The sequence below is a fragment of the Nicotiana tabacum genome, chromosome 13 (assembly GCF_000715075.1).
Source record: "Nicotiana tabacum cultivar K326 chromosome 13, ASM71507v2, whole genome shotgun sequence".
In the NCBI taxonomy this organism is placed as follows: domain Eukaryota; kingdom Viridiplantae; phylum Streptophyta; class Magnoliopsida; order Solanales; family Solanaceae; genus Nicotiana; species Nicotiana tabacum.
This window is the reverse complement of record NC_134092.1, coordinates 129,420,296-129,492,384: the sequence shown is the minus strand read 5'-3', so window position 1 is coordinate 129,492,384 and position 72,089 is coordinate 129,420,296. Positions and strand designations below refer to the sequence as shown.

The 72,089-nt window shown below is 37.6% G+C and overlaps 3 protein-coding genes across 6 annotated transcripts; 1 reads left to right on the top strand and 2 right to left on the bottom strand.

Annotated features, from left to right (window-relative positions):
- Window positions 1-27,475: 27,475 nt before the first annotated feature.
- Window positions 27,476-32,999, top strand: LOC107760165 (putative U-box domain-containing protein 50). 4 transcript variants are annotated; one of them, XM_016578179.2, is made up of 8 exons: window positions 27,476-27,808; window positions 28,067-28,179; window positions 28,281-28,408; window positions 28,623-29,037; window positions 29,970-30,110; window positions 30,200-30,739; window positions 31,315-32,019; window positions 32,601-32,999. In XM_016578179.2, exons 1-8 carry the CDS (start codon window positions 27,637-27,639, stop codon window positions 32,796-32,798), a joined length of 2,412 nt encoding a protein of 803 aa, XP_016433665.2. In that variant the 5' UTR covers window positions 27,476-27,636; the 3' UTR covers window positions 32,799-32,999. The 4 variants fall into 4 exon arrangements, with proteins under 4 accessions (XP_016433665.2, XP_016433666.2, XP_016433667.2 ...); XM_016578180.2 differs by having other exon boundaries at window positions 27,785-27,925; XM_016578181.2 differs by having other exon boundaries at window positions 27,797-27,931.
- A 368-nt stretch (window positions 33,000-33,367) lies between these two features.
- LOC107760164 (nucleobase-ascorbate transporter 11) lies at window positions 33,368-39,698 on the bottom strand. Its single transcript, XM_016578177.2, has 10 exons — window positions 38,776-39,698; window positions 37,567-37,664; window positions 37,298-37,468; window positions 36,689-36,789; window positions 35,995-36,130; window positions 35,712-35,762; window positions 35,283-35,570; window positions 34,942-35,176; window positions 34,234-34,514; window positions 33,368-33,835 (listed from the first exon to the last, which is right to left on the bottom strand). The coding sequence occupies exons 1-10, from the start codon at window positions 39,419-39,421 to the stop codon at window positions 33,614-33,616; spliced, it is 2,229 nt and encodes a 742-aa protein (XP_016433663.1). The 5' UTR covers window positions 39,422-39,698; the 3' UTR covers window positions 33,368-33,613.
- Window positions 39,699-46,945: 7,247 nt separating this feature from the next.
- LOC107760163 (pescadillo homolog) lies at window positions 46,946-54,689 on the bottom strand. Its single transcript, XM_016578176.2, has 13 exons — window positions 54,537-54,689; window positions 54,310-54,395; window positions 53,539-53,787; window positions 53,320-53,445; window positions 53,151-53,235; window positions 52,956-53,066; window positions 52,271-52,364; window positions 51,918-52,198; window positions 51,024-51,131; window positions 48,550-48,671; window positions 48,227-48,446; window positions 47,730-47,948; window positions 46,946-47,246 (listed from the first exon to the last, which is right to left on the bottom strand). Exons 1-13 carry the CDS (start codon window positions 54,558-54,560, stop codon window positions 47,160-47,162), a joined length of 1,812 nt encoding a protein of 603 aa, XP_016433662.1. The 5' UTR covers window positions 54,561-54,689; the 3' UTR covers window positions 46,946-47,159.
- Between the last annotated feature and the right edge of the window lie 17,400 nt (window positions 54,690-72,089).

Sequence of the window (72,089 nt, the reverse complement as noted above, 5' to 3'; positions counted from 1 at the left end):
GAAATTTAGGCACTGAGCTACATAGGCAACTATATCCTTCTTCATTCGCCTCCACCAATAATGCTGCCTCAAGTCCTGATACATCTTGGCGGCGCCCGGATGAATAGAATACCGGGAACTATGGGACTCCTCAAGGATCAACTCACGAAGTCCATCCACATTAGGCACACAAATACGACCCTGCATCCTCAAAACTCCGTCATCTCCAACAGTAACCTGCTTGGCACCACCGTGTCGCACTGTGTCTCTAAGGACAAGTAAATGAGGATTGTCATCCTGCCGATCTCTGATGCGCTCAAATAAAGAAGACCGAACAACTGTACAAGCTAGAACACGACTAGGCTCAGAAATATCTAACCTCATGAACTGGTTAGCCAAGGCATGAACATCCAATGCAAGTGATCTCTCACCAACTGGAATATATGCAAGGCTACTCATACTGAATGACTTTCTACTCAAAGCATCGGCCACCACATTGGCCTTCCCGGGATGATACAATATGGCGATATCATAGTCTTTCAATAGCTCCAACCACCTCCTCTGCCTCAAATTGAGTTCCTTCTGCTTGAACAAATACTACAAGCTCCGATGATTAGTGAATACCTCACATGGAACGCCGAAAAGATAGTGCCTCCAAATCTTCAGCGTGTGAACAATGGCTGCCAACTCTAGATCATGAACAGGGTAATTCTTCTCGTGAACCTTCAACTGTCGTGAAGCATATGCAATAACCTTGCCACCCTGCATCAATACTGCACCCAGACCAATACGAGATGCATCACAATATAGTGTATAAGATCATGAACCTGTGGGTAACACCAATACCGGTGCCGTAGTCAAAGTTGTCTTGAGCTTCTGAAAGCTCGCTTCACACTCGTCTGACCACCTGAATGGGGCACCCTTCTGGGTCAATCTGGTCAACGAGGCTGCTACGGATGAAAACCCCTCCACAAATCGATGGTAATATCCCGTCAAACCCAGGAAACTATGGATCTCTGTAGCTGATGTGGGTCTAGGCCAGTTCTGGACTGCCTCAATCTTCTTAGGATCCACCTGAATATCCTCTGCTAATACAACGTGACCCAAGAAAGTAGTTGAACTCAACCAAAACTCGATTTTTGTGAACTTAGCATATAACTGGCTGTCTTTCAGAGTCTGAAGAACGATCCGAAGGTGCTGCTCATGCTCCTCTCGACTGTGGGAGTAGATCAAGATATCATCAATAAAAACAACCACAAAGGAATCCAAGTAGGGTTTGCACACCTGGTTCATCAAATCCATGAATGCTGCTGGGGCATTTGTCAGCCCAAATGACATCACTAGAAACTCATAATGCCCATACTGAGTCCGAAAAGTTGTCTTAGGAACATCGGATGCCCTAATCCTCAACTGATGATAGCTACATCTCAAATCAATCTTTGAAAACACCCTGTCACCCTGAAGCTGATCAAATAAATCATCAATCCTCGGCAATGGATATTTGTTCTTGGTGGTGACTTTGTTCAACTGCCGATAATCTATACACATCCTCATCGATCCGTCTTTCTTCTTCACAAACAACACAGGTGCACCCCAGGACGAGACACTAGGTCTAATGAAGCCCTTATCCAGCAAATCTTACAACTGCTCCTTCAATTCTTTCAACTCTGGCGGGGCCATGCGATATGGCGAAATGGAAATAGGCTGAGTGCCCGGAGCCGAATCAATGCAGAAATCAAGCAGGTCTGCAGGAAACATCTCTGGAAACTCACGAACAACCGGCACCGAATCTATGGAAGGAACCTCCGCAATAGAATCGCGGACATAAGCCAAATAAGCTAGACACCCCTTCTCGACCATATGCCGAGCCTTCACATAAGAGATAACCTTGCTAGCAGAATGGCCAAGATTCCCACTCCACTCTAACCGAGGCAAGCCCCGCAAGGCTAAGGTCATCATTTTGGCGTGACAATCTAATATAGCATGATAAGGTGACAGCCAATCCATACCCAGTATGATATCAAAACCAACCATGTCGAGAAGTAAAAGATCTACACGAGTCTCAAGACTCCCAATGGTGACCACACACGAACGATAAATACGATCTACAATAATAGCATCTCCCACTGGTGTGGACACATACATAGGAGCACTCAAAGAATCACGGGGCACAACCAAATAGGAAGCAAAATAGGATGACACATAGGAGTAAGTAAATCCCGGATCAAATAGAACTGAAGCATCTCTACTACAAACTAAAAAAGTACCTATGATAACAGCGTCAGATGACTCAGCCTCAGGCCTGTCTGGGAAAGCATAACACCGGGGCTGGGCCCCACCACCTTGAACTACATCCCTGGGATGACCTCTAGCTGGCTGGTCTCCATCTCTAACGGCTTGACCTCTACCTCTAATTGTGTGGCCCCTACCTCTGGTTGCCTGACCCCTGCCTTTGGCTGGCTGAGCAAGTGGTGCAGCAACTGGTGCCGAAACCATGGCACGAGAACTCTGATGCTGTGAGCTGCCCATTGCTCGAGGGCAAAATCTAGCAATGTGCCTCGAATCACCACAAGTATAACATAACCTTGGATCCTGTGACTGCTGACCTTGAAACTGACCCTGTCGACCTGAATAACCACCCTGATAACTCTGGAGTGGAGGTGCACTAATAGGAGCTGGTGGTGCACTGTAGGCTAGCTGGTCGGAATAATGCATCTGAGGGCCACGACCACCTGAGGCACTGTGGGATGCCTGGAGCGCTGAATGAAATGGCCTGGGAGGATGGCCTCTACCAAAAGTACCCCTACCTCTAGATGAGGCACCGCTGAACTCACCGGAATGACGAGGCCTCTTGTCAGACCCCTGACCTCCCTGAGTAAGAACCATCTCGACTCGTCTGGCGACATTAGTAGCCGCTTGAAAAGAAATCTCACTCCTAGTCTCCTTAGCCATCTGCAATCTGATAGGATGAGCAAGTCCATCAATAAACCTCCTCACCTTCTCTCTCTCGCTCGGTGGGAAGCAGAAGAATGGCATGACGGGCCAAATCCACAAAATGGGTCTCATACTGAGTAACAGTCATACTGCTCTGCTGGAGACACTCAAACTGACGGCGACGCTCCTCTCTCAATGTGATAGGCAGAAACTTCTCTATGAAGAGCTGAGAGAACTGGTCCCAAGTAAAAGCAGGCGACCCAAGTAATCTCTCCACCATTTCTTGGCGGAACCAGTCATCTGAAATGTAGCAAAATCGACCCCATTGGTCTCCACTATACCCATGTTTCGTAGAACCTCGTGACAGCTGTCAAGATACTCCTGGGGGTCCTCTGAATGAGCACCACTGAAGTGAACAGGAAAGAGCTTGGTAAACCTGTCCAATCTCCATAAAGCCTCAGAAGACATAGCTGGCCCCATCTCCGACCTGTGCCGCAATAACCGACTGAACTAATCTGACTTGTTGAGCTACTGGAGCCTGATATTGGGGAGCTATCTGCTCCGGAGCGGGAGTGGTAGGAGTCTGGGCTCCTCTTCCAGCCTGAGAGACTGCTGGTGCCATGGGAAATACGCCAGTCTGGGCCACACTCTCCATAAGGCCCACCAAACGGACCAAAGCGTCCTGAAGTACTAGGGTAGCAATGAACCCCTCTGGAACCTGAGCTGGTCCGGCAGGAACAGTCTGGGCTGGAACCTCCTCGTCAAGATCTATCTGAGGCTCCACTGCTGGGGCTGCTGCTCAGGCTCTAGGCTGAGCCCCGCCCCTGCCCCTGCCTCGGCCTTTGGCACGGCCTTAGCCTCGACCTCTGCCCCATATAGAGCTGTCACTAGAGGCTCTGGCTGCTGCTCAGCTGAGGAAGCGGTACGTGTTCTCTCCATCTACGAGAGAATGTGAGTAGAAGAGTTCAATCAGTATTGAGAAAGCAAAATCGCACGACACAGAAGAATATAAGTGAAACTTGTTCCTAAACTTTATAGCCTCTGGAAGATAAGCACAGACGTCTCTGTACCGATCCTCAAGACTCTACTAAGCTTGCACATGAATCATGAGACCTAGGAAACCTAGTGCTCTAATACCAACTGTCACAACCCAAAATTTCCCACCGACGGGACTGTGATAACGCCTAACATTTCACTTGCCAGGTAAGCCAATGTTAGAGAATCATTAAACCAATTCCTTATTTCCATTCAGTAAATAACAATAATTAACTAAAATAAAGTATAATAAGTGTGAAATATCATAAATTGTATTAATTACTACCACCCGGATCTGGAGTCACAATTCACGAGCATTCTAGAATTTACTACAAGTAATAGTCTGAAAGAAATACAATTGTCTGAATGAAAGGAAAACAGTAGGACATAAAAGATAGACGGGGACTTCAAGGTCTGTGGACGCCGACAGATCTACCTTGAGTCTCCAGACAGAGGACTAGTAGCAAATCTCGATCAACCTGAGCCGGTATCAAAATCTGCACAGAAAGTGCAGAGTGCAGCATCGGTACAACCGACCCCATGTACTGGTAAGTGTCGAGCCTAACCTCGACGAAGTAGTGACGAGGCTAAGGCAAGGCACCTACAAATCAACCAGTACAATTTAACAGTGTATATGCAAATAACAGAAATGAAGAACTAAACAGGAAATGTCGGGAGGGGGAAACATACTGAGGGGAATACAAGATAAAGAACTACAACAGAATGATCACCGGATCAGCCAATAAACCATGAATCAACAGGAATAGTGAATACAGTAAAGAAAAATGCATGGCATCACCCTTCGTGCTTTTACTCTCAATCTCACCATAAAATTAATAGAAACGGCACGGCATCACCCTTCGTGCTTTTACTCTCATATCATGGCACGGCATCACCCTTCGTGCATTAACACTCACAATATGGCACGGCATCACCCTTCGTGCATTAACACTCACAATATGGTACGGCATCACCCTTCGTGCATTAACACTCACAATATGGCACGGCATTACCCTCTTGCATTAACACTCACAATATGGCACGGCACCACCCTTCGTGCATTAACACTCTCCCTTACCATAATGCAATGCATAAATAACAATAGGGAGATAGAATAACAAGTACAAACCTTACTTCAATATTTGGTTCCATAATATCAATCTCAACTTCGAAATAAGAATTCAATTATCAATAGAAAATACGTAAACATGATAAGAACGATAAATTGAATAATACTAGCATAAGACGTAGCAATTTGACATAGGAAATGACAATATAAGAAAAACAGAGAAACATGGAAAAATAGGTAAATTTGACGGCGCATAAGTACTCGTCACCTCACATATATGCCGCTCACATGGATTTCACTTAGCAAGTAATCTAAGGTTCATAATTCCCTCAAATCAGGGTTAGACACAACACTTACCTCGCTCCGAAGATCACTTAATTCTTAATCACAGCTTTTCCTTTGGAATTCACCTCCAAACCACTCGTATCTATTCAAAAACAACTCAATAATATCAAATATTGCTAAAGGAATCAATTATATTGCATAAATTAAATTTCCAAAATTTTTCTCCAAAAAGTCGAAAAATCGACCCCGGGCCCGCTTGGTCAAAACCCGAGGTTCGGACCAAAATCCATTTACCCATTCATCCCCGAGGACGAATATATAATTGGTTTTGGAATCCAACCTCAAATTGAGGTCTAAATCCCCAAATTCCCGAAATCCCTAGTTTCTACCCTAACCCCTAATTCTACGATGAAAACTCTCTAGATTTTAGGTTGAAAATTCAAGAAATGTAATGGGTAATTGAAAGAAAATGGTTTAGAATCACTTACCAACACTTTGGAGAAGAAAATGACTCTTGAAAATCGCCTCTACCCGTTTGGTTCTTGAAAAATGTTGAAGAAATGGCTTAAACCCGTGTTTGGAGTCTGTTTTAAGTCACTGGACAGGCCTTCATCGCGTTCGTGAGAGGCCTGTCGCGATCGCGATGCACAGCGGCCTAAGGCCTTCGCGTTCGCGAGTCTTTCTATGCATTCGCCTAAGACAGCTCCCCCCAAGCCTTCGCGTTCGCGACCCTGTGGATGCATTCGCGTAGAAGAACATGACCCCCCTCCCCCAGGTCCCTTAAACTATCGCGTTCACGTAAGACAGATCGTTTTCGTGAAGGGTACCACCCCCAATGCTTCATGTTCGCGACCAGTCCTTCGCGTTCGCGAAGAAGAAATTTTCCCTGCCCCCATTTTACCTTTCGCGTTCACGACACTACCTACGCGAACGCGAAAAAGGGCACACCAGAACAGCTGTTGCGGCAAAAATGTCAAATTTTCTAAGTGCAAATTACCCCGTAGCCTATCTGAAACTCACCCGAGCCCTCGGGGCTCCAGACCAAATATGCCCACAAGTCTAAAACATCATACGGACCTGCTCGCGTGATCAAATCACCAAAATAACACCTAGAACTCCGAATTTAGCACCAAATCTAATGAAATTCTCAAGAACAGTTTAAAATTTCTATTTTCTCAACTAGACGGCCGAATCGCGTCAAATCAACTCCGTTTCTCACCAAATTTCACAGACAGGTCTTAAATATCATAATGAACCTGTACCGGGCTCCGGAACTAAAATACGGACCAGGTACCAACAATGGCAAACATCAATCAATTCTTAAAAATAATTAATTTTCAGACTTTTAATTTTCATCAAAAATTCATAACTTGAGTTAGGGACCTCCGAATTCGATTTCGGGCATACGCCCAGGTCCCATAATTTGATACGGACCCACCGGACCATCAAAATATGGATTCGGTCCCGTTTACCAAAACTATTGACCGAAGTCAACTAAAATTAACTTTTAAGGCAAAAATTCTTATTTTCATTAGTTTTCAACATAAAAGCTTTCCGAAAACCTGCCCGGACTGTGCATGCAAATCGAGGAGGGTAAAAATGAGATTTTTAAAGCTTAAGAGCGCAGATTCAAGTTCTAAATCATAAGATGAACTTTTGGGTCATCACACAACAGGTTCGTACTATGATTTTGGACTTGGGCGTATGTCCGGGTTGAATTTTGGATGACCCGAGAATATTTCGGCACCTATTATGGAAGTTGGCATTTTTAGAAGGATTTCTTAAATTTGAGTTGAAGTGCATTTCAATGTTATCAATGTCCGTTTGGGATTCTGAGCCTGGGAATAGCTCCGTATGGTGATTTTGTTGTTGGGAGCTCGTCCGGATGTGGATTTGGAGGTCCGTAGGTCATTTTGGATCATTTGGCGAAAGTTAGGAATTTGAAGGTTTTTGAGAAGTTAGACCGGGAGTGGACTTTTTGATATCGGGGTCGGATTTCGATTCTGAAAGTTGAATTAGGTCCGTAATGTTGAATGTCACTTGTGTGCAAAATTTGAGGTCAATCGGACGTGATTTGACAGGTTCCGGCATCGAATGTAGAAGTTTGAAGTTCTAAAGTTCTTTAAGCTTGAATTGGGGTACGATTCGTGATTTCGATATTGTTCGATGTGATTTGAGGCCTCGAGCAAGTTCGTAATGTGTTGTGGGACTGGTTGGTATGATTGGTTGAGGTCCCGGGGGCCTCGGGTGTGTTTTGGGGTGGTTTCGGATCATTTGGAGCTGTTTTGGAACTGCTGATTCTGGTATCTGGTTTCCTTCTTCGCGAATGCGAAGGAAGTCCCGCGTTCGCGAAAAAGAAAATTTTGGGGGTGCTGCATTTGTCCTTCGCGAATGCGAAGCAGTGGACGCGAACGCGAGGCAAGGTCTGGTCAAGCTTACGCGAATGTGACGCAGTGGTCGCAAACGAGAAGAAGGAAGGGGAGCCGGGACCCTGAGACATTACGCCTTCGCGAAGCTTAGATTGCAAACGCGAAGAAGGAGGGTAGATGGCTACCGCGAACACGAGAGCTTGAATGCGAACGCAATGCTGTGCATGGTCAGGCCTTCGCGAACGCGACACTAGTCACGCGAACTCGAAGAAGAAGGGCAACATCTGGGCAGATTGTTTTAAACGAGAGTTTGGCCCTTTTCAATTCATTTTCCTCCATGGGAGCCGACCTATGAGCGATTTTGGAGCTCCATCTTTATCATCTATGTCAAGGTAAGTGATTCCCGCCTATTGAAAGTTAAATACTTGGATTATATCTAGAATTTTACCTGGAAAATCATGAGAAATTAGTGGAAATTTGGGATTTTGAAGAAAAACGTAGAACTAGGTATTTTTGGATTTTGACCACGAAATTGGATATGGAATTGGGAATAAATTATATATTTGAGTTCGTAATGTTATGGGTAATGTTTATCTTCAAAAAAAAATTGGAATCCGGGCCCGTGGGTGATTTTATCGACTTTCCGAGCGGAATTGGGAATTGTTGTATATTGAATTGTTATGAGTGTTAGAGTATATTTTCATTGGTTTACACATTGTTTGGATAGTTTTGGAGCGTTAGGAATCGATTTGAGTCGTCGGAAGGGCTTGGGAGCCGGTTATGGAGTTTCGAAATGAGGTAAGTCTCCTTTCTAACCTTGTAAAAAGAATTTACCCCATAGGTGAAATAAATCAATATGTGCTCCTATTTGTGGGGGCTACGTACGCACAAGGTGATGAGAGTCCGTGCGTAGCTACTATTATGCTTAAGTCCGGGTAGTCTAGGACCCAAAAGCATGCTCTACTTGTAATATTTGCAACCTTGTTGCCAATTTAAAAATGCTTAAATCATATCGAACTTGGTAAATAAATTTTTCAAAAAACTAAACATCATTTCTTGACTGTTAAAAGAGCAATTTTCATTTCCTTGGATAATTCTCCCTTGATGAATTCTCGATTGACTGTTTCAATGTGTTTATCTTTTTGGACGGGCCGAATGCCTCAGCAGATTAAATAGATGCATCTATGGTTCGCGCCATTCGACTTTCTGGCAGGGCATAATTTAAATATTTGTTGGATCAGTCCGTACGACCTCGACATGATTTGCGCATGACTTAATTGATCGTTTTGGAATTATTGATAATTGATATAGCCTCATTGGCCGGAGATATAAATTTTTAAAAGATGAAAATAAATTTGAAAATCTCCTATTAACAAGAGAATTACTTACCTGCCTCATGTTATTGTGTTTACCGTTGCCTCATAAAATCCATAATTCATCATATCATTGGTATATTAATTATAGCCCATAGTAAGTATCTGAGTCGACCCCTTGTCGCTACTTCTTTGAGGTTAGGCGGGATACTTATTGGGTACGCGTTGATTTAAGTACTAATGCTACACTTGCTGCATAATTTTGTGCGGGTACGCATATGTTTAGCGGCCTTGTGGGCGTAGAGGCGTGATTATGGCGGGGACTTAGGTGAGCTGCATTTTATACGACGCTCTGCAGCCAACAGAGTCTTTTTAAGAGTACTTACATTTTTTCTGTCCAATTTATATTTCGGACAGCTGTTGTATTTTATTTTACATTTCTAGTTAATGCTCATGCACTTGTGACACCGTATTTTAGGATGATTATGGGTTGCACTGTATTGAAATTTTTAAAGATATTACTATGTATTTTGTAAAGTCCATCTTCTATTATTTAATTGAGGGGAAAAACTATGATTTCAAAAATATTAAAATGAGACCTGAATTAAGTATTTAGTGTTGGCTTGCCTGACAGCAGTGTCCGACGCCATCATGACCTTTAATAGATTTTGGGTCGTGACATTTCTTCACTCAAATAATTTCTAAAATAAACTTATTTCTTTGTTGGTCTCTTACTTGATTTAAAGATTTTAATCGTACTTTATTGAAAATAAATCGATGCTATGATTTTTATATATTGATATTTTGGGCACATGAGTTGTCTGTGAATATGTGATATAGACATGGGCACGAGGTGCTATGAGAATATAAAAGGGGGTTGAGACCCGTATTTATGATTGTGATATAAGATATTTATGTGAAAGAGTTTTATATTCGAAGGATATTTATTTGAAGAAATTTATTTGGAGGGTATTTATTCGAAAGAATTATATGTGAATGATTTATATTCGAAGAACTTGATTAATTGGGTGTATTTGTGTTTATTATCTGTTTGAGCAATAATTATGGTGTTCATGTTGCCTTGTTGTTTATGTCACAAGTTGATTATTGTTGCCATCACTGCTATTTGTTATTCTATTATTTTCGTATGCTATATTACACAAGTTATTTGACTAGTGAGTGTCTTGACTGTACCTCGTCACTATTTTACCGAGGTTAGTCTTGATACTTACTGGGTACCGTCTGTGTACTCATACTACACTTCTGCATATTTTTGTGCAGAGCCGGATATTGGAGATATCAGATTCGGATAAAGATTAGAGTGTGATCGCAAGGATTCAAGGTAGGGCTGCTTGGTCATCGCAGTCCCCAGAGTCTTTCTATTTTTATTGTACTGTCCACTCTTATTCTAATAGTATTGTATATTCGATCATTGGGGATCACCGCATGTACTCGGTTAGAGCTCGTGACTCATTATTATCAGTCTTGGGAGGTTGATAGAATTACTTTCGTTGTTGGTTTTGACACTAGTATTTAATTATATGTTTAAAAAAATTTGCCTTAAATTATAATTAAAACCGGCTTACTTAGTCTTAGAGACTAAGTGCCATCACGACGCATGTAGTAGAATTTTGGGTCGTGACAGATATATACACTTTAAAATCAAAATTTTATCGGAATCTACTATAAATTTGAATAATGATTTACTTATAGATTAAACCAGTATCTCTTACCTTTATTGTGTTTTTGTCTTAAAAGTAAACAGAAAAAATATATACTTTAAAGTCAAAATTTTATCGGAATCTACTATAAATTTGAATAACGATTCACTTACAGATAAGATCAGTATCTCTTACATTTCTTGCGTTTCTATCTCAAAGTAAACAAGAAATATATACTTTAAAATCAAAATTTTATCGAAATCTAATATAAATTTGAATAACGATTCACTTTTAGATAAGACTAGTATCTCTTACTTTTGTTACGTTTCTGTCTTAAAAGTAAACATGTATATATATTTTAAAACTAAAATTTTATCGAAATCGACTATAAATTTGAATAACGATTCACTTTTAAGTAAGACCAGTATCTCTTACCTTTGTTGCGTTTCTTTCTTAAAAGTAAACATGAATATACTTTAAAACCAAAATTTTATCGAAATCTACTATAAATTTGAATAACGATTCACATTTAAATAATAACATTATCTCTTACCTTTGTTACGTTTCTGTCTTAAAAGTAAACAGGTATATACTTTAAAAGCAAAATTTTATCGAAAGCTATGTATAAATTTGAGTAACGATTCGCTTACATATAAGACCGGTATCTCTTACCTTTGTTATGTTTCTCTCTAAGAATTAAACAGGAAACAAACACTTTGAAATTAAAATTTTATCAGAATCTACTATAAATTTGAATAACGATTCACTTATAGATAAGATCAATATCTCTTAGTCGCGTTTCTGTCCTAAAAATAAATGAAAATTATACACTTTAAAATCAAAATTTTCTCGAAATCTACTATAAATTTGAATAATGATTTACTTAAAGATAAAATCAATATCTCTTATCTTTGTTGCGTTTCTGTCTTAAAAGTGAATGACGAATACACTTTAAAATTTAAATTTTATTGAAATCTACTATAAATTTGAATAGTGATTCACTTAGAGATAAGACTAGTATCTCTTACCTTTAACACATTTCTGTCTTAATAGTAAACAGGAAATATACACTTTAAAATAAAAGATTTATTGAAATTTACTATAAATTTGAATAAAGATTCACTTACACATAAGATCAGTATCTCTTACATTTCTTGCATTTCTATATCAAAGTAAACAAGAAATATATACTTTAAAATCAAAATTTTATCGAAATCTACTATAAATTTGAATAACGATTCACTTTTAGATAAGACCAGTATCTCTTACCTTTGTTGCGTTTCTGTCTTAAAAGTAAACAGGTATATACTTTAAAACCAAAATTTTATTGAAATCGACTATAAATTTGAATAACGATTCACTTTTAGATAAGTTCAGTATCTCTTACCTTTGTTGCGTTTCTGTCTTAAAAGTAAACATGAATATACTTTAAAACAAAAATTTTATCGAAATCTACTATAAATTTGAATAACGATTCACTTTTAGATAAGAGTAGTATCTCTTACCTTTGTTACGTTTCTATCTTAAAAGTAAACATGTTTATACTTTAAAACTAAAATTTTATCAAAAGCTACTATAAACTTGAGTAATGATTCGCTTATATATAAGACTGGTATCTTTTACCTTTGTTGTGTTTCTCTCTGAAAATTAAACAGGAAACAAACACTTTAAAATTAAAAATTTTATCAGAATCTACTATAAATTTGAATAACGATTCACTTACAGATAAGACCAGCATCTCTTACCTTTGTGGCGTTGTTTTTTTAAAATTGAATGAGAAAAAAATACTTTAAATCAAAATTTTATCGGAATCTACTATAAATTTGAATAGCGATTCACTTATAGATAAGAGCAGTATCTCTTACCTTTGTCGCGTTTCTGTCTTAAAAATAAACGAAAATTATACACTTTAAAATCAAAATTTTATCGGAATCTACTATAAATTTGAATAATGATTCGCTTACATATAAGATTAGTATCTCTTATCTTTGTTGCGTTTCTGTTTTAAAAGTGAATGAGACATATACACTTTAAAATCAAAAATTTTATTGGAATCTACTATAAATTTGAATAGTGATTCACTTAGAGATAAGGCCAGTATCTCTTACTTTTGTCGTGTTTCTGTCTTAACAATAAACGGAAAATATATATCTTAAAATAAAAAAATTATCGGAATTTACTATAAGTTTGAATAAAGATTCACTTACAGATAAGATCAATACCTCTTACCTTTATCGCATTTCTGTCTTAAAAGTAAACGGAAAATATAAACTTTAAAATCAAGATTTTGTCGGAATCTACTATAAATTTGAATAGCGATTCACCGAGAGATAAGACTGGTATCTTTAATGTAATGATATTGATCGACATGTCATCTCTTTCCGTTTAAAATGCAACTTTATTGTATCCTAAAAATTATTTTTCCATGAAATTGAATTAATTAGCGGTTAGCGCTGATTTTTCTTCACTTGCGTACGTCTTACACTTCAGCAGAATCTAACGAAGCTCCTGTTAAATATTGACTAACATAATCCTTCGTAATAAATGAGATGACCCAAAATATCATCTTTAAATTTAATAAGTAATTCTGTGTTCTAAGACCTCGAAAAGAACCATTTATTATTCCTCGACTTGCGTGCGCAGTCCGTACAATTTTTCGAAAAGTTTTTATGTGAAAAATGGATTAAAATGGGAAATAGAGCTTTAAAACTCAATTAAGTTGACTTTGATCAACATTTTGAGCAAACGGACCCGGATCAGTATTTTGAAAATTCCGGTAGGTCCGTATCGTGATTTGGGACTTGGGCGTATGCCCGGAATCGAATTTCGAGGTCCCTAGCCCCGAGGGCTCGGGTGAGTTTCGGATAGGCTACGGGATGTTTTGGACTTTGAAAATCTGGTATTTTGCTGCAGCAGGTGTTCTGGCATGTTCTTCTTCGCGTTTGCGAAGGTACTCTCGTGAATGCGAAGAGTAAACTGTGCAGCTGGATCTTTCTTCTTCACGAACGTAAAGGTTTGGTAGCGAACGCGAAGCGATGGGGGCATTACCCTTCGCGAACGCGACCATCTCCTCGCGAATGCATAGTGTTAGGCACACCTGGGGGAGGGTCGATCATTCCTTCAGCGCGAACGCGAGCTATGCCTCGCGAACGCGAGCTATGCCTCGCGAACGCGAAGGCCAGGGGGGAAACCTTCACGAACGCGAAGGAGGACTCGCGAACGCAAAAGTCACGTGCTGCTACTTATCGCGAATGCGACAGGCCCTTCGCGAACGCGAAGAAGGCCTGACCCCTGTGACTTAAAACAGAACCAAAAACGAAAATTTTCCTATTTTTCACAAACCCTCAATTATAACTCGGCTTAGGGGCGATTTCAAAGGAGTTTTTCATGATTTCGGACTGGGTAAGTGTTCTTTATCATATAGTGATTGCATTTCACAAATCCATTTCTATATTCATCATTTATTTCGGATTTAGATGGAAGAAATTAGAATTTTTGTAAAACTTTTTTAAAACAAAAATTTAAGATTTGAAGGTCCATTTGATATCGGAATTGGACAAATTTGGTATGGTTGAACTCATATCGGAACGGGTGTTCGGATTTCGCGGGTTTTTCCGGGATTTGAGACGTGGGTTCCACTGCCAAATATTTTAATGAATTTCGAATTTTTATCCGGAAAATTTGTAAATTCATATGGAATTAATTCCTATGATTAGTATTGAATATATTGAATTATTTGTGAATAGATTTGAAGCTTTTGGAGGCAAATTTAAAAGGAAAAGTTGTGGTTGAATAATCGATTTGGAATTTGCAAAGTGAGGTAAGTGTCGGGGTTAACCTTGACTTGAGGAAATAGAACCCTTAAATTATTTGTTATGTAAATTGCATGTAAACGACGTATAGGCGAGGTGACGAATGTCTATACGTCGTCAAATTAATTGGTTACCTGCTTACTTGAAAAATAATAAATTATTTTTAATCATAAATTAATTACTATAATAATTGTTTCTCGCTTATTCTTTGTCAAAATATTAATTCTTGAATTCCTGCATTAATTGTTACATGCTATTTGAATTATGTGTTTTAATTGTTATTTGACATTTAACATATCAAATATTAAACTGCCTACTTTCTCCCTGATTTCTATAATAAATTATTAATTGTCATTAGTTGTTTCATAATTAAATTATAATTATTGCATGCTTGTTGTCTTATGATTTTATATTAGTTGTTGCGTTTATTAGGGAATTTCTTCTATAAGAATTTATTGAAATGGAAATATTGGAGGATCGGGTTGCACACCGCAACAGACTTATTAAAAAGTTAATATTGGAGGATCGTGTTGCACGCCGCAACAGACTTGTTAAAAAGTTAATATTGGAGGATCGGGTTGCATGCCGCAATAGACTTATTAAAATTTAATATTGGAGGATCGGGTTGCACGCCGCAACAGACTTATTAAAAGTTAATATTGGAGGATCGGGTTGCACGCCGCAACAGACTTGTTAAAAAGTTAATATTGGAGGATCGGGTTGTACGCCGCAACAGACTTATTAAAAGTCAATATTGGGGGATCGGATTGCACGCCGCAATAGACTTATTTAAAAGTCTATATATATACTTGATTGAAATAAATATATGACAGACTTGATTAAAAATAGATATATTGTGAGATCGAGCTGCACGTTGCAACAGAATTGAAAGTGAATATATTGTGAGAGCGGGTTGTACGCTGCAACAGAATTTGTTGAAATAATAATGGATTATAGCTGCTGGGTTGGTTTAGATTATTATAAATGAGTTACCTGATTTATTTATATTATTTATTGTTATTATTAATATTGCGTACGGATTAATGTAAGTGAACCGCCTTAGCCTCGTCACTACTTCATCGAGGTTAGGCTCAGCACTTACCAGTACATGGGATCGGTTGTACTGATACTACACTCTGCACTTTTTGTGCAGATTTTGGAGTTGGTCCCAGCGGCGTACCATAGACTTGCTCGGATTTCAGCTACCAGAGGAGACTTGAGGTATAACTGCATGGCGTCCGCAGTTCTGAAGTCCCCGTCTATTGTACTTTAGCTGTGTGTTTATTTCCAGACAGCTTTATTTTATTCAGACCTTTATTTGTATTTATTCTAGAAGCTCGAGCACTTGTGACACCAATTCTGGGATGGTATTTAGACACCGTTGTTATTATGGATTATTTCAAAATTTCTTCCGCATTTGCATCCTTGTTGTTAATAAATTTAAAATTATTTTAAAAATGGATAATGTTATTCTAACGTTGGCTTGCCTAGCAAGTAAAATGTTAGGCGCCATCACGGTCTGAAGGTGGGAATTTCGTGTCGTGACAGTTGGTATCAGAGCACTAGGTTACATAGGTCTCATGAGTCACGAGCAAGCTTAGTAGAGTCTGAAGGATCGGTACGGAGACGTCTGTACTTATCTCTTAGAGGCTATAAAGTTTAGGAACAATATCCCTTCTTTCTTATTTTGTCGTGCGAATTTATTCTATCATCGATGATTGAACCATTCTACTCTTATTCTCTCGCAGATGGTGAGAACACGTAATACCTCTACCGATGGACAGGGACCAGAACCCCCGGTGGCAACTATGGCCAGGGGTAGAGGTCGAGGCCGAGGTCCTGCTAGAGGCTGAGGTAGAGCTCAGTCCAGAGCCCGAGCAGCTGCACCTATTGAAGAACCTCAAGTGGACCTTCAGGAGGAGGTTCCAGTTCAGAATGTACCAGTTGGACCAGTTTAGGTCCCGGAAGGATTCATAGCCACTCCAGTACTTCAGGATGCTCTAGTCCGATTGGTGAGTCTTATGGAGGGTGTGGCCCAGAATGGTACATTTCCAGTGGCACCAGCCGTCTCACAGGCTGGGGGAGGAGCACAAACTCCTACTACTCCCGCTCTGGAGCGGATGGCTCCCCGGAATCAGGCTCTAGCAGCCCCGCCAGTTGGGGTAGTTTAGCCAGTTGTTACGGCGCAAACCGGTGATAGGCCCGCCATGTCTTTTGAGGCCTTATTGAGACTCGATAAGTTCACTAAGCTCTTTTCAGTTCACTTCAGTGGTACACCTTCTGAGGACCCACAAGATTATCTTGAACGCTGCCATAAGGTGCTGCGAAATATGGGTATAGTTGAGACCAATGGAGTTGATTTTGCTGTATTCCAGATGACGGGTTCCGCCAAGAGGTGGTGGTGGAGAGATTACACATTGACCCGAGCAGTCGGATCACCTGCACTTACATGGGAGCAGTTCACTCAGCTATTTCTGGACAAGTTCCTCCCTATCACACTAAGAGAGGAATTCCGCAAGCAATTTAAGCGTCTACAGTAGGGCAGTATGACTGTTACTCAGTATGAGTCCCGTTTTGTGGATTTGGCCCGTCATGCTCTCCTTTTACTACCTACAGAAGGAGAGAGAGTGAGGAGGTTCATTGAGGGACTCACTTACCCTATCAGACTTCAGATGGCCAAGAAGACCGAAAGTGAGATTTCTTTTTAGGCGGCTGCTAATGTCGCTAGGAGGATCGAGATGGTTCTTGCACAGGAAAGAGGGCAGAGGTCCGAAAAGAGGCCTCGTCAGTTCGATGGTTACAGTGGTACCTCGTCTGGAGGCCAGGGTAATTTTGGTAGTGGTCATCCTCCCAGACCATTTCATTCAGCACTTCATGTATCTCCCGGTGCTTTAGGGAGTCACGGTCCTATTATGCCTTACTCTGGGCAGCCAGTATTCAGTGCACATTCAACTCCTATCAATGCACCACCACTCCAGAGTTACTACAGTGGTTATCCGGCCCATCTGGGTCAGCTTCAGCTTCAGCAGCCACGGCATCAGGATGGGTGTTATGAGTGTGGGAACATTGGTTACATCAGGAGGTATTGCCCTAGATTGGCGAGTAACAGATCTCGGCAAGATTCTCGTGCCATCATACCGGCACTGGTTGCTTCACCGCCTGCTCAGCCAGCTAAAGGTAGGGGTCAGGCAGTTAGACGTGGAGGTCAGGCCATTAGAGGTGGAGGTCAGGACATTAGAGGTGGAGGTCAGACCGTTAGAGGTGGAAGCCAGCCAGTTAGAGGTTGTCCCAGAGATGCAGTTCAGAGTGGTGGGGCCCAGCCCCAATTTTATGCTTTTCCAGCTAGGCCTGAGGCCGAGTCATCTGATGTTGTGATCACAGGTATTATTCCAGTTTGCCATAGAGATGCTTCAGTTCTATTTGATCCAGGATCTACTTATTCCTATGTGTCCTCCTATTTTGCTTCATATTTTGTTGTGCCTTGTGATTCTTTGAGTGCTTCTGTGTGTGTATCTACACCGGTGGGAGACTTTGTTATAGTAGATCATGTCTATCGTTCGTGTGTGGTTACTATTGGTAATCTTGAGACCAGTGTGGATCTTCTACTTCCTGATATGGTAGATTTTGATGTCATCTTGGGTACGGATTGGCTGTCTCCTTACCATGCTATATTGGACTGTCATGCCAAGACAGTGACCCTAGCTATGCCGGGGTTACCTCGGTTAGAGTGGAAAGGAACTTCTGGCCATTCTGCCAGCAGGGTTATTTCTTATATGAAAGCTCAGCGTATGGTAGAGAAAGGGTGTCTAGCCTATTTGGCTTATATTCGCGATCCCAGTGCGGATGTCCCTTCTATGGACTCAGTACCAGTTGTTCGTGAATTTCTAGAAGTATTTCCTGCAGATTTGCTGGGGATGCCACCCAACAGAGATATTGACTTCTGTATTGATTTGGCTCCGAGCACTCAGCCTATTTCTATTCCATCATACCGTATGGCCCCGCTAGAGTTGAAAAAATTGAAAGAGCAGATACAAGACTTGCTTGATCAGGGATTCATTAAACCCAGTGTCTCGCCCTGGGGTGCACCAGTATTATTTGTAAAGAAAAAAGATGGCTATATGCGGATGTGTATAGATTATCGGCAGTTGAACAAGGCCACTATCAAAAACAAATATCCGCTGCCAAGAATTGATGACTTATTTGATCAGCTTCAGGGTGCCAAGGTATTTTCAAAAATTGATTTGAGATCTAGTTACCATCAGTTAAAGATTAGGGCATCTGATGTCCCTAAGACAGCTTTTCGGACTCGGTATGGGCATTACGAGTTCCTAGTGATGTCATTTAGGTTGACAAATGCTCCAGCAGCATTTATAGATTTGATGAATCGGGTGTTCAAGCCTTATTTGGATTCTTTTGTGGTTGTATTCATTGATGATATCTTGATTTACTTTAGCAGTCGAGAGGAGCATGAGCAACATCTTTGAAGTGTGCTTCACACCTTAAAGAATAATCAGTTATATGCTAAATTTTCAAAAATGTGAGTTTTGGTTAGACTCAGTTGCCTTTTTGGGACATGTTGTATCGGCAGAAGGCATAAAGGTGGATCCTAAGAAGATTGAGGCTGTTCAGAATTGGCCTAAACCTACTTCGGTTACAGAGATCGGAGTTTCCTGGGTTTGGTAGGTTATTATCGTCAGTTCGTGGAAGGATTTTCATCTATAGCAAGCACATTGACAGACTAACTCAGAAGGGTGTTCCATTCAGATGGTCAGACGAGTATGAGTTGAGCTTTCAGAAGCTCAAGACCGCTTTGACTACGGCGCCAGTATTGGTATTACCCACAAGTTCAGGATCGTATACAGTATATTATGACGCATCTCACATTGGGCTTGGTGCAGTATTAATGCAAAATGGCAAGGTAATTGCATATGCATCACGGCAGTTGAAAGTTCACGAGAAGAATTATCCTGTTCATGACTTAGAATTGGCAGCCATTGTTCATGCGCTGAAGATTTGGAGGCATTACCTCTACGGTGTCTCGTGTGAGGTATTTACTAATCATCATAGCCTTCAGTATCTGTTCAAACAAAAAGATCTTAATTTGAGGCAGAGAAGATGGTTGGAGTTGTTGAAAGACTATGATATCACCATTTTGTATCACCTCGGAAAGGCCAATGTGGTGGCCGATGCTTTGAGTAGAAAGGCTGTGAGTATGGGCAGTCTTGCGTATATTCCGGTTGGTGAGAGGCCATTAGCTGCAGATGTTCAGACATTGGCTAATCAGTTCGTGAGGTTAGATGTTTTAGAACCCAGTCGGGTTCTAGCTTGTACAGTCGCTCGGTGTTCTTTATATGAGCGCATTAGAAAGAGGCAGTATGATGATCCTCATTTACTTGTCCTTAAGGACACGGTGTGGCACGGTGATGCTTAACAGGTTGCTGTGGGAGAAGATGGAGTTCTGCGAATGCAGGGCCGTATTTGTGTGCCTAATGTGGATGGGCTTCGTGAATTAATTCTTAAAGAAGCACACAGTTCCAGGTATACTATTCATCCAGGTACCGCAAATCAAGATTTGCGGCGACATTATTGGTGGAGGAGAATGAAAAAGGATATAGTTGCACATGTAACTCGGTGTCTGAATTGTCAGCAAGTTAAGTACGAGCATCAGAGACCTGGTGGTTTGTTTCAGAAGTTAGAAATTCCTGAGTGGAAGTGGGAGCGTATCACAATGGATTTTGTTGTTGGGCTCCCACGGACTCAGAGAAAATTTGACGTTATTTGGGTCATTGTGGACAGGTTGACCAAGTCAGCCCATTTCATTCCAGTGGCAGTAACCTATTTTTCAAAGAGGTTAGCTGAAATTTACATTCGTGCGATTGTCCGCCTTCACGGTGTGCCCGTGTCTATTATTTCAGATCGAGGTACGTAGTTTACCTCACATTTCTGGAGGGCTGTACAGCGTGAGTTAGGTACGCGGGTGGAGTTGAGTACAGCATTTTATCCACAGACAGACGGACAGTCAGAGCGCACTATTCAGATATTGGAAGATATGCTTCGCGCTTGTGTTATAGACTTTGGAGGTTCTTGGGATCATTTCTTGCCACTTGCAGAATTTGTTTATAATAATAGCTACCAGTCGAGCATTCAGATGGCTCCATATGAGGCATTATACGAAAGGCGATGCCAATCTCCAGTTGGTTGGTTTGAACCGGGAGAGGCTCGGTTGTTGGGTACCGATTTGGTACAGGATGCCTTGGATAAGGTCAAGATTATTCAGGATCGACTTCGCACAGCTCAGTCTAGGCAAAAGAGTTATGCCGACCGTAAAGTTCGTGATATTGCATTCATGGTTGGAGAACGAATATTGCTCCGGGTTTCACCTATGAAAGGTGTAATGAGGTTCGGAAAGAAGGGCAAGTTGAGCCCTAGGTATATCGGACCCTTTGAAATTCTTGAAAGGGTGGGTGAAGTAGCCTACAGGCTTGCATTACCACCTAGTTTATCTGCGGTTCATCCGGTGTTCCATGTGTCTATGCTCCGAAAATATCATGGTGATCCGTCCCATATGTTAGATTTCAACTCAGTCCAATTGGACAAAGATTTGACTTATGAGGAGGAGCTGGTGGCTATTCTAGCCCGGCAGGTCCGACAGTTGAGGTCAAAGAGTTATCCTTCAGTTCGGGTGCAATGGAAAGGTCAGCCGGTAGAGGCATCTACCTGGGAGTCCGAGTCAGACATGCAGAGTAAATATCCACACCTTTTCTCCAGCTCAGGTACTTTTTCTAACTCCGTTCGAGGACGAACGTTTGTTTTAGAGGTGGAGAATGTGATGACCCAAAATGTTATCTTTAAATTTAATAAGTTATTCTGTGTTCTAAGACCTCAAAAGGCACCATTTATCATTCCTTGACTTGCGTGCGCAGTCCGTAAAAGTTTCCGGAAAGTTTTCATGTAAAAAATGGATTAAAATAGGAAATAGAGCTTTAAAACTCAACTAAGTTGACTTTGGTCAACATTTTGAGCAAACGGATCCGGATCAGTATTTTGAAAATTCTGGTAGCTTCGTATCGTGATTTGCGATTTGGGCGTATGCCCGAAATTTAATTTGGAGGTCCCTAGCTCAAGTTATGACCATTTAACGGAACTAGCAATTTAAAGGCTAAATATTCCAAGTTTGACCACGGGGTTGACTTTTTGATATCGGAGCCAGAATCCGATTCTAGAAATCTGAACAGCTCCGCTATGTCATTTATGACTTGTGTGCCAAATTTGAAGTCATTCCGGTTTCATTTAATATGTTTTGGCACGAGATTTGCAAATTAAAAGTTTAAAACTCAAAGTTCGAATCGGGGAGTGAATTATAATTTCAGTGTTGTTTGATGTGATTTTAGACCCCCGAGTCAGTCCGTATTATATTACGGGACTTGTTGGTATATTCGAGCGGGGTCTCGAGTACCCCGAGAGTGAAACGGATTAAAATCGGAACAAGAATTGGACTTAAGCAAAAATCTGAAATTTGGGTTCTGGTATAATCGCACCTGCAGAATTTTGACTGCAGGTGCGAGCTCGCAGAAGCGAAACCTCCATCGCAGATGCGGCCTTCGCAGGTGCGGCCCTTTTGCGCATAAGCGGACGTTGCAGGTGCGACATTTTGTTCGCAGATGCGGAACCTCGCCTGGCAGCCCCTGATGCGAAAATGCTGGGCAGAATACATAAAATCGGGTCTTAGCCATTTTTACTCATTTTTGAGTTTTGAGTCTCGGATTTGGGCGATTTCAAGGGAGATTTTCACGACTTTGAACTGGGTAAGTGTTCTTTATCATAAAGTGATTATATTTCACAAATCCATGTCTAAATTCATCATTTATTTCGGATTTAGATGGAAGAAATTGAAATTTTTGTAAAACTTTCCAAAAACGAAAAATTTAGATTTGAAGGTCCATTTGATATCGGAATTGGACAAACTTGGTATGGTTGAACTCGTACCGGAACGGGTGTTTGGATTTTGCGAGTTTTTCTGGGATTTGAGACGTGGGTCCCACTGCCAAATATTTTAATAAATTTTGGAGTTTTATCCGAAAAATTTATAAATTCATATGGAATTAATTCCTATGATTAGTATTTAATATATTAAATTATTTGTGAATAGATTTGAAGCTTTCGGAGGCAAATTTAAAAGGAAAAGTTGTGGTTGAATAATCGATTTGAAATTTGCAAAGCGAGGTAAGTGTCGGGATTAACCTTGATTTGAGGGAATAGAACCCTTTAATTGTTTGTTATATGAATTGCATGTAAACGACGTATAGGCGAGGTGACGAGTGTCTATACGTCGTCAAATTAATTGTTTGCCTACTTACTTAAAAAATCATAAATTATTTTAAATCATGAATTAATTGTTATAATTTAAGTTTCTCTCCTATTCTTTGTCAAATATTAATTCTTGAATTCTTGCATTAATTGTTACATGCTATGTGAATTATGTGTCTTAATTGTTATTTGACATTTAGCATATTATACATTAAACTGTCTATTTTTTCTCTGATTTCCATAATAACTTGCTATGTGTCGTTGTTTGTTTCATAATTAAATCATAATTATTGTATGCTTGTAGTCTTATAATTTTATATTAATTGTTGCATTTATTGGGGAAACTTCTTCTAGAAGAATTAGTAAATGAATAAATTGGAGGATCAGGTTGCACGCCGCAACAGACTTATTAAAAAGTTCATATTGGAGGATCGGGTTGCACGCCGCAACAGACTTATTAAAAATCGGATTGCACGCCGCAATAGACTTATTGAAAAGTCAATATTGGGGGATCGGATTGCACGCCGCAATAGACTTATTGAAAAGTCAATATTGGGGGATCGGATTGCACGCCGCAACAGACTTATTTAAAAGTCTCTATATATATACTTGATTGAAATAAATATATGACAGACTTGATTAAAAGGAAAATATTGGGAGAGCGGGCTGCACGCTGCAACAGAATTGAATGTGAATATATTGTGAAAGCGAGTTGCACGCTGCAACAGAAATAATGGAAATGATAATTGGTTATGACTGCTGAGTTGCCTTCAATTATTATAAATGAATTATCTCATTTATTTCTATTATTGTTGTTGTTACTAATATTGCGTACATGTTAATGTAAGTGAACCGACTTAGCCTCGTCACTACTTCGCCGAGGTTAGGCTCAGCATTTACCAGTACATGGGGTCGGTTGTACTGATACTACACTCTGCACTTGTTGTGCAGATTTCGAAGTTGGTCCCAACGGCATGCCATAGACTTGCTCGGATTTCAGCTACTCGGAGGAGACTTGAGGTATAACTGCATGGCATCCGCAGTTCTGAAGTCCCCGTCTATTTTACTTTAGCTGTGTGTTTATTTTCAGACAGCTTTATTTTTTTCAGACCTTTATTTGTATTATTCTAGAAGCTCGTGCACTTGTGACACCAATTTTGGGATGGTATTTAGACATCGTTATTATTATGAATTATTTCAAAATTGCTTCCGCATTTGCTTCCTTGTTATTAATAAACTTAAAATTATTTTAAAAATAGATAATGTTATTCTAACGTTGGCTTGCCTAGCAAGTAAAATGTTAGGCGCCATCACGGTCCGAAGGTGGAAATTTCGGGTTGTGACACTCGCGAACGCAAAGAGTAAACTGGGCAGCTGGATCTTTCTTCTTCGCGAACGCAAAGGCTTGGTAGCGAACGCAAAGCGATGGGAGCATTACCCTTCGTGAACGCGTAGTGTTAGGCACACCTGGGGGAGGGTCGATCATTCCTTCAGCGCGAACGCGAGCTATGCCTCGCGAACGCGAAGGCCAGGGGGGAAACCTTCGTGAACGCGAAGGAGGACTCGCGAACGCGAAAGCCACGGGCTGCTACTCATCGCAAACACGATAGGCCCTTCGGGAACGCGAAGAAGGCCTGACCCTTGTGACTTAAAACAGAACCAAAAACGGAATTTTTCCCATTTTTTACAAACCCTCAATATAACTCGGCTTAGGGGCGATTTCAAAGGAGTTTTTTACGATTTCGGACTGGGTAAGTATTCTTTATCATATAGTGATTATATTTCACAAATACATGTCTATATTCATCATTTATTTTGGATTTAGATGGAAGAAATTGGAATTTTTGTAAAACTTTTCAAAAACGAAAATTTAAGATTTGAAGGTCCATTTGATATCGGAATTGGACAAACTTGGTATGGTTGAACTCGTATCGGAACGGGTGTTTGGATTTTGCGAGTTTTTCTGGGATTTGAGACGTGGGTCCCACTGCCAAATATTTTAATAAATTTTGGAGTTTTATCCGAAAAATTTATAAATTCATATGGAATTAATTCCTATGATTAGTATTTAATATATTAAATTATTTGTGAATAGATTTGAAGCTTTCGGAGGCAAATTTAAAAGGAAAAGTTGTGGTTGAATAATCGATTTGAAATTTGCAAAGCGAGGTAAGTGTCGGGATTAACCTTGATTTGAGGGAATAGAACCCTTTAATTGTTTGTTATATGAATTGCATGTAAACGACGTATAGGCGAGGTGACGAGTGTCTATACGTCGTCAAATTAATTGTTTGCCTACTTACTTAAAAAATCATAAATTATTTTAAATCATGAATTAATTGTTATAATTTAAGTTTCTCTCCTATTCTTTGTCAAAATATTAATTCTTTAATTCTTGCATTAATTGTTACATGCTATTTGAATTATGTGTTTTAATTGTTATTTGACATTTAGTATATCAAATATTAAACTGCCTACTTTCTCCCTGATTTCTATAATAAATTGTTAATTGTCATTGTTTGTTTCATAATTAAATTATAATTGTTGTATGTTTGTTGTCTTATGAATTTATATTAACTGTTGCGTTTATTGGGGAATTTCTTCTATAAGAATTGATTGAAATGGAAATATTGGAGGATCGGGTTGCACGCCGCAATAGACTTATTAAAAAGTTAATATTGGAGGATCGGGTTGCACGCCGCAACAGACTTTTTATAAAGTTAATATTGGAGGATCGGGTTGCAGGCCGCAACAGACTTATTAAAAGTTAATATTGAAGGATCGGGTTGCACGCTGCAACAGACTTGTTAAAAAGGTAATATTGGAGGATCGGGTTGCATGCCGCAACAGACTTATTAAAAGTCAATATTGGGGGATCGGATTGCACGCCGCAACAGACTTATTTAAAGGACTATATATATACTTGATCGAAATAAATATATAACATAACTGAATGTGAATATGGATATATTGTGAGAGCGGGTTGCACGCTGCAACAGAATTGAAAGTGAATATATTGTGAGAGCGGGTTGCACGCTGCAACAGAATTGGTTGAAATAATAATGGATTATGACTGCTGGGTTGATTTCAATTATTATAAATGAGTTACCTGATTTATTCCTATTATTGTTGTTGTTACTAATATTGCGTACAGGTTAATTGTAAGTGAACCGCCTTAGCCTCGTCACTACTTCGTCGAGGTTAAGCTCAGCACTTACCAGTACATGGGGTCGGTTGTACTGATACTACACTTTGCACTTCTTGTGCAGATTTCGGAGTTGGTCCCAGCAGCGTGCCATAGACTTGCTCGGATTTCAGCTACTCGGAGGAGACTTGAGGTATAACTGCATGGCGTCCGCAGTTCTGAAGTCCCCGTCTATTTTACTTTAGCTGTGTGTTCATTTCCATACAGCTTTATTTTATTCAGACCTTTATTTGTATTTATTCTAGAAGCTCGTGCACTTGTGACACCGATTTTGGGATGGTATTTAGACACCATTGTTATTATGGATTATTTCAAAATTTCTTCCGCATTTGCTTCCTTGTTGTTAATAAATTTAAAATTATTTTAAAAATGGATAATGTTATTCTAACGTTAGCTTGCCTAACAAGTGAAATATTAGGCGTCATTACTGTCCGAATGTAGGAATTTCGGATCGCGACAATAAAATCTCTAGAATCTTTACGTGTTATTTTTCTTCGTCATTCAGTCCATAACAAATTAAATGAAATCCGCGTATGAAGTGACAAATCAAATGGAATTCACGTACAACGTTACATCAACTGTCTAAGTTACGAACTTCGTGCTTCTATTTTGTTCACTTATAGTCTTACACTTCAGCAGAATCTAACGAAGCTCAGGTTCAAAATCTTCCAACGTTGATTGAGATTTGAGACTAACAGAGGGCAAAAACTTTTTTTTTTTTAAAAGTGTTTTTTTTTTTTTTTCCGTTCTAAAATTATAAGGTATTTGACCAAGCTTTTGAAACAAAAATAATACTTTTGAGGAGAAATAGAAGTAGTTTTGGAGAAGAAAAAAAAATAGTTTCTCTCCAAAAGTATTATTTTGAAAAGCACTTTTGAGAAAAATATACTTAGAAACAGTTTTTTAAAGTTTAGCCAAACACTAATTGTTGTTCAGAAGTGCTTTTTAAATTAATTAGTCAAACATAAACTATTTCTCGCCAAAAGTACTTTTGAAAAAAAAAAAACACTTATTAAAAGAATCTGATTTTTGCAGCTTGGCCAAACGGTCTATAAGCAAAGCTTATTAAGACAAAAAAAAAATTCTAAGAATGAATTAGATACAAAAAGTTGACTTATCCTCATATCCACGCCAAAGAGTAGTTTTCATCAATTAATATAGTAGGGGTAGGTGTTAATTACCAGCAAAGAATATCCTCGAATATACATGTATAAAACGTCATAGCGCAAATCACCTTCTTAACTAATCACATTAAATGTTAACTACAAATTAAATCCTCTCAAATCTCAAGTAATATCCAAGAAATTTTCACAATCTCAAAATCAAATCAAACGAAAACAAGTAACAATCAAATTTGGCCCCAGCTTTGTTATCACCGCTAAAATCCTAACCAAAAAATCCAAAAAAAAAACAACAACAATTGGCTGTCTTGACACAACAATATAAAAGCCAAATAGTCCTATTCTCTTCTTTTCAAAAATCTTCCTTTTAAGAAAAAACACAAGATTTTCAAAAAGCCATAGCTTAATTTCTTCATCTTGTACTTTTACGTATTTTTATTGTTACATGTGCTTCACACTACAAACCCTTTCAAGACTTTTTTATGTGTGATAAGTTATAAGTAACCATTTTTTTTTCTTAGTCAAAAAAATCTTTTTTTTTTAGCCATGGCTATGGAGTTGGAGGTGAAAAAGAAGGTTTATGTAGCAATTAATTCAAATCTTCATGATGGTTTTTTGACTTTACAATGGGCACTCAAAAGATGGTCTTCTCAATCAATCACAATTGTCATTCTTTATGCTTCTAATAACATATGTAAAAACTTTGTTATTACACCAAGTAAGTTATATATATTTGACCCTTTTCCCCCTTAACTCTTATCATTTTCTGTATTGCTGTTATTTTGCTTTTCTTGAGCCGAGCATGTATCACAAACAACCTTTCTATCTTTACCCGGTAAGGGTAAGGTCTGCATATATTCCAAACTCATTACATTGAGTTTTTTTTTGTTGTTGTTGTGTTCGTCGTCTTATCATTTTCTTTTTATTTGATTCATATATAAAACTTTTTTTTTTGTTTCTCTTTTTGTTGGTACAGTGGGAAAGCTACCTGCAGGTTCAGTGAATGAAGAAAAACTGAAAGATCTTGAGAAGTTTGAAGAAGCAAAGAACCAAAAGATACTTTGGAGATACAAAGTTTTTTGTGCCAATGTATGTGTTTTTTCTTAGGCTTTGATGATTTCTTATAACTTCTTATTACAAGTTTTAATTACACTTTTAACCAAAATTTCATCTCCTTTTCTTTCAAATAGGTTAAAGTTGAAGCAATCAAGATTGAAGGATATGATGAATCAATTCAAGAAATTATGGTGGATTTGATCACTGGTCTTAGGATAACAAAATTGGTCATGTCATTGACTTTCATGAAGTCTTCATCATGGTAACCTCTCCTACCCTACCCCCCCAAAAATAAAAAACTTTTTATTAGTTTGTTTCATGATAATTTTTTTGGAGTCGATAATCTATCCGAAACAACCTTTGTTGTTGTACTCACTATCCTTCCCAGACTCCACTTGTGAATTACACAGCGTTTGTTGTTGTTTGTTGTTCATGATAATATATTTTAATTTTCTGCAAAAAATGCTGTTTTATAGGAAATCAAGAAGTGCAATAAGTGGATCATTTTTTGTGCATAGACAAAAGCCAGAATTCTGTGAATTATTTATAATATGTGGAGGGAAGTTGGTTTTTCTAAGGGAAAGAAATAATGAAGGATTAATCGAAGATGATCAAGGAGAAATGGTCGCAAATTCAAGATCAAAGAGGCAAAGTTTTAAAGATTTGGTTGTAAAAATGTTCCCTGAAAACAACAGTGCCAAAATGAAAAATTCATGTGATTCACCTTCTTCAGCAAGCAATAGCTCAGTTGATCAATGGGAAAAGTATAAAGATGAAATTGAGAATTACATGAGTCAAATATTATCTTCAAATGCAGAGGAAATTGATGATTTTATTGCAAATGAAAATCTCCAGAATAGCATTACAGAGTTTGTTATGGCTGATAATTTGGTAAGTCACAGATAATTTTCATATAAATTATTGGAATTTAATTTATATACATTGACAGTGTAAAGAATTTTTACCTTTCCGTGAATTTAACCTTTGGTTTTCTCAGGTTACTAGTCTCACTTTTTGTAAACGACATGTACTTATCTTTTAGGTGACCTGATTATAGATTTTTTTACGTTGTTAGTGTTTAAAAATAGTTAAACTCAATAGATTATATGGCCAGGATCAGTTTGGAGTAGTTAAAAAAAAGATTTTTATGCTTGACAAGTCAACTTTAGCTTCCTTATATTAATTTATCTTTTCTATTTAATAATTTATTTTTTTCTTGTTCAGTTTGAATCAGAATTTTTATGATAGTGATAGAACAACAAACATACTGGAGTAGTCAAGACTGTTTGCTTATCATTCTTCATTGTATGAAACCCTTTAGTAATGACCTTTTAGGTGCTAGCTTCATCATTTTTTTTTATTTTTTTTATATTTATTTTTATTTTTCTGGTAATGAAATAGCAAGTTCCTTAAAATCTGGGAAGTATATGAAGGTAGAACCTTACAACAGTTGATGTTTTATTGTCAGACTGGTTTGAGTACATCTCGACTATTTCACTAGGTATCTACCATCACCTATCACTACAGCTACCGAGTAGTTCTGCTCGCTAAAGCTTAGGTAGATAGGAAGAAATCACTTGCTATTTTTTGTCTTTGTTGGAATATAAACTAGTGTTACCATGATTTTTACTGACTTTATTGATCATTAGGTCATATAACAATTATATTATCTATTATGTAGTAGCTAAAATTTAAATCCTGATTATATTGTTTTTTCTAGGAAGATTTTAGTCTTCTTTTCTTTTGTTTTCCATAATTCCCTCAAAATTTTAGAAATTGATTTCTTATTCATGGAAATCTGATTTATAATCAAATAATATTAGACTTTGCAAGAAAAGAGAGAAGCTGTGAAAATCAAGTTTCTGGAGATCAAACAAACAATACAACTAAGCAGAGAAGAAGCAAAAGGCCATGTTAGAGGACATGCTAAGGCTCAGTGGGCTACCACACTATGTACTAGAAGGGTACGTGTTACATTTGTTCTTCAAAAAATCTTATTGTTTTAGTTAGTTTCATTTTGCCATTTACAAGCTAAAGACTTTGCTATATATAGGCTGAGGAAATTGATGGTTGCATAAATGATGAAATCGCGCGAAAGGCTGATCTAAAGAGGGAGTTAGATGCCACAAAAGAAGAGATCAGTGAACTTCATACTGAAGTTGAGATCACGACGAGTAGACTCAACTCAATTCTTGAACTACAAGGCGAGCTCTCAAACAAGCTGCAGCTATCTTCTGTGGCAAGATCACGTGCTGAGGTCAAAGTGGAAAAAGTAGTGAAGCAAAGAACAGATACACTTCAGGAAATTGAGGAGTATAGAAAGCAAAGAGATGTTCTACGACGAAGGATAGAGTTTTGCAGGGAAAAAGACGCGATAGGAAATGCTACAATGCTGATGAAACCGAGTTTTGAGTACAAGGAGTTCACTGCTGCAGAAATTAGAGCAGCTACAGATGGATTTTCGGATCGTATGAGGTTGAAATCTGGTGGTGATTGGACTGATGTGTATAAAGCTAGGCTTAATCACACATCAGTTGCAATTAAACTGTATAGTTCAGGTGATGTAGATTCTGCAGATGCCTTCCGAGCTAAGGTACTTACCCTCATTTCTTATTTGCAATATAAAGTTGGCACAATAATAACTACTCCACTTTATAAATTAAGGGAAGTGGTCCAAATTATACCCTCCTGAGCCGAGGGTCTACCGGAAACAGCCTCTCTGCCTTCTTAAAGGTAGGGGTAAGGTCTGCGTATACTCTACCCACTCCAGACTCCACTTGTGGGACTACTCTGGGTATGTTGTCGTTGTTGTTGGTCCAAATTATACCCCTTACACTCAGTTATACTTTGGGATCATTCGTACCCTTGTCAAGAAATCGTTACTTATTTGCCCTTAGCTTTAATAGAGCTCGAGTGGGTGGATCCCACGTGTCAAAATACATTGAGTAAAACGTCTAAATTTACCATTGTACTTTTGACCATGGTTCAAAATGACCCTCTTGTTATGCTTCAAGTTAGAGCTTCGTTAGGGTCAAGGGCAAATAAGATGTTTCCTATGGTAGAGGGGTAAATGATGCTTTTCCTATAAATTAATAATCTTAAGAGTTAGTAAAATATCTCGAAAATAATATCATTACATGTCTGAAATCCGAAAATTTTCTAATGCAGGTGAAGCTCTTCAGCCACATGAAGCATCCTCATATACTATCGATGATCGGATTTTGTTCTGAGCTAAGGTGCATTGTGTTTGAGTATATGCACAATGGCTGCTTAAGAGACATTCTCTTCTCAAGCAAGAGAAGCTCTAAAAGGAGAAACAAGTGTCTAAACTGGCAAGCTAGGATATGCATTGCAGCCAATGTTTGTACGGGCCTATGCTACCTTCATCGGGCAAAGCCGAGGCCCGTGGCTCATGGCAACCTCAACCCTTCAAAAATCCTTCTTGATCGTAATAATGTGGCGAACATCCATGGTTTTAGGACACCTTTGTCTTTTGATAAATCGGATATAAGATCAGATATCCGGGCTTATGGGAACTTAGTCTTACAGATTCTGACAGGGAGAAACTGGGCCGGGCTTGTCGAGGAGGCGATCATGATGGACCAGACTAAGCTTATTGAAGTACTTGATCCGATGGCCGGAGAGTGGCCATTGGATATAGCACTTGAGCTTGGAAGAATAGGAATAAAGTGTTTGTCTATTCATGAAGATAAGGAGTTAAACATGACTAGTTTGGCAAGAGAAGTAGAGAAAGTGAAGAAATTAGCTGATGAAATAGTAGCAAATGGTGAATGTGTTGTGGCAAATGACAGAAATCAAGATGATGAAGACTCAGGAGAGTTCCCTAATTTCTTCCTTTGCCCCATTTTGCAGGTTCATGTTCTATCCCATCATTTACGTAACAAATAGCTGGTCAGATTCAATGTCTACCTTTTCTAGCCGGTATACATAGATTATACATTGATTATACACGGTTATACATATATTATACATGAATTATACATATTATGCATCCGCCTGCTATTTTTAGTTTAAGAGATTAGGTAGGTAGCTATTTGGGTTAATTCTTCAAATATTATTCCCTTCAAATTGACTATCATGTCTCACTTTTGATTATCATCTTCATATTGATATCATCTTCAATATGAGATGTGAGTAAAAAAATGTAACTTTACTGCTAAAGAGTAGAAAAAACGATCTTCAAAGATGCCTCGGGACTTTGGTCATGTAGTAAGAGTACAACAAGTGATGTGCGGGTTAGCACACGTCACAGGAAAACCTGGTAGTTAAGTGGAGTAAGGTAGAGGGGCGGTCTACTATACACCGAGTTTCAAGCCATGCGCCACGGACTCTCGGAGATTTCTCACTTTAAAAAAAGGTTTTTTTTAAAAAAGATTATTGGATTTTCCAGTAAGCATGTTTTCTTTTTCATTTCTTCCTTTCTTCGGTTGCAGGAAGTGATGAAGAATCCACATGTTGCAGCTGATGGATTTTCATATGAGCTAGAAGCCATAGAAGAATGGCTAAAAACTGGAAGAGATACATCACCAATGACAAATTTAAGGCTCAACGACAAGCTTCTCACACCTAATCATAGTTTACGGTCTCTAATCGAAGATTTGCAAAAGAAAAGATCAATTTCTATCAGATAGAGAGAGAGTTGAGTCAAAGTTCTATAGGGTTTTGTACATGCAGAAGAACAAAGGTTGTAGAGAGGAGCAAAATAACTCATTCTCTTAGTTTTTAGAGTAAACAAAATCAGAACTATCTTTGAAATGTTCCTTCACTGTTAATACAAAGTGTATCAAGGATGGTAATTATCCATAGAGTTAATAACAGTAATCTTAAGAAGTTTCAGTCTTTCCTTTAACAATTTTGCTTGTCTTAGCCTTTATCCAAGTTTTAGCTGATTGGAGAGTTGTTTCAGCCTAGATATTTTGGCATGGAAAATAAAGGGAGATAATTGAAGTGGAAATAGAAACAATGAGAAGTGGAGAAGTTCTAGTAGGGTGAATTTTGGGGATTCCAGTGTCAGTAAATTTTCTTTCTTACAACGACACCTCAATCCCGAGCAAGTGGGGGTCGGCCGCATGAATTCCACTGACCATGTCGCTCCACTTAAGCTCATCTCATACCAATATTTTTCTGTCTTAGTTTTTTCTAATATTTCTTCACAAACCAAACAGGGAAAGATACCAAAGGCATGTTACCATTGCAATAGTATTTCAATATAGTGCTTCCATTCACCAAAACAAAAAAACCAACTTACATTTCTGTATAATAATGAATAAACTGTTGAATATGGGATTGCTCCAATGCTCTCTTTCACAATTACAGAGATAATGCTATATTTTGGTGAAATCTCTAACCTCCTTGTGTATAAGATGGTAAAAATATGTATATGTACCTTTCACCTATTGTAGCTGTACTCTTTCTAAGCTACGCTCGGATAACAATAAGCTGGAAGTCATGTGCCCACACATTTGGCCCAATGGAAACATCTTGCTACTCTACTTGGTAAAGAGTAGTCTAAAAGGGACGAAGGATCTGTCATTATGTCTTCAGCCTTTGACCAAACGTATACCCCTCGTTCTTGTCTGCTACCAGGGACCGTGTTATCTAATATGAACGCCACCAATAGTGTAACCACCATGTTCAACGACAGAAGTGCATTCATTGCAAAATTGAACTGACAACAACATTAGGAAGAAACAAGACGTCAGTTCTTTGCAAATTCATGGAAATTAAGAAGGAATATAGAGTAAAAAGTACATCCTCTATAGTAACATGTTCTTGTACGCAGTTTCCATGTTATATATCAAACTGCATGCACTTGTTAAGGAGTTTACGGGAGAACTATTCGATTGATTTGTCATGCTGTATACTGCACTAATGATGCACTGTTTTTGTCAAACTTCAGACCTTTACACTGTAAAAAGTCGAAATTTGGTAAATTTATTTGAAATACAAACATCATATAAATTCACTATATGCTTGTTTTATCAAATCCAGAAGATAAAAATAAGACGAGAATTGCCTGTAGGGTGAGTTAAAGGACAATAAAAGAAATCTTTAAAGTGAACTCACTTGTGCATTGCCGGTGTGGACTGGTCCATTGGATGCTGCTGCATAAGGAATTAAATATCCAGGCAAAATTAGGCCGGTCTCTGGTGCATACTGCTGAAAATAAGCAGGGATCGACAAACCAAAGAACAACGATACACCAACAATTATAATGTTTCGGGAACTTGCGTTTTGGGTGTACTGCAATGTTGATAGACCTAGAGCCACAATAAGAGCCCATATAAAGCATAGTACCGCGGCCGCCAACGCTTGTGGTATAGAAGCAAGAATAGCACCAATTTTACCTACCATACAGAAGTAAGAAGATTACGAGCTTACATGTCAATATTGCCGAGATAATTTTCATTGTAAAAGAAGCAAATAACCCGAGCATAGATGTTCGGTATCTAAAAGAATAGACCACCACAAGAAGGCAGTGTGTGTTTGCTTCTAATTCTCAGCTCGCATGTGATTAATGAAACACAGCACTTAGAAACCACCGCAGAAGCAAACCAAACCAAATATCCTTTTACTTTACATTCATGCATGCAGAAATACAAATTAGAGATCTTACGACGAGAACTTATAATTTGGTGTGCAGAAGTGATGCAAAGAAATGCCATAACATCAGTTGATTAACCAAATGCAGTATGCCATCCTTAGGAACAAGATCAGTTGCTTATTAATTAGAAAAAAAGAAGCTTCGATGATGAAGTCTTCACTAACTCATACCTACGAAGGAGAACAGGATTAAGAAAGCAGCTCCAAGCTGTACAGCCCTTCGGTTAGCTACCTTGGTTGCATTGATAGTGTGTACATTCTCTGTCAAAGTTGTTGACCCTGTACCCGTTCCCCAAAGTCCAGCTAATACACTACAGAAACCTTCCAGACCAATCCCCCTGCTGACTATACCCGGGGTTGGGGGTTTCAAATTGATTCGTATTGCTGCGGAGTGATAACTTCCAATCTACAATGTCAAAATCTTGATCAGTTTATAACTCAAACAAACTTTGTTGTTGCTCCAAAAGATAGGTTCATAAATGAACCTTTTACAAAGGTCACTGAGTACTCACCGAGTCAACAGAAGCAACTAGTGACACAATGACCATAATGATTGAAGTCCGTAACCGAAAGGTAGGTATACCCCACTGGAAAGGGTAAGGAATCCTGACCCAAGCAGCGGTTCTCATAGCATTGGAGACATCAGTCCTACAGTGCCTCATTGTATCTGCATGCTTTCGGCAAGCATCAATAAGGATGTTGGAACTTGGTATGTCGGCGCTACAACCCTTAAAGTTATATGCACCGCCAGTCGTCAGGAAAAAAGCATATGCCCAAATGATTATAACACTAACAAGGACCTGCAATAATTCTTTTTGTTTTTTAGCACACACATATGAATATGTGATGATAGTTTCCGCAGTAGCTAAAAAATCATACTGCATATATACAAAAGAAAGTATTAGAAGAGAGAAAGAAGAGGAAGAGCAAAAAATACGTACTGCATATATACGAAACACACGATGACCAAAAATGGATATTCCTCGAAGGTACTGCAAAGAGAAATGATGGAACTAAGTTAGTGAAAGAAAAAGATACACTAGAGCTCAGAAGTGAGACACCTAAAATCAGTTCAGTATCTGATATAAAAGAGAATATGTCATCCATGCCAATATTTTTTTTATATCAAGTAAGAAAGGATTTCATTAAAGAAAGCTAAAAACTTTACGAGTAGTATACCAAAAATAGAAATAACGATCATGAAACATTCACATGGATACCTACCAAGGTAAAAATAAGGAGAAGCAGTATCTGAGGAAGGCTGATTTCTACACAACTACCAGCTTGAGGAAAGCCATAGCTAAAAAATGCTAAACCCACTGCAGCTACTGTTGGTGCGACCACGACTGGATTTATGAAACTGCAGAATATGTCCATAGAATTAATTCTTGGAAGTGTCGTAAAAACAGAACTAGAAAACTGATTGCATACAACGATTATTCAAAGCTAGTCTTGGTAAATGTGTAACTTATACAGACAATTATTACAAAGTTCACTTACATCCAAAAATCCATTATAATCCATCTTTCTTGATGCTTAAGTTGATTTTGATATCTTGCCGTCTATAGCAAGATAGATTTGTAAAGTAAAAGAAAAGAGTATATTGTTAAGGCTAAAATGGTTTTTGAATTCTACACATCACTGCAATTGGTGGATAGCCTTAACCTTCATATGCTTTCTGAAAATCTGTCATGTGTAACGAGTTGGTAATGGGATTAAAAGAATCATTTCAAAATCCATTACTGGTTTACTTATGTCCTTCTCAATAGCATGCAAAATCCAAAGACTACTTGTATAAAATGAAATTTACCTCATATTATTTAGAAAAGAAAGGCAGCTCTTCCAAGTCTCCTAAAAAGGAAATTCACTAAAGGGGGCTGGTCAAGATGGATAATGAGTTAAAGGGCTCAAATATTACCGTAGCAAAAGAGACATCAAGCCACTGTAACCCAAGAAGCTCTGGAAAATCGATCCAACAATTATAGCTCCTTGTAACTCCCTCATTATGTACCTAAATTTCTGCGGACACCCGAAAAAGTTTCCATCAGCAAAAATCCATCATCTATAAAAGCATTTAAAAAGTATAACAACTAATTAAATAAATTTCATGTGCAATCAATATTGACACCACATTATGAGGAATAAGCATGGTCTTTCTAGAAATTTTCCATTGGACATCCAGTGTAAAGATTATAGATTGTTACTGATTCAGGTAACAAAGTTATAGAAGCAATTTGTTCTGGAAATAATCAGAACCTTCAAGTAGTAGTAGAGTAAAAGATGAAGATCATTCACTTTGCATATTTATTCAGGCGCGTAAAATGCTAGATGTATCCCCCCCTCAGGTAATAGAAACAACAAATTTAAGTATAACTCTTGGCTACTAACTGCCAATGGAGGTCTGTTATATCTCATTATGATGCAACGTAATCATTTGAACATATTCAGTACACATACAAAAATGGATACATAAAAGAACCATTTACCTAAACAAAGTCTCACTAGGATAACTTCATTTTTAACTTACATGATCAGCAAGATTCCGGTACTCCTCGGAATTCATGATAACTAATGCAGGCGCCAAATATACAAATGAACTCCCTTGAACCAAAGGGAGACGGGTGCCAAAATATGAGTGCAGTATTGTGGTAAGGCCAGATACTAGCAGCATCGTGGAAACCACATTGGCGGTATCTTTCTGTCACCATATGGAAAATGAAATCAATGAGACTGACAATAAACTTGCTTACTGTACTACTATAATTCACGTTGCAAGTTCATAAGGAAACTACTCACATCACTTCCACCCATGGTGGGAACAATAATCAGAGGGATAAAAATAAGTGAACCAGCCAATGATAAATAGTGCTGCAACCCATAGTACATAAGAGGCACTGCAGTTTAAAGACCAAAAGATGGTCAATTAGTGATCAAGGTAGAATCTCAGGAGATACCACAGCTAATAAATTTCACCATGAAATGTCTTTATTACTTCATCAAGAATAGATCTCAAAATGTGTATGTACTCTTTTTTGCAATGGAAAGACAATTTTGTGATCAAATAGCACAAGTTTGATTCAAAATTCTACAATGGAAGCTTCGGAGATATGTCTACTTGGTCAAAATATCTTGACTTCAGCAATGAATTCTTTACAGTCCAGAACTGTCAGTGCATATTGGATGAGGATTCAAATGCATTCGTGCAGCAGTTTTTCTCGGAATCATGCTAGATATTTTTATCTAGTTCAATATACTGCAGAAAGAAAAGAAGTGAAAGGAACTGGAAAATAAAAAGTGCATATTCCAACGAAGAACACACCCGTGCTTGTCTCCTTTGATGAACAGAACTAAGATGCACTATAATTTCTTTATAGACTTTTCCTCTAGTTTAGGCAAATTCCTTCATTTTCATTCAAAAAACATACTAAGTTAATAACTAACATGCCAAGGTCCATTTTGATAATGAAGGCAAAAGTTTTGTCGCCGTTAAGGGGATTAGTTCGCACTGGGAAAACATGATCATATCTACTACACTTTGTGTTTGAATTTACTTTCCACAAAAGGCTTCATTAAGGATATTACAATTTCAATTACGGTACCATACTTCAAGGATTGGATACATTATCCTTTTGCACATGTGACTTGAGACCCATCAACAGTAATTTATCAGCTCTTCTACTTCAAATACCCTATATTTATTCCCGCTCCGCTTTATACTTCTACTTAGATGGTCATAGAACTGTCTCTCTTAGCAATGCTATTCCAAAAGATTCTTAAATTTCTTCCAAAATTATTCGACATAAAGACATTCACAACCAAAAGGGAAAAAGGATTAGTTCAAATCAATGACAATACGCAAACAACAATAACAACTATGCCTCAGTCCCAAGCAAGTTGGGGTCGGCAATATGAATCCTCATTTCTTTCTGTAAGCTCAACTCCTATCATCATCAAAATCAATGACGAGCAACATTAAAAAATCTTAGAAGCAGAATATGTACTTACCAAGTCCCGGATTTTCCCTTAGTCCACATTTTATCGGCGGAGACTTATGCCACCCTCCATAACTAGGATCTTCACCATCAGGATATCCCACTTCTTCATCCACGTTGACGTCATCCTTCCTAGTTTCTATATGTCCATTCCCATTTACAGCTCCATTAGCACTATTATTACCATTGCCATTCTCATTCAAACCATCTTTCCTATCCTCATTATGAGCTCTCAAAATAGGCTCCATCTCAATTCTCCTTCCAAGATTCTCTCCTCTTCTTGTTCCATTTCCTAAACCCTCACCCAAAACTGGCTCAATTTCAACCCCTCTATTTCTTGCTCTTCCCAAAATAGGATCAAGCTCAATCTTTGGAGATACAGTTTCAGTTTTATTAACCACCCCTCTTTCTAAATCAAATCCAGCATTATCATTCCTCACATTCGGATCTCTCCCATTAGTAAAATCCCTCCTACTTAAACTATTAGCTCTTTCAGTATCCCCAGAAAAAGTTGTTGACACAAAACCAGTTCTTTTAGCCCAAGATTTCAACTCTCTAGGATCATGACCCTTTTTTGGTACAAAAGGCTCAATCTTTGGGTTTTGATCCTTTTGTCTATCCTTTTTTTCTTTCATTTTTGAGTTTGACCCACCTTCCATTTCCCCTTTTCCTCAAATGGGTATAAATTGTTTCAAGAAAAACACCAAAAAAATCAATTCTTTCCTCACCCCCACTACACAAAAACGAGAAAAGAACAAAACTTTAAGCAAATCAAGAACTGAAGTTTCTATAGTGGAGGTGGCAGTGTGAAGTGAATATGGTTTTTTGAGCTCTTTCAAACCATTAGTGGTGGCTGATGAGCTAGTAATAGCTCAAATATTGGTGAAAAGTAGCATTTTCTTTCTTCTACTACAGAGTACTATATTGTGATTATTATTTTTTTGGCATTGCCGCTCAGCTGTTGATATCAAGCTGAAACTTCTTGGGATGATGAAAGTGTAAAGACAAGAATGCCACTATTATTATGTCAGTTGCCGTTGAAATAGTGAGTATTGTGATTGGAGGGTGACTGTAATTATGTCCCTTTTTCAAATAGGTACTTTGGCTCCCTTAGTTTTCAAGCATTGTCTATATCTTAACTCAGTTTTTGGACTCGGTGAGTTAATGTTGTCTTTATCTTGCGTAAGGAAAGAAAATTGTCGGTTCTCTTGAGTAATTTAGGGACTCGGTTATGATTCTTTTTGCCGGCTTCCGAGCTAGTTTGTGAGCACTTTGATTATTTTAGCGGGTATTTTTTATCTTTTTTTTAAATATATATATCAGATAACTGATAAAGTTACTGTCAAGTGAACCTTGACGTAACAGATTTCTGTCATGTGATCAAGAGGTCACGGGTTCGAGTCGTAGAAATAGCCTCTTACAGAAATACAGAGTAAGGCTGTCTACAATAGACACTTGTGGTCTGGCCCTTCTCCGGTCCCCGCGCATAGAGAAAACTTAATGCACTGAGTTGTCCTTTTATATATATCGGGTAACTCCACTTATTAAGTTTTAAGCAAATAGGAAAAAGTCACCTTTCGTGTGGCGTTCGAGCTAGCTTCGACTATTTTATCGGTATCTCTTATTTCTAATCAGTAGGTATATCGGGTAATTCTACGTATTAAGGTTCAAAAATAAAAGAAAAAACCCGCTATTGTGAATAAGAATAATTTAGATAATACTTGTGGGCCGGTTATTTGGAAGGTTGGCCAAGCTGTTGGACCAAGGGCTAGACCACAAAGAAGTCCAAGGACAAGACAACCCAACAAGAGATCCGTTTGGGATCCAGGTGGAGTAGGGAAAGACGTGACAAAGGTTTAAAAGGAGAGTGGTCTACGGCTTCAGGAATTATGCGTATTGTTGAGTAAAATGTCTGCTTCTCCTCATCTTCCTTCTCGAGTGTCTGTATCCTCTCATCCCTATTCTTAGTCTGAGCTTTTCATTCCTTTTTCTCTATCATTTGTATTTATGTTTAGCATCTCTAAATCCTATAATAGTTTTGAGTTGAGTTGTAATTTCCTTTCGAGGTTAAAGCAATAGAAGTATTGAATAACTGGTTTGTTACATTGGTGCTTTCATTGTTCATACTCCAACAATGGTGGTGTTAGATTGATTCAGCGATGGAAACCCAGAGGGTTAGATTTTTCGGGTTGAGCTGTACTTCACCTACCTTGGCTTCTCCGAGAAGGACTGGTTACCTCTTCCTTACCACTACCTTGACGGCGAAGATCTTGCTTAGTTTGATTGGTTGTTTCGAAATAAACAATTTTTTGATTGGAATCATTTTAAGGAGAAACTGAAGCTGTATTTTCGCACTCGAACTAGAGAAGCATCTGGTGGGTTCTTAGCCGTTCACCAGCAGCGAAAGCTAGAGGAAAATTTTCTAGCACGAGCTGCGGCTATTCCATCGTGGTGCAACATTAGCACCTCACCCTAGCCTCAGTATTGGAATAAATACTTAGACAACAACAACCTTAACTTGGAATACGAGGTGCTCGAGGAAATGGCGGATAGGGCAACTAGTACCTTACAAGATGATGAAGCGGATGTTGAACCTAGTGCGTTACCAGAAAATCATATTGATGTCGATTCCATGTACGGTATAGCTAATGGAAGTCATATTGAGTTTGAAATTCTTACAGAGCTATAAGTTGGTACTGAATTGATGACTAAGAAGGTGGAATTCTCAGAAGAAGGCCAGGTGTTAGACAAAATGTCTCACAATCGCTGCTCCACGGTACTCGCTGATGAATCTGATTTAGAAGATGGTGATTCTGAGGAAGACAAGGTGCCTGATGGACATCCCAGACGAACTATTGACAAGAACTATGTCTCTCTAACTGATGCGGCAATTGCTTGCGATAATGAAGCTGAAACGAACACAACTAATTTTTTGGTACCTTTGATTAGTAGAGAGGATGTAGTGCCGAAAGAGATTGTGAGCACTGCTGAAGTCACGCTTCCATTTGAAAATGTCATACCGCTTCACATTCACAGGAGTCCATGTTTGTGGAAATTTTTTTATAAGAATTTTATGCTGGCTAATGAGGTTTCAGATATTACGAGGTATGTTTCTAATGAAATTTTATTTGTTGGGTATGAAGAACCAGCGTGGGATGAAGAGTTCGCGTTAATAATTAAGCATCCATCACTATGTCATTTTCGGCTTATAGTTTTTGGTTGCATAATACCGCATCGCCATACTACTTTACCCTATAAAATATTGGCTATAGATTTGAATTTGGTACACTCATTATCTGTTCATATTGAACTCTTCATATCGACTCTATCTACCATGGTTGACTTATCTCAAGCTCCGATGGTACAGAGTCATCACGTGGTACTGAGTTGTTTCAACAACGAGAAATCTTTGAATTGGGTTTTACAAATAAAGAGGCATTTTTATTTCTACTCCATATCTAATGATTTCAAACTTTCTCTGACGTCCGTTTATCTAGATGGCAATGTGCAAGTTAAAGGCTCAAAGAATGCGGTTCAACAGAAGCTATTTGCTACTAGCCTATTCAAGGGAGCTACAAATATCAAAGAGGAAATGGTTCCAGCAGAGTTTTGCCCAATCTTACAGAATCTTACTCATATGATGGATTCGGAACATGTAGGGAAAGTTCTATCGAATCATTTGGAGTTTATTATTAGGTCTCGAGTTCTAAGTCTTCAGACTCTTATCTACCAACCTATAACTGAGCTTGAAAATGAGTTGAGCTTTCTTGGGAAGCACATTATCATGGCACCAAGGATAAACTCTGAGATCTTAACTCTAAAAAGTCATCTAGAGTATGTGGCTTCTACCTCTATGACTCAAGTGTGGGATCCTGGACGAAAATGGTGCATGCATTCTTCCATTTTGCTATCTGATTTTGCATTGGAAAAAGATGTTTAAGATACATTGCAACAGAAGCTTCTTACATCACTCTTGTTTCGCCCAATGAGTGAGGAATATGCATTTTCTTCCTGTTCTTCACTCTCTAGCAACCAAGTCGTGTTAATGAATTTCTCTCGTACTAGAACAAAAGTGTTTTATCCACAAACCTGTCCATATTACAAATGTTCCTTGCACTATTTTATAGAGAATTTTAATCTTTGTAATACTTTTTGGAATGTTTTCGATGAGGCAGGACCTGCACGAGTGCTACCAGTTCAAACCTTACAGACGGAGATCACAAAATTTTTTGTGTAGTTTATGGATGTGGTCAAGGAAATCCAATAGGATGACAATATTGCAACATGGGAGAAAGCCACATCTTGCCATAAGTCTTGCTGTAATTGTGCAATCACTGTGGTCATTGTTGCAATTAATTTTCAACTATATGGACCTAATTGGTTACTTTGTGGATCAAGAGCATGTAGTTTGTCAAGTGGCAGAAGAAGAGCTTTATAATTGTGGACTGATATTCTTTAGTTACTGATCTTGACTGTAGTAATCAGACCATTTCAACAACAACACAAATTAACCGTACTCATAGACTGTTCGACGGAGATGGTTGAATTTATTAAACGCGAAGGTAATCCACTTGTCTTTTATTATGCTTGCATTCTAGGAGTAATATTGCATTGTCTATCCGCTAAGCTAGCACATCTGGTGCTTGACGTGCATGCCAGTATAGTTGAAGATCACTTTGTAGTTGGTGATTGTATTTTTGTCAAACTTCCTACTTATTGGCAGTACTCTGAGAGATTACAGCAATATCATCAATTGGAAAGGCAATACTTTAGTCCTTTTAAAGTGCTTCAGCATATTTGGGTTGTTGTCTTTAAATTTGAACTTTTCGAAGCTGAACGATATATCTTATTTCTCGCATATGTACACTCAAGTGTTGCAATAACCAGCCTAACCAACAGAACGTGCTACTGCAGAACCTTGAGGGCAAGGTTCTCAATTCAGGGGGGAGTATTGTTGTGAACAGGAATAATTTAGATAATACTTGTGGGCCAGTTATTTGGAAGGTTGGCCAAGCTGTTGGGCCAAGGGCTAGACCACAAAGAAGCCCAAGGACAAGACAACCCAACAAGAGATCCGTTTGGGATCCAGGTGGAGTAGGAAAAGATATGACAAAGGTTTAAAAGGAGAGTGGCCTACGGCTTCAGGAATTATGTGTATTGTTGAGTAAAATGTCTGCTTCTCCTCATCTTCCTTCTCGAGTGTCTGTATCCTCTCATCCCCATTCTTAGTCTGAGCTTCTCATCCCTTCTTCTCTATCATTTGTATTTCTGTTTAGCATTTCTAATTCCTGTAATAGTTTTGAGTTGAATTGTAATTTCCTTTCGAGGTTGAAGCAATAGAAGTATTGAATAACTGGTTTGTTAACACGGGTTCGCTTATGTATTATCAATTTATCATATCATGTTCTTGTTTGTCTATTACATTCCGAAGGAAATTGGACTATCTTAGTATTGTTTTACTAGTTCTGAAGATTCATGTTAGTTTTTAAATTTTCTTTTATTAAATGGGTTTAATATTCATGTCAGCAGTAAAAGTATAGAATATAATCGAGTTATTTATTAAGTAATTACATATAAATCTTTTAATTAGTATTAATTAATATAATCTGATATAAATAGTATCACAAGTTAAAATTCATTAGTAGTGTTAAAGAGCTTTTGTAGAAAGCGGGAGGGAGAGGGATATGTGTCTATAAATTAGAAGTTTGAATTATGAAAATTAAGCTCGATATTAGAGATTTGTCATGACTATAATCAAGAAAATGATGTTAAACAATGGAAATGAGTCTAACTTCATTATATTGTCAAAACAAGAAGAAAAAATGATACTGTATAGCCAGTACATGTATATCAGTGGCTACATAAGAGTTTTTGTATATATATATATATATATATATATATATATATATATATTATGTATGTTATATACAAATTTTATACATTTTTTCGGCTATCGAATTTAAATAGTTTTTGTTTCTTGCTAAAAGTGAAAAAGCGGCTCTTACTCCTTCATTCATTACAAATACTCCTAAAAAATTACATGAATAGAGGAGATTTTAGTGATTTTCTAAATCTTGATTCTCTTCATTGCCTTTCTTCTTAAACACATTAGTACTTATCTAATCAATTTCTGTACAGTATCTGATATTGACAACCTACTGATACGTACCAAACTTTGTATTTTAAAGTACTTTTTTAGAGGAAGTGAAATGGATTAATGGACACGAGCCGTAATGTGTAATAAAGAGGGAAAAAAAGGATGATATATAGTAGAAGCCATGTGCAAAGCTGCCCTAAGTATTTAAGCAATAGTCGAAGTGTCATTATTTGAGTGGTAGAGTGGTGATAATGATGTTTAACGAGAAACAGTGTTATTTAGTGGAAGAAAACACAAAATTCAAAGGATTTATTGGAAATGTTAATTGGAGAAAGAAAGGCAAGAAAGCTAGGAAAAGTGAAGTTTATTCTATCACAAGATCAACTCTGGACTTCATAGCTTAGAAAAGCAATTAAACTAATTATACATATATATGACATATTTGCCGACTATTTTTTAGATGAACGGCTATTTAAATTAATTTATTAAAATAATCAGGAGATAAAGTTACTGATTATTTGGCCAGGAGGTCACGGGTTCGAGCCGCGGAAACAGAAATGCAAGGTAAGTTTGCGTACGATAGACTCTTGTGGTCTGGTCATTTCCCGAATCTCACACATAACGGGAGCTTAATGCTTGTCTTTTAATCATATTTCTCTAGTTTGATAATTGGGATAAAATGGTTACAAAACTTGTAATTATTTGATTTTTGACACCCTTGAGGAATAAGATAAGATTGCTCGTTTGGGTTTTTTGATGATGATGCGTAACCAAACAAAAGGTCTTGACTTCATCATTTTGTTTTTGCTACCACCCCTCTACTTCCCATTTCGTCAAGCTTTCTTTTGGGGTATGGGTGGGGCTTTTTTTTTTGTTAATTTTAGGGTATTCTTCAATTTTTCTTTTTTAGCATTGTACTAATTGGTATGTTATCTCCAAATTTGCATTTAGATGATGTTGGGAAAAAAGAAGAAGATGATCTTAAACATTATCTTAGAGCCCGTTTGGATGGGCTTATTTTAAGTGGCTTTTAAGCAAATAACTTTTAAGTCATAAGTTAGGAATTCTAATTTTTGGTTTGTTTTTGTTATTTTAGCTTAAAAACAAGTGCTTAAAAGCACTTTTTACTTTATTCGAACACTATAAAATGACTTAAACTTAAAAGCACTTAAATAAACCAAACGGGCTCTTACTTATTTACAAAAAGCAGAGGCTGAACATCTCTTGGGGTGGATCGTTCCCCGGACCTTATGTGAATTCTAAATACCTTATGCATCGAATTGCCCTTTAAATTCATTGGTTCAAAGAGTTTTAAATGGGGTGAACACAAGATTAATGAAATAAACTCTACATAATTAACATCGCATGATTTTCCTTCAAAATCTAATCTCAAAATCATTGAAGCTTGGATTTTCATTTTCTCCCTTAAGATTATTGCAAAATCGTAAGCTCTAAGTATCCCGTGGTAGACAAAGTTTACTTTTTATCAACAAAAATAAAAAAAGATACTATATCCTTTTAGACTTTTTCCAATGCAATTAACTGGCTTTTGGAGATCAGATAAGCATAAAATTGTAAAAAAGTTTCTAATATCTTATATTAGTGCCTGCTAAAAGTTTCACAGATTCGAAACAGTAAACTTTACAATGGCTGTCTTGGAACTGTCTAATTGGAGAGAGGCAGGGGAGGGAAGCTTCCCTTTTGCCTATCTTTCCAAAATATTATTTACCTCTATTGATATTTGAACTGTGACCTCCCATAATTTTTATTTGCTCTTCATTGATATTTTCTAGCACTATTGAGATTTGAACTATGATCGATCTCCCATAATTTTTACTCAGGACTTCATTGACATTGGCAGCTAGATCATATATTAGCTTTCCCACTGCATACATAATCTAAAATTTGCTGTTTCCATGTCAATTAAATTGTGTGACCATCTCGTTTAAAAAGTTTTACTTAAATCATATTTTCAACAATAATTGTTGAAAATATGAATAGAAGACCACTAATTTGGCAGGGGAGAAGCTTACATTAGTAAGCGGTGAAACATCAAACTAGACAAATTAAGAATACTTTTGTCAAGTCCAGGAAATAAAGTATGTATTAACCCGCTAACAGTAATCAATTAAGACATACAATACTAAAAATAAAGATTACCCATGACAGCAAAATTTTAGCCGATTGGCAGTACATAAACCAATATACAAGATTATAGAATTACCAGTCCAAAAGAAAAGCAAACGAAAGACTACAACGCAGTGAATAATTTTAAATGACTGGCATAATTAACTGCTTCCTTATTTCTCTGATATTTTTCCTTCTTTAATCATTCTGTTCCTCTGCTTCAAACGGTCAACATTAGCTTGTTTCTTCTCTTTGCCCATCTGCAGACCATTATATAAATGAATCAAGACAAAGAAACCCTCATAATGCACAATACGGCGAGCATTCTAACAGGCGCGTATGTAGTGTGATAATAGCGGGTTCAACTGAACCCATAGCTTTCGATGCGGAGTAAAAATTCGTTAAAATTGCAAAAATAGTAGATATGAACTCGTAACTTAAAAAATATAATGGGTTCAATGCTAAAAAACTAAAAAGTTGAATCCATAGAGTTCAAATTCTAGATCCGCCTTTGCATTCTAAGATTTGGCAATATAAAATGTACAAATAGCAAGATGTGGCTGAGGTAACATTGTTTGGACCACTTAACAGGTAAGAGGCTATTCCATTAAATACCATTTTCACATGGCATTTCTTCTTTCATGGATGTTTTAAGTAAACCTACACCGCAGTACCTAAATAGATCAACCATGCTAAAGTAAAAATAAAAGTGCGTTAAACTATGAGAGCAAAGAAAACATTACCTTCATAGCATCTAGTAGCTTCCTCTTTTTACGAGGCATGAGAATATCGGACATGCTGTCTGCGTCCTTAGAAATTTGACTTATATCTGGAAGAGAATCTCCTCCAGTATCAATGTCCTCAGAAACACTATCCTTATTCCCACCTGAAGCAGCAGAAATTTGGGTACTTCCAAGTTCTTTTTTCAGTTCATCATGATACTGCTTCTGAAGAATTGACATCTGCACCAACCAAATTCTGTTAGGCTGGAAAAAACATGTAGCACTAAAGTAGAAATGAAAAATCAGCTGAAAGCTATTAGATACAGGTATCTCAAATTAAAACATCACTAAGCAAGTGTAAAATGCCACTGCTCTTCTAGGAGAGGCAACATGAAAGTTAGTTCGCATTTCAAGCAAATGCAGCTCCCGAGTTTTTCATTACACTACCAGGGATAATCTTTTTTTTAAAGGCAAATCAAACCACTTATCTTCTTTTTCATCCCTCATCTAAATTGTACCTTGCGCTTTTTCTCGGCAGCTTCAATAGCTTCAGCCCGGTCAATGACGCCTTCCACAAGTAAATTTTGAGGGTCGTCCAAATCCTCTTTGCCCACCCCTGGCATTGGAAGCACTTCTTGTCTTGCAGCTGCCTGTAGACGCTTGATGGTCTCTGCATATTCAGGAACATATCCTTCGGCCTCATTATCAACAAAAGGTGACAAGTGTGGTGGAGGAATCCTGTTGACAATGTTATGCATCCATTATAATATTTAGTTGACTTTTATTGCTAGCTAATAAATAATAGAAACCTAAGGCAAATCCACACTATCTTAAAGCTTACCTTCCCACAACATATTCATCAACTGGTAAAAGGATGCGTGCATTAATACAATCATAAATCCACTGTGGCTGGACATATTCTCGGGAAAGGAATTTGTGGCCCTGAGTGGGGCGGTCAACAATCTGCACAAGCATATGATGATATGAACATAAATGCAAGAACAAATTTCACGAGGAATGTAAAACTAAAAGTATGATTCACGATATCTGAAAGAACACCTGCCCAAAGCACAAGATTTCCGTGACGAATACTAGATATTACGCAATTGTACGTCTTCCCCTAATATATAGATGCTGGACATCCAAACCACTTTTGATCAGGAACATCCTAACCACACTAACTTGTCTCATTTTATTCAAGAAGCTGTGATAAATAATAAAATGTTTCCGCACAAACTTTTTTCATATGGTTAATAATACCCATCAATTTTGTTTTAAAAAAATGATGCAGAATATACAAGAGAAGAGCAGCATGTAATAGTCCCAGCTTCATGTAACCTATTAGCAGCTATAATACCGTTCCTGCACAATTGAACTTTACGCGGACTGGGTTTAATTTTACTCACATAAAACCAAAATACAGCAAGAAGGTGAAATAGGAAGTCCAATATACAATGAAAATCTCAAAAATGACCACAAATGTTTTATTTCAGTCTAGTACTTCAATCAATCAACAAGATCTCGATATTAAATGTACAATAAACTTAACTAACTACTACTTTAACGAACAATTATTTCTTATAAACTGCATTTACACTCCCAGATAAACCAGCACATGGCGAAATGTGTATACACTAGGTACTATTAGGATTTATCCTAAACGGAAGAGGTTAAAAGTTTATTGCACTAGCACTTCTTCAATGTCAAATAGAATGGCACACAGTCCATTTTGGGCACTACTAATAAAATGTCAGATATACATGCATAGTATATGCCGACGACTTTTTTTCACTTAATAAGTGAAGGGGAGAGGGAAGCGAGGCTTAGCGAGCTTTATAAGGTGTCGCGACCACGACATAAGACGCAGGCAGGTCGTGTGCCTAATGAGTGCTTCTACTTTATAAGGTTAAAAGTTTATTGCACTAGCACTTCTTCAATGTCCCGGTGGCATGTCGTGGTCCACGACATAAGACGCAGGCAGGTCGTGTGCCTAATGGGACCTTTACTCATTACTTTCCCTTCTCTTTCTTTCACCATTCCACCTAGGTCCCGGTGGCATCTTCACTCTCCGAGAGAGTAGAAGCACCTCATACAGATATAATATACATGCATGTGTACACACACACGCATCATCATCATCATCTCACTTTGGACCCATTTGCATGACCATAAAATGCAACTTAATAAATTTTTGCTAAGTCAATGTTTTCCTATTAAGAAGTGTGCCAAGCAGAACTGCAGCACTGGCTTTGGAAGCACAAGTCCAAATTATGTTATTATCAAATGGTAACATTTTTTCTTTTTTGTAAACTCTACAATATGAGGAAGAGATGGAAGAACCAGAAAATGTGAACTTATTTTTCTACACGTGAAAACATTGAAGGAAGGTTTTGAGCAAATGAGTAAAATACATCATTTAATAGAAGATTTTGAAATTAAAAACAGAACATTATTTATGGCTGAAAACACATGGAGAAGTATATATCACATATACAATTTCAAAGACACATGTTAAAGCAAGATTTCAATAACTGTTTTGAGACTAGGGGCCCGTTTGGATTGGCTTAAAAAAAGTGGCTTTTAAGTTAAGTGCTTAAAAGCACTTTATAAGTGCTGGAACTTGTTTTATAAATAAGCAGTTATGTGTTTGGATAAAAGTGCTGAAACTTAAAACAAGCTGATGAAGTGTTTGGTAAACAAGTGCTGGTAAGCACTTTTTCTTGTTAAAATGACTGAAATATCCTTAAAGTTGTTAACATTATAAAGAAGATGATGACTATAATATTATATTTTCCGTCCATAGCTTCAAATTCAGGGGTAACACGTAAATTCATTGAATGATTTGATTTTAGAATATAGTTACACCAATTAAAAAAAGGAAGGATTCAACGACCAAAAAAATTAAACGTTATGGAACCAAAAAAAGAAGCCAAAAGAACAATATTTACAAAATATTGGAATGTATCAAACATTATTTAAAAAACTATTGTTTGCTTCACTTTAAGAACTTCAAGAAATTGACAAATATTGGAGAATGGAGAAAAAAATAGTATGTTGTAGGGTTTTTACTTGGGGGTAATTTCGGGATTAAAAAAAATTATAAAGGATAAGAATGTAATATTCTTGGTCAAAGCAATATGGCTTTTAAGCCAATTTAGAAAAAGTTGGGTTTTCCAACTTATTGGTTTTGGCTTTTTTAAGCAGATTTTAACTTTTTTAAGCTCATTTTTTGGTTGCCAAACACTTCCACAAGTTAAACCCATCCAAACAGGCTCTAGGTTTATTGCTATTTAAATTTCAGTTTTGTAACCTTACCTGATGAGTAATACTCTGGTCAGTCTCTTTAAATGGTGCCCCTTCTCCATCCCAAGAAACGATACCACCAAAAGCAGGGATAACAAACAACAGTGACTCTCTCGGAACCTAAGCATGAGAGATAAAAGCAGCATGATAAATGAGAAGAGGAACAAAAAGGAAAAGGATGCACAACGGCACCAAGATCACAACAAAATTTTTTTGTTAACAATCATGAGTTAAAAACATCATGACAAGTGAGAAAATGGGCAAAAGCAAGGGCCGCATAGAAGCTACAGATTCTGAAGTTTATTCTTCCTTGAAAAATGAAATGCCAAAACTTGAAAGAATAAATGAATATGAATAAGATGAAGACCAACATAACGAGGAATTAAATCCAAAATAAGAGATGAAAAAATCAATAATAGTAGGCATAGACACCAGATTCATTGCTCAAAATAGCTACACAGATCCCTCATGGTCTACTGCCGGCACAGCCAAACACCTCCTCAAAATAAACTATAGGGCTATGTTAGAAATGAAAATAACATAATCAATCCGAAATAACGTCAGACAATAAAAGGTTTAAAGTTCCTTGATGACACAAATAAATTATCATCATTTTATGGGATTAAATGCATGTCTCTACTATTATCCTAATGAATTTCATCCCAGTAACAATTCTACTTTGAACTTTATTTCCTAAAGTGCTCCAACGACGAACCACCACACTCCTTTTTTCCTGCTACAGGTGGAAATGAAAGATTATAGCAGAAAAAGATGGAAACAAAGAAAAAATTAATTTCCTTTCAATATAAGATTCTTCATATATATTATATTAAAAAGAAAATATCAGTTATTAGAAAAACCACCATTTTAAATATATTACTCCACTTTAAAAGAAACATCTCCAACCTCACGACTCAAGAAGAACTTGACATCCTTGAAAAGTGCTTTGCATTTCCTGGTTTCGGAATCATCTTCATCACTTTCTGCAGCATTTTGAACAAGGTGCATTAAGGCACCTGGTTCATTGGAAGGAAGCTGTTGTTGAAGTTGTGCCAGTCTAAGTTCAGATTCATCATAGTTTGTCCCCTCTCCCAGGTCCTTACTCACATCAGATTCAGAGATGCTAGCAGCTTTTGACTCTGTCATGGAGGCTCTGCTATCGAAGAACCTAGATAATGCATAAAGATCTGCAAAATTGGGATAATCTTGTTAACTAGCTGATAAAAAAATCAAGTAAAAAAGAAAAGATGAAGTCTTACCAGCAGCTAAAGCCTCAAGCCGAGAATCAAGAATGGGAGGATATTTCACATTTATTGAATGGTAAAGCTTGAAATTAACAAAAGCTAGGAGTGTCTGCATTCAAAAATTTTAACATGTCAAACTTGACAACAATCATATAATAATGTATTGGAGAAATCAACTCAGAGGCAAGAAAATACTCTCTTCAAATTCAACAAATGTGCATACAGCTCTTCACTGAAAAGGTAAGTATTAAGAATATGCATACAACTCTACCAATGTAAATCTATGAAAGACAGAGACAAAAGCAAGCAAAATTCTCTCCCTTTTCAAATTCAACAAAGAGGCATACAACTTCACAATCTTAGATGGACTTGCATCTAGACAATCCACTTCCACTAACTACTGTTTGTACTCAATTGCAAGAGAATGGGCAAGAGACCATGGTATACTGTAGACACACGGGTTACTTTTTCTGTTTCAATCTAGCATCCTAGCCAAGTTTTCCTTTGGGAAGGTGCACAGTTAGAAAAATGGTTCACCAACGCAAATTCCTATTTTTCTTAGCTCTCCAGTACAAGTTGCTGACTCAAGAAAATGATCAAGACTTCTACTACAAAGGGTTTTAAGTTGAATCACTCTTACAAGCAACAAAAACGCCTCAAATAGCAATTCAAAATAATGACATATACAAATGCTACTGGCCTCATAAAATTCCAAGAAAGTCAGCATGATGTTGTAGTCAACGTCTGCAGGAAGTACTTGTTGCAATGCATGTGGAGTTAACCAAGTGATTTTTTGCCCATCTATTTCTGCCTGCAGAGATCCATTAGTAAATCAAGCTAAGCAAAACATACCACCAGGTTTGTGGGAATTACACAAACTACAAAATCATAATACCTGGTAATATATTCCTTTCACTGATATAAATGTTTTCCGTAGTTTGTGGGTGCGCGAAACGTAGGCCTGCCATTCATGGCTCAACCTAATCCATGAAGAGTAAGTTTGATAAGCATGCATATAGGTAAATAAATAACACTGTCAAATAGACATGAAAAGAGCCTTTCACCTTCGACAGTTATGGACACGGTTTACCGGTATCTTCTCTCTTTCTACAGCAGGCAATGCAGCAAACAAGTGCACCATACTAAGGCAGTCATCCAAATCTCTAAGTGCATCAATGAATTTAGGGTACCTAGAACAATCATGACAAACAAGAGTAGCTAAGTACCCGACATGCTGCTGAGTCACTTGAAAAACAATAATATCTATGATCGCATAAACTAACCTTTCTCGAATAAGCATGTCAAGAGTATAAGTGGGTTTTCGAGTTAACAGGCGTTCAGCAAGATCCCGATTTTTCTTTGAGACTGCTTTTTTAATCTTCTTCTCGTATGCTCGCATTTCTCTGAACTTCTCGAGTAGGGGCTCATGTTTAAGGAACAAAATATCTTTTGTGTGATAGTAGGTACGGTGGTTTCCCTTAACCTTCTTCTTTGGTTCACGGGGGAAAATACCTTTCAAGATGCATAGCTTCCTGTGTCCACAGAGAAAACAACAAAAGTTAGTAAATGATCTTCCATAAAGAAGGATAGGCCTAATAGAGCAGACTTATATTACAGACTCCAATGTGTTCAGATTTGAAGCATAGTTTATTTAGTCTTCCTTAAATCACTACCATGCACATTAAAGTCCGAAAATTTTGACATTAACTGCATAATAATAAAGACACCAAAAAGCTTATACCTCAAAAGAAAAACACAAAGTTGCAATTCTTGAACCCTTTTGCCACTCAACACCTTATATATAACCCAAAATGAAAATGGTTTTCCCTATTTGCACAGTATAGTTTTTCAACAAAAGGGCTCCGCCACTGAATACAACCAATAGCCCAAAAATAGCAGATACACCACAAAATCATTTTTTTAATACAAGAGCATTCTAAGACAGAACCAAAAAAGCTTCTTCTCATTGCTTATTACACATGTTAATAATATAAGCTACTGCCACAAAGGGATTAAAAATAGAGAAAAAATAAATAGAGAGAAAAGGGAAAAACCTGAAGAGTGATAAACTGACTTGAAGGTATTTCACAGCTTGTGATTTTGTAATATATCTTGCTGCATTTCCTTCCTTTTTCTTTCCCTGAAAACAATAAACAAATTGCATCAATTTTTTTGCATCAAACGATAAGCTGCGGGGCCAAAACCCTAGGGGCAAATTGCATCAAAATTGAAAAGGCAAAACATAACTAATCAACAATAAAAGAAAATACTAGAAACTTACAGCAGGCCTGTAATGCTTCGGCATAGCTGCAGAATCGAAATGTTCCCTTCAAACTAACTGCAAAAAGTGGGAGACTGACGTTAGAGGCGGTCTGTATTAGTATATATATGGGCGGCTCTAGGGTAAGGCAAGCCTTAGGTCCCCAAATATTTAACTGGGGAGGTGATTAAATGAGAATATTAGGAAAGGTGTAGAGAATCAACGGTGATTATCTCTTGCTTAATTTAGACCCTCTAATCTTAGCAAACACTAAAAGATGACGGTAAAAGCTTTTTACTCACCTAAGGTTACACCAAATATGTTAATTATTTAACGGGCGAAAATCATTTACATACCAAGTTTACTTCAAAAATCAAACTCATACTCCAACTTTAAACAATTATCATTTTCATCATTTTATCCTATGCAATGTCTACTTTACCCTTGATATTTTCGACTCCCCATATATATAATACATTTTTTATATTATTTAGATATTTTTTAATGCGGGTACTTATTAATATATTAAAAATATTATAACCTATTATATAATTTAATCTAAGTTCACTAGCATTATAAATAAAATAATCATACAAAATGCATCGCTACTTTATTATTATTATTTTAATATTATGTATATTAAAATACATATAATGTATATCAGTGTGTGTAATTTTAAGATCCACTATTTTTATTATTCTCTACGTGTAATAAATTTTTGAATTTTGATTGTAACTACTAGATTTTTTCTAAATTATAATTAAAGCTCATGTAACGTATAAATAGATAATTTTTTTCAAATTTATTACAATATTTACCTCTATTTTTCGTCCATTAAATTCTTATTATCTGCATTGTATAATTTATAAAAGTTTCACTCTCTTTTATTCTCAATTTTGTAAATATACTGAGTTTTGATTGCTATTAATAAAATTACTGATACGAGTAAATTATTTATTATAATTTTTTATTTTTTCTCATTTATTTGACTATTGAACATCATTAACTTATATTCTTGACTACTTCTACTTTTTTTTGTGTTTCGAAAAAGATTTTTAAATTTATTTATAGGTAAGTCGATAACATAAATTAAAATATAAAAATATCATTATATTAAAGAATAAAAATAATTAAGAGATAAAAATTTTAGAGGGTAAAATAGGTATTTTAAAAAGTCACCTTTGATATGAGCAGCAGAATGATAATTGTTTAAAGTTGGAGGATGAGTTTGATTTTTAAAGCAAACTTGGGGGATGTAAATGATTTTCACTCATTATTTAATTGCTATATAATAAGGTGAAAATATATAGGCCAAATACATCGACAGCCCCCTAAAGTTGAGATCACTTTTCACTTTACTACTTATTCTTTAGTATGTTCCATTTAAACACTTTAACCAACCCTTTAATGTGCCACTTAAACACTAAAATCCCACGAGGCACTTCGCGTGTGAATCACATATAATAAGCGCGTGAATGTAAAAATATAGTATGACTCGACTATTCCAACGGTAAAAATCATAAACCCCACGTTATATTAACCCTTTTTCTCCTTTCGTTTTCTTCTCCAAGCCCTAATTCCTCTTCTTCAAATCCGAATTTCTCTGGCAAAATTGAAATTTTTTCCTCCAATTTGAAAGACCCCCGTCCTCCTTCTTCGATTTCAGTTGAAGCTCTTTTCACATCTTCTCTCTCTCAGTTTGTTGCTTGACAATGTCTGAAAATTCAGAGATGACTTATTCGTGCCGATGTGGTCGGGCATGTGTGTTGAAAATCTCATGGAGTTCGGCAAACCCAGGCAAAAGGTATTTTGTATGCAAAAATGGCGCAGTAAGTATATATTTCGATAATCTTTTCTATTTCTTTGATCATAATATTGGTACGGATTTACAGTTTTTAAAATTGATTTAGTTGGATATGTTTTAAATGACAAATGAGGATGTAACTACTTCAAATGGTTTGAGGAGGCATTTCCTGACCAAGCAAATGAAGTTATTTGGGGTTTGTTGAAGAGAGTCAAGGCCTTTGATCAAGAAAGGGAACGAGTTAGACAATGGAGGAATAGGTTGTTGTTTGTTGTTCTACTAATTGCGGTAATTATTTGGTTGTGCCGTTGTTCTTGCTATTGTCAATGCCAACCGGATTCGAAAGTGGTTGAAGGTGGTTCATAGTATAAAAATGGGGATGGTTGTTAGTGTTCTCAGAGTTTGAGAGTTTTTTGGTAGTTTTTGCCTTCTGTTGTTTGGATATTATTTGTGTACTTTGTGTAACAAGTTGTTATAGGATGTTTATAACATATTTAGCTGTTGATGTAACTTACAATGTTTGAATCATATTTTGGTCGTATTGGTTATAAGAAACAGTTGTTGGAATTCTCATTTGGTGCCTATTGTAGAAGCTTGTAACACCATGAATGTTTTGTGCCTATTGATTTTAGTGTTTAGGTAATGTAACCAAATGGTAAGAAATTAGTAACAAACTGGGATTGTGTAATCCAAACATCACAAAATTTCAACAAAAAATTCAAGATATAACCTGATCATAGCATGTTGTATAAGCTGTAAACAACTTGCTAGACACATTTTGTAACCATAGATAACGACTTCAAAAATAATAACAAAAGGGAATAAAATCACATAATCCAAATAGATTCTACAAATGTGAAAAAGTGCAGCATATTACAAGTAGTCGAACCATAATGGAAAAATGAGGTTCAACAAAATACAATAGATTCTTGGCAAGTCACTGAAAACTACTTGCTGCAATTCAAGTCACAATAGAATCCATATTGCTATTACAATACAAATTGTTGCAAACTAAAGACTGTCAACTACAAAATCCAAGTCACTGAAGCTATTTTTTGGCAAATTTATCTATGATCACTTGAGTTGCAACTTTTTGTGGTGGTTGTTGATTTGTGGGTTGTCCAACTTTATTTCTTCGACTTGTACTCATTTGCTGAAGTTAGGAAGTAGTAATTGCATCTCCTCTATTCCATCTTAGTCCTGGTAGCCTAATTCCATCACTTGGTTGCACATTTGTGGTACTACTCAACCTACTCGCATGGTTGATAACCCTTTCACCAGTAGTACCAGGCTGAAAATGTGTAAAATCTGTAATATTAGATAGGAAAAAGTCAAAGAGTAACAGAACTAAATTTGTGAATTGTACTTACATTTAGGACTGTTCTTCCAGTCTCCGGGTTAGTATAGCATCCAAATCCAACATGTTTTGGCCTTTTTTGTCCAGCAACAGGTGAAGATCCAGTTGAAGATTCCCTTTTCACACCAGTTGAAGTTCCTCTTCCTTTTGGTATTGTACCCCTTCCTCTAGGAGCAGTTTGAGTAATAACATCTGGAAATACATCCATGGTAGGTCTAATTATTGTACTACTTGCCTTTCATCTGCCCCTTTCCCCAGTAGTTGCACTTGTTTGGGTACCATTGCCACTTCCTCCAGTCACTGCATTTGTTTGGGTACCATTGCCACTTTCTCTAGTTACTACACTTGTTTGGGTATCATTGCCACTTCCTCTAGCAGTTGCACCAGTTGGTGTAGCATTGCCCCTTCCTTTGCCCCTTTCTCTACCCCTTCCACTAGTAGCTGAAGACTCTACAGGGCCACTCTAAAATAAAAAAGTATAGTGAAGATGTAGTGAAGTTACAGAAATGCAGTAAGTTACAGAAAATACAATGAAGTTCAAGAAAATGCAGTGAAGTTTCAAGAAAATGTAGTGAAATTCATACCCTTGTTGGACATATTTTTTTGTTATGGCCAAGTTGATGACATTGTGAACAAGTTATTTTAACTCCTTTTTTGGACGGTGTCACGACCCGAAATTTTCCATCGATGGGACCGTGATGGCGCCTAACATTTCACTTATTAGGCAAGCTAACGTTAGAGAATCATTAAACCAATTCCTTATTTCCATTCAGTATATAACAATAATTAACTAAGGTGAAATATAATAAGTGCGAAATATTATAAAACTGTATTAATTACTACCACCTGGATCTAGAGTCACAATTCACGAGCATTCTATAATTTACTACAAGTAATAGTCTGAAAGAAATACAATTGTCTGAATAAAAAAATAGTAGAACAGAAAAGATAGACGGGGATTTCAAGGTCTGTGAACGCCGACAGATCTATCTTGAGTCTTCGTACAACGGACCAATAGCAAAATCTCGATCAACCCAAGCCGGTATCAAAATCTGCACAGAAAGTGCAGAGTGCAGTATCAGTACAACCGACCCCATGTACTGATAAGTGTCGAGCCTAACTTCGGCGAAGTAGTGACGAGGCTAGGACAAGACACCCACATATAACCTGAACAGTATAATCATGCTAGTGGCAACAACAATAAATAAATAAATAACGCAAAAATAATGGGAAGGGGACATACAGTGGGAGGGGATACAATATAAATATTGAGAATAATAAAAAGACAGAATTAAACCGAAAATCCTTAAACGAATTGAGCAAATAAAACAGCAAAGAAAACTGCACGACATCACCCTTCGTGCTTTTACTCTCAACCTCACCGAATAAATAAATAGAACGGCACGACATCGCCCTTCGTGCTTTTACTCTCAGCCTCACCAAATAAATAAATAGAACGACACGGCATCACCCTTCGTGCTTTTACTCTCAGCCTCGCCAAATAAATAAATAGAATGGCACGACATCACCCTTCGTGCATTAAACTTCTCATAATATACACGGCATCACCCTTCGTGCTTTTACACTCTTCCTCACAATATAAATAATGCATGCACGGTATCACCCTTCGTGCGTTACACTCCTCCTCACAAATCACAGAATCAATAACAACGGATAGATATGAGTATCACAAAGAAACCAGTATTTTACCCATAATCAATAGCACAATGTAACCTCAACCTTGAATCAATATTCGAAAGTTACCAAATCTCAGTGAAACCAGATATAAGTCACCCAACATTTCAAATAACCCGCTAAGCATGGATAGTAGAATTTAAGGCTACAAAATAGACAAGAATAGAATTTCACTTGCATGCTATGACTCGACAACAACGCATAGATGCTCGTCACCTTACCTATACGTCGTATTTAACAACCAAACATGTAGCAAATGAACACATAATACCTATTCCCTCAAGCCAAAGTTAGACACGAGACTTACCTCGCTCCGAAGGCCATTTAATTCTCAATCACAACTTTTCCTTTGGAATTCACCTCCAAACCACTCGTATCTATTCAAAAATGACTCAATAATATCAAATATTGCTAAAGGAATCCATTATATTGTATAAATTAAATTTCCCAAAATTTCCTCCAAAAAGTCAAAAAATCGACCCCGTACCCGCTTGGTCAAAACCCGAGGTTTGGACCAAAATACATTTATCCATTCACCCTCGAGCCCGAATATATAATTGGTTTTAGAATCCGACCTCAAATTGAGGTCTAAATTCTCAAATTTTCGAAATCCCTAGTTTCTACCCTAACCCCCAATTCTACAATGAAAACTCTAGATTGTTGGTTGATAATTCAAGAAATATAATGGGTAATTGAAAGAAAATGGTTTAGAAGCACTTACCAACACTTTGGGGAAGAAAATGACTCTTGAAAATCGCCTATACCCGTTTGGTTCTTGAAAAATGTTGAGGAAATGGCTTAAACCCGTGTTTGAAGTCTGTTTTAAGACACTAGACATGCCTTCATCGCGTTCGCGAGAGGCCTGTCACGATCGCGATGCACAACGGCATAAGGCCTTCGCGTTCGCGTAAGACAGCTCCCCCAAGCCTTCACGTTCGCGACCCAGTAGACGTATTCGCGTAGAAGAACATGACCCTCTCCCCAGGTCCCTTAACCTATCGCGTTCGTGAAGGGTACCACCCCCAATGCTTTGCGTTCGCGACCAGTCCTTCGCGTTCGCGAAGAAGAAATTACCCTGCCCCCATTTTACCTTTCGCGTTCGCGGTACTACCTACGCGAACGCGAAGAAGGGCACACCAGAACAACTGCTGCAACAAAATCTCAGATTTTCTAAGTGCAAATCACCCCGTAGCCTATCTGAAACTCACTCGAGCCCTCGGGGCTCCAAACCAAACATGCGCACAAGTCTAACAATATTATACGGACTTGCTCGTGTGATCAAATCGCCAAAATAACACATAGAACTCCGAATTTAGCACCAAATCAAATGAAATTCTCAAGAACACTTTAAAATTTCTATCTTCTCACCTGGATGTCCGAATCATGTCAAATCAACTCTCTTTCTCACCAAATTTCACATACAAGTCTTAAATATCATAATGAACCTGTACCGGGCTCGGAACCAAAATACGGATCCGGTACTCACAATGCCACACATCAATCAATACTTAGAAATAATTAATTTTCAGACTTTTAATTTTCATCAAAAAATCAAAACTCGAGCTAGGGACCTCCGAATTTGATTCCGGGTATACACCCAGGTCCCATAATTCGATACGGCCCTACCGGGACCGTCAAAATACGGATCCGAGCCTGTTTACCAAAAATATTGACTGAAGACAACTAAAATTAACTTTTAAGGTAAAAATTCTTATTTTCATCAATTTTCAACATAAAAACTTTCCGAAAATATGCCCGGACTGTGCACCAAATCGAGGAGGGTAAAAATGAGATTTTTAAGGCTTAAGAGTGCAAATTCGAGTTCTAAAACATAAGATGACCATCACAGACAGCTTGCCCCATTTTTGACTGGTTCATTCTTGGTTGTTCTACTATTCTTTTGGGGTCTGCCTGGCATTGGCTTTGGTGCTGGTGGTTCAATTGGAGGATTGTTACTCAATGGCCACATTTTTAAGTTAGGAATTGGCCGAATGAAGTGCCCGTAAGCCTGTAGGAATTTATCCTTTCTGTACCAGCGCTCCACATGTTCATCTGGATCCTACTGCAAGTAATAGTATGCACATACAGCATGTTCACATGGGATGCCTCTCAACCTCCAAAGTCTACAACTACAAGTCTTCATCCTAGTGTCAACTATAAACCTCAAATCTCCTTTTTTGACTTCAAACCCATCCTGCACATTCCATATAACTTGGCACTCTCTAGCCAAATCCTTATTTTCTTCTAATGTTAGCCTAGCCATAGGTGATATATCTGAAATCCAAGTTTCAGCAAACTTTATCATATCAACCTGTCTAGACATGATCTTATGCCTAATCTCTTCTAACATGGTAACAATACTTTTGTGCCTAGCTGCCAATATCCATAAGTTAAAAGTCTCACACATGTTATTCTCTACTATGTCACACCTGGAATGTTTTTTTAAAGTGAAAATGGTATTTGAAATTTAGACTTGTGATTGGACATGAATATAATTTTGGGTTGTTTTTTAAGTTTTGTGAGGGATTTGAGTGAAAATTTTGAAAAACAACTTTTTGGAGTTTTTCAAATTTTTAAAAATTTTCAAAATGTATCTTCAAGTGAAAATTGAAAATTTTATGAACAAACGCTCATTTCGGAAAAAAATAATTTTTTTTTGGAAAAAAGGAAAAAATTTCTTATGTCCAAACAGGCTCTAAAAGTCTCACACATGCTATTCTCTGCTATGTTACACCTGGAATGTTTTTGCACCATGCCTCCCTTGGATACTTCATCATGTCTTCATAAATATTCTGTGAGCCAAGTCTCCTCATGTTCTCAACTTCTTTGTTGTATTTAAACACATAGTTTGCCTTTGAAACCTTCCAGAATTGCTTTCTTTTTTCTTCACCCCTCCATTTCTTTGACCAATTAGACCATATGTGCCTTGCACACATACTGACTTCTGCATCAGGAAGCAAGTCCTTCACATCTGCCAAAAATCCCTACATAAAATTACAGACAGAATAAAACATTAGGAATTAAATGTTAACAAGCAAGAATAGCAAAACATTTACCTTCTGCATGTATGACATAACTGTTAAACTTTGACCATATCCCAGTTGCAGATCTTCCATTAAGTGTCCAATGAACCAGCTCCATAAATGTTTGGTCTCATGGTGTACAACAACCCATGCAATAGGAAACATCTGCTAGTTCCCAATTCTTCCTACAACAACCAATAATTCACCCTTGCAATGTCCTTTTAGAAAGCACCCATCAAAGCCAATGATCTTCCCACAAACTTCCAGCCAACCTTTCTTCAAGGCATCAAAACAAACATAAAAGTACTTAAACAAGTTCTTACTAGGCTCTGATTCTCTGTCAATTTCTACCCAACAAGAGCTACCAGGATTTGTTTCTTATATACTGTCAACACAGTCCTAAAGTCTAGCAAACTCCAACTTCCAATCCCCCATAAAATTTCTAAGAACTATTTTTTTGGCCTTATAAGCAATTGTTATTCCTACATACTATCCCAAATTCTCTCTAACAAGTTCCTGAATTTCCCAAATCCTCATATAAGGTGCATCAGTTAGCTCTTTTTTGATTTTGTTAGCCATGTACTTGGAATTGCACAACTTGTTTGTGTTCAATGGTTGACACTTGTGAATATGGTAGTATTTTTTTACCATAAAGTCATTAGAATCCCTATCAATACTAGCAAACAACTCCCATCTACATCTTTTATGTTTACACCTTACCCTTACTTTTTGCTTCTCATTGGGTCTAAGCTTCAATTGAACCTTGTACTCAACTGCATAATCAGTCACTGCCTTCCTAAATACCTTAGTGTCACGACCCAAAATCCAACTAGCCATGATGGCACCTAACCTCACCCTCTAGGTAAGCCAAATAGCAACAATTCGATTCAATTAATATTTAACTGACTCTAATACATTCCCCAAGGACTAGCAGTACAAATCATGAGCTTCTAAGATTAGAATTTACAAAACTGTTGTGAAATAAAAATACGTCATTTGTCTGAAATATACATGAACAAATTTAAAATTCTCAAGCTACCATTAACAAGAGGCAATAATGACCGGAACGCAGGTACATCTTCAGATCCATCTCTCGTCGTACGCAGCTACATCAGCATCCGAAATCTGCACGCAAGGTGCAGAAGTGTAGTATGAGTACAACCGACCTTATGTACTCAATAAGTAACAAGGCTAACTTTTGGGCTGAAAGTAGTGACGAGCTCAACAGGTATAGTCCAATATAAAAATAACAGTACATAAATATATGCATGCTTTCAAGTTCAACAGTTAAGCTCAGTACAAGTAAAATAACTTAATTCTGACTGATATGAAGAATATGACATCTCTATATCTACATGCAAATGTACATACTGTATGGGATGCACTTAAGTGGAAACCTCGTATACTCAAATTTCAAAATACTCAATCCCTCAGTATTGTATATGGCCAATCCAGGCCAGGGAAGATCCATCCCATATATATGTACACATCGACTAATAGTCAGTCACTCAGTACTGCATAAGGCTAATCCAGCCAAGGGGTAAATTTATCCCCAAATGTAAATGACTCGGACAAGATCCATGTCCAAGGAATTCAGCACAATTATAAATAAATAAGGCAAGTCCATGCCCTGGAAAGTCCATCCCGAATATATATAAATAAGGCAAGTCCATCCCGAATATAATCATCTACGCTCACTGTGGAGGGTGTAGACTCCGGAGGGGCTCCTTCAGCTCAAGCGTGCCTGCTGCAAGCGGGCAGCCCCGATCTATATAATAATAAAGCCGATATGGCCTGCTGCAGGCGGGTAGTACCGATCCATATAATAATAAAGCCGATATGACCTGCTGCATGCGGGCAACCCCGATCCATATAATAATAAAGCCGATATGGCCTGCTACAGGCGGGTAGCCCCGATCCATATAATAATAAAGCTGATATGGCCTACTGCAGGCGAGCAACCCCGATCTATATAATAATAAAGCCGATATGGCCTGCTACAGGCGGGCAACCCCGATCCCATAAATATCCTCACAATGGATGAATATGACTGAGTATGAAATGTACATTTTAAAATAATTAAATTCAACAGCAACACGACCCTATGAGTCCCAAAGTATCGACACGTAGCCTAAACATGATCTTTAATACAAGTCTCAGCTCAATTTCTCTAGCACGTGGAGGATATGCGAATAATGACATGACTCTTTAATTTTACAACTCCACATAATTTATTTAAGTCACTATTTCTACGGTGCACATCCACACGCTCGTCACCTAATATGTGCGTCACCTCCAACAATTGATAGAACACAAAATTCGGGGATTCATACCCTCAGAACCAAGTTTAGAAATGTTACTTACCTCGAACAAGCCAAATCCGATGCCGAGCAAGCTAAACAATACCCCAAAAATTCCACTCAGCGCGTATCAACCTCTGAACACCTTCCTATCTCCTCAATTCCAAGCCAACGATTCGAATCTAGTCAAACAACGTGCAAATTTATCAAAATATACTCCAATGCTTACAATTTAACAATTTATAAAACTTCCCAGCTATGCTCGAAAAGTCGGCAGTGGGGACCACGTCTCGTAATCCGATGAAACTCATAAAATCCAATAACCCATTCAATTACGAGTCCAACCATACTAGTTTGACTAAAATCCGACTCCAAATCGACATTCAAATCCCAAAAATTTATTTTATGAAATTTCTACAATTTTTCCCAATTTTCCATCTCAAAATACTAATTAAATGATAAAAACAATGATATATTCATGTATATTAACCACATCAAACAACATAAAAAAAACACGAATCGCACTCCAATTCAAGCCTAATGATTTCCAACTTCTACAATCAATGCTGAAACCTATCAAATCAAGTCCAATTGACCTCAAATTTTGCACACAAGTCATAAATGATATAATAGACCTATTCCAATTTACATAATCAGATTCCGACCCCGATATCAAAAAGTCAACTCCTCGGTCAAACTTCTAAATTTAAATTTTTATTTTAGTCATTTCACGCCTAATTTAACTACGGACTTCTAAATAATTTTCCGGACACGATCCTAAGTCAAAATCACCATACAGAGCTATTGGAATCATCAAAACTCTATTCCTGGGTCGTTTACACATAAGTCAATATCCGGTCAACCTTTTCAACTTAAGCTTTCATTCTTGAGACTAAGTGTCTCAATTCATTTCGAAATCTCACCGGACCCGAACCAAGTACCCCGGCAAGTCACACAATAATTGTAAAGTACGAATTGAGTAGTAATGGGGGAACGAGGCTGTAATACTCAAAACGACCGGTCCGGTCGTTATATTCTCCCCTACTTAAACATACGTTAGTCCTCGAACGTGCCAAGCGCTGTTTCCAAGCCATCACATCACTATTCCACCTTACCACGCATATACCCCGGGGTGATCCCACGCCACCCTATTCCATATAGGCCTGACAATACAACATAATTGAAGATCATTACTTTAGCTTTAGTCAGTAAAACTTAGAACCCAAATTTCCAACATCCAAAATTCTTTTCAAGACCCGAATCTCACATCTACACATTGTATAAGTCTGAACAAACTGTATAAAGCCATAACCATAACCCCAGATATAATCACCTAACATACTACACAACTCGCATGCTCGCAGCACTATTATCGATCACATTCATTACTCTAAACCAACCTGGTACTAGTATTAAACCCCTTATCAGATCAACAAGTCATGGAGCTCTCTCGCCTCAACCAAAACCATAATCACTTTCTAAGACTACTTTCAATATTATCCTTCCAAATATACAGTAATAAAATCTGATAGTACACATTCTAGGTCCAATGACCATATATTATTAAATACAACTATCCCACAAACATGCCACACCAATATCACTCAAGCCACAACTGCGCAATCCGTGTACCCAAAAATGGAAAATATTTTAAAGAAGAGAACCGTATTGCAAGTTCAACAAGCACTACCACAATCCCAATGCTATGAGCTCATCATACATAGTAGAACCAAGACACACGAATCTAATAACGGTAACTAGCTCTTCTAGAGCTCACATTAACATTAACTGCATGGTAACTAGCACTCCTAGAGCTCACATTAACATCAACCGCACAGACAACTCACGTTTTATCGTATCAATATTTGAACCCGCACAGATAACTTACGTGCCAATAACATATTCCGCCTCGCATGGTCACAAGCCTCCAGTCCAAGCATATCATACATGAGCAATAAAATAAGTACACATGTATATGATAAATGAAATAAGATTCACATACTCCTTGACTTGTATAAATAACACGCCATAATGTAGGCATGTGCAAAGTGTGCTATCACAACTCAAATCGGTAAGTTAACGCATAATGAGTAACTACCCGATTTGTTCAGGGAATTAGCCTCTTTGTAACCTCAAGTATAGCCCAGATAGTTCTCAACAAAGGTATGAATACGAGAAACGTTATAACTTTACGCATAACAGTCAACTCTAGGCATATCATAGCGAAAGCATTCTTCTGAGTATGAATACTTGCTCTGATTCCCGCACATGGGCTCAAACCTCACATATATACGCACTCGTAGCGCGTAGCTATCACAAATAATTAACGCAACTATTTCCTCCACTGAGTTTAAATAAAACACTCGCCTCAAACAGGCCGCACCCCTGAAACAATATGCTTCTGAGAACTCGAGTCTACAAATTCATAGAATACATGAACCAACGTAACTGATCCCAACTCCAGCACTCGAATGACTAACACATCTTTCATGAACGATCATCCCATGAGGAATACTTTCATAATTCTTCCGTGCCACATAGCAATAATTTGAATATCAACAGCCTATCAACCAGGTGAGTACCGCAATACCGATAAACATCTGTAAGTCAAACACAATGCGCCTACTGAAATGCGCACCCTTCCCAGGGATTACTGATAAATTATAACATTTATCTAAATATATAAAACTGGCCATTCTGTCCAGAATCCGTGACCTTCCCTTAGGAATGAACTGCCACATTGTACATGTAAATCTTAACCCCGCACAACATACCACATCTATCATGCCATCACGTGGCAAGCACAAGAATCTCATTATCAACTATGGGTAACCAACAAATTACATACTCGGTCATTTAAAAACCTTCCTCTTGCTTCCTTACAGGAGGAAATCACAATACAAAACCCGTTCCCCATACCGATAGAAAAATATCTGGTTCAAACCATGAAAGAAACCATCAAGAATACTTTGAAATCTATTTGCACATAATCAAGCTATCATAACTAAATTCCTATAACTGTACCAAGCCACGCAGGTCACCAAACCCAAGAATATTGCCACCAAAACATTTGTAGAGCCTCACCACATTGTATGGCCGCATTTCAACAACCACTACACTACCAGGCTTCAGTAAATTGACCGTAACATTTGGTACAAATGTCCAAATGATAAATGATTTAACTTTCTGGAAACTAGATTCAAAGGGCTACAACTTTTGTTTTTAGATCATCTTCAAATTTCTTGTAGATTAAAAGATATGAGCTTCTGAAGTTGGACCATCGAATCTGCAGAATCTTCTTTTTGCGGCCGCAAGAGGATTTCTGCGGTCCGCACATTTTCTCTTCGGTTCACACCCGAGGCTTTGCCTCAGCACAACAAACCCCCCCCCCCCCCCGCACTTCAAATATTCCAGAACAACATCAGAGTGCCGAAATGCCCAGACTCGCTCAAAACTCACTCTGAAATACACCCGAGCCACTCGGGACCCCGTATGAATGTACCAACAAGTCCTAAAACACAATACGAACTTAGTTGAGCCCTCAAATCACATTAAACAACATAAAAAAATACGAATCACACTTCTATTCAAGCCTAATGAAAAACTAATAATTTTTAACTTCTACATTCAATGCCGAAACCTATCAAATCAAGTGCGATTGACCTCAAATTTTGCACACAAGTCATAAATGACATAACGGACCTATTCAAATTTTCATAATCGGATTCCTACTCCGATATCAAAAAGTCAAATCCCCGGTCAAACTTCCAAACTTAAATTTTTATTTTAGCCATTTCAAGCCTAATTTAACTACGGACTTCCAAATAATTTTTCGGACACGTCCTAAGTCCAAAATCACCATACAGAGCTATTGGAATCATCAAAACTATATTCTGGGGTCGTTTACACATAAGTCAACATCCGATCAGCCTTTTCAACTTAAGCTTTCATACTTGAGACTAAGTGTCTCAATTTATTTTAAAACCTCACCGGACCCAAACTAATTACCCTAACAAGTCACATAACAACTGTAAAGTATGAATTGAGCAGTAAATGGGGGAACGAAACTGTAGTACTTGAAATGACTGACCGGGTCGTTATATTTAGCATTCTCAAATATCATGCCCAATTCAAATATTGAAACTACACAATCTGGGTCATATCTAACCTTTGTGCTTTTCCTTCTACTTGGAATATCAACACCTAGCTCAAAGTCCACATCCAGCTCTTCAATAGTGTCATCACTTCCAACATCTGAACTATCTATGAATTCCTCATCACCTCATAATCTGCCAGTATATTTATGTCGTTTGTTCACCCCTATATCTTTGAAACCTCTATCAATTCCAGCTTCTCCTATTGGTACTCCAGCAGTTTCAGGTTGTTTCTTTCTAGTTTCTTCTGTTAGCCTTCTTTTTATTTCTCCTATCATTTCTTATGACTTTCAACTCTTCATCATCCTCACTACCATCCTCATAAGGAATTTCATCTACATCAGACTCACTACTAGCCACATCTGATTCAACCCCTTCTTCACCACCTGTTGCGCCATGTTTTCTCGCGAAAGCGGGTTTCGACATGTGACAACTCTTTTAAATGAGGGTGTTAAAAGAGAAGAGTCGTCACCTAATGATTTTTAAGGTACATTAAATCATCTATTTGTAAATAACTCTGTTTGACTAGTCAACGCCACCAAAGATCGGGTAAGGGCTCAAATTACCTTAAAGAGAAGGTGTTAGACACTTTTCGAGGTCCACAACTATGGTTCCTGATCGAATTTTTACACTATGTGGATTATGCAAATAACTTTGTTTGACCAGTTTGCATCACCAAAGATAAGAGAATGTGTTAGGCACTCTTCGAGGTCGACAACTGTGGGTCCCAGATGAACTTACTTATATGAATTAGTCTACGTGATCAAAGCTAAGAAACAAGAAATTACTAAACGTGAATAAATAATTGAAAGACAAAGGGGAGGGGGGTCCTAAGTTTTTTAGCCTAAAGGATCACCCCGTACAACATAAATAATACTTCACAACTTCCTTTAGGTAGGAGTTGCTCATATTATTCAGCGGGCATAGACTATTATCTCCTGCTACCCGATTACTATGTTGAAGTTGTTTACTTAAAAGCGCTCTAATTCAATTCTAAGTCGTGCCCTATGCGTACGTTACCCGTCCCTTGCCTAGGGTCCAGGAGGCTTTGGAGTTACTATTTGGTAGTTCTAGACTCAATTCAGTTGCTCGGAATGATAAAACTAGGTGACAATCAAAACAGATAGGATTGCACATAATTGCAATAAAAGGAGGCTCAAGTAACCTCCACACATAAGCAGGAAAAACGCAGACATATTTCTAGTTAGGCAATATATGACATTATGACGTGTTGGAATCGTTGAGTCCTATAGGCATGATTTCTATGTGATTCTGGATTCCAGTATTATATAGGCAGTGTCGTAATTTATGACGTATAGGAAATTAGAGTGTTGCAAGTCCTATAGACATGATATTTAATCGTTTGTGTAAATAGGCAGTGAGGTCGTCGATAAACATCCTATGGGCAGGTTTTCTAACGATTGGCAATTGGGCTTGATTTTAAAAGCTTTATCTCTATAAGCATGCTTTCTAGGTGGGTGACAATATCTTATAGGCAGGATTTCTAATAGTCGACAATTAGACTTGGTTTTGTAACATTTTATCCTTATAGGCATATCATATAAATGAGGCAGTATAAAGAAAAATAATAGAAGCAGCTGATTAATTAGTTAACCCTATAGTCATGGTATCTAGATGAGTATACCAAAGGTGTGTTTTATAGTGTCCTATAGGCATGTTGTCTATTAAGCAAAGCGTGTGATCACTATAGACATATTGTCTGAAGCATTCAGTAGCAGCTACAGAAATAAGTGCAGCAATTACTTAAACTAACATGCTTTGAATAAAGTATCTGTGTCAAATAAATTAAGTGCAACATGTGAGATCCTTATAGACATTATTTCTATCAGTGTACGACATATGGAACTAAATAACATATAGGCATATTGAACAAAATAACAAATAGATCACGCAGACCCTATAGGCATGTGTTCTACCCATTCATGCAAGTATTAGAATACCCCAACCTCCTATTCATTAATACCCCGGTTGTTGTTTACAAATTATTACAGGCCTAATTAGAGCAATAAAACAAATACAAACTTAATAGGGCTATTACAGGCCCAAATACAACATTTACAGGCCTAGCACAAGTACAAAGTAACCCAGCAGTGCCTTTCTGGGCCTTCATCAGCCGTACTTTTGCATATCTAACATGATCGATATCCAGGCTTGCAAGCCCGTCTCATCAATGCTCAGATCCAATAATACACACAACCCAATAAGCCGGCCCCAAACATGAAAACAATTACCTTGCTTACCCATTAGCGAATAACAGGAACATGGGGATCTAAGGCACGTCATTGAAATAGCTCAGGGTTCAGGCAAATACACATGGATTTCCACTGTTACAATCATCAGCAGAAAGGTTTTCTAAGTGTCACCTTAGGGGTGACAACTAACAGGTAAGAGGACACACATGTACAAAGACCTTACAATGAGCACACATGTGTGGAAAAAAAGTTCAAAGCATGGATTTCTCAGGATGCACCAGAGTAGTTATAGTAAACATGAATCTACAAAGCAAGGAGCTGATCATGGAATAACAAATGATAATGACATGCTCGAGAGACTCCCCTTTGGGGTAGATATTACTACAGTCTTCATAAGGATTCGAGGCAGGGCTTTGTAGACCATTTTAGGACAAGTAGAAGTGTTACTAAATAAACCTAATACATAAGCTTAGGGTCAACATTATCACAAACTTAACACCACAATTAGTCAGAAAACAAGTGTTTAATGCAAATTAATCACATATAGCAAGTTCAGTTTTGCACATCAAAGATTCCCTAGGCATTAAACTTGAGCAATCCTAGCATTAGCATATATGAGTGTACATAACATGATGGTAGTAAAGTAAACAACCATAATGAGGATTGGGGTTCACAAGTAGCATGCTTTGTCTGAAGGGTTTATGTAACGACCCGACCGGTCGTTTTAAGATTTTGCACTTCGCTCGGTAGTTTACGGGCGTGAGTACCTCCGTATGATGTATTTTGATTTGTGTGAATCGTCGCTTTTGGCTTTCAGGTTATTCGGGACTGATTTGGAAGAACGATCCTCAACTAGGGAGCTTTAAATTTGAAAGAGTTGACCAAGTTTGACTTATTAGCATTTGACCTTGGACTAGAATTTTGATGGTTCCGGTAGGTCCGTTGGATGATTTTAGACTTAGGAGCGCGTTCGGATTGTGATTTGGAGGTCCGTAGTGGAATTTGGCTTGAAACGACGAAAGTTGGAT

What these genes read in the sequence shown, in the direction of transcription:
- LOC107760165 (XM_016578179.2), top strand. Translation starts at nt 27,637, where the DNA reads ATGGCTATGGAGTTGGAGGTGAAAAAGAAGGTTTATGTAGCAATTAAT. An exon ending in CCACACTATGTACTAGAAGG is followed by an intron (nt 30,111 to 30,199) that starts GTACGTGTTACA and finishes TGCTATATATAG; the next exon opens with GCTGAGGAAATTGATGGTTG. An exon ending in TCCTTTGCCCCATTTTGCAG is followed by an intron (nt 32,020 to 32,600) that starts GTTCATGTTCTA and finishes CTTCGGTTGCAG; the next exon opens with GAAGTGATGAAGAATCCACA.
- LOC107760164 (XM_016578177.2), bottom strand. Translation starts at nt 39,421, where the DNA reads ATGGAAGGTGGGTCAAACTCAAAAATGAAAGAAAAAAAGGATAGACAA. An exon ending in CCACCATGGGTGGAAGTGAT is followed by an intron (nt 37,469 to 37,566) that starts GTGAGTAGTTTC and finishes ATATGGTGACAG; the next exon opens with AAAGATACCGCCAATGTGGT. An exon ending in TTGATGTCTCTTTTGCTACG is followed by an intron (nt 36,131 to 36,688) that starts GTAATATTTGAG and finishes CATATTCTGCAG; the next exon opens with TTTCATAAATCCAGTCGTGG.
- LOC107760163 (XM_016578176.2), bottom strand. Translation starts at nt 54,560, where the DNA reads ATGCCGAAGCATTACAGGCCTGCT. An exon ending in CTTTCTTGGAATTTTATGAG is followed by an intron (nt 52,365 to 52,955) that starts GCCAGTAGCATT and finishes TTTTGAATGCAG; the next exon opens with ACACTCCTAGCTTTTGTTAA. An exon ending in AGCTACTAGATGCTATGAAG is followed by an intron (nt 47,247 to 47,729) that starts GTAATGTTTTCT and finishes AATGGTCTGCAG; the next exon opens with ATGGGCAAAGAGAAGAAACA.